The sequence below is a fragment of the Trichosurus vulpecula genome, chromosome 1 (assembly GCF_011100635.1).
Source record: "Trichosurus vulpecula isolate mTriVul1 chromosome 1, mTriVul1.pri, whole genome shotgun sequence".
Taxonomy (NCBI): Eukaryota; Metazoa; Chordata; class Mammalia; order Diprotodontia; family Phalangeridae; genus Trichosurus; species Trichosurus vulpecula.
In genome coordinates this window covers 321112122-321184210 of record NC_050573.1, presented here as the reverse complement: position 1 = coordinate 321184210, position 72089 = coordinate 321112122, and positions in this window count along the sequence as shown.

The window sequence follows — 72089 nt, the reverse complement described above, 5'->3', positions numbered from 1 at the left end:
AATTTGTGAGGTAGGATTTATACCAGGAATATAGGGCTAGTTCAATATTCGGAAAGCTATCAGCATAATTTATTTTATCAATAACAAAACTAAAAGAGACAATATGATTGCCTCAGTAGATGCAAAAAAGCATTTTACAAAATACAACACCATTCCTACTGAAAACACTGGAGAGCATAGAAATAAATGGAGCCTTCCTTAAAATGATAAGTAGCATCTACCTAAAACCATCAACAAGCATTATATATAATGGAGATAAGCTAGATGCATTCCCAATAAGATCCGGGGGTGAAACAAGGATGTCCATTATCACCACTGGTATTTAGAATGGTACTAGGAACCTTAATTTTTTAGAAATAAGAGAAGAAAAAAGAAATTGAAAGAATTAGAATAGCCAAGGAAGAAAATAAGTTATTACTCTTTGCAGATGATAAAATGATTTACTTAGAGAATCTCAGATAATCAAATAAAAAAAAAAACTACTTGAAGTAATAAACAACATTTGCAAAGTTGCAGGATATAAAATAAACCCACATAAATCCTCAATTCCTATATATTACTAAGAAAGCCCTACAGCAAGAGATAGAAAGAGAAATTCAATTTAAAGTTACTGCAGACAGTATAAAATGTTTGGGAGTCTACCTACCAAGACAAACCAAGGGCCTATATGAATACAATTACAAAACACTTTTCACACAAATAAAATGATATCTAAATAACTAGAAAAACTGTCAGTTGATCATGGTTAGGCCAAGCTAACATTATAAAAATGACAGTTTTACCTAAATTCATTTACTTAGTCAGTGCCATAGCAGTCAAACTACCAAAAAATTATTTTACACAGCAGGATAAAATAATGATAAAATTCATCTGGAAGAACAAAAGATGCAAAATAGCAAGGGAATTAATGAAAAGAAATGCTAGGGAAAGTGGCCTAGCCATACCAAATGTCAAACTGTACTATAAAGCATCAGTCATAAAAGCTACTTGGTATTGGCTAAGAAACAGAGTGGTGGATCAGTGGAATAGGTTAGATACACAAGACACAATAGTCAACTACTATAGCAAACTACTCTTTGATAAACCCAAAGAATCAAGTTTCTGGGTTGAGAATTCACTATTTCACAAAATCTGCTAGGAAAACTGGAAAATGGTGTGTCGGAAATGGGCATAGACCAATATCTTACACTAGGGCTGTCCAACTTTAGGTTATCTTAGGGCTGCATTAAAATAAAATAATTTTTTGAGGGCCACACCCAGAATGAAAATTCAATACACTAATAGAAAGTGGGGGAACACATGTCATCAATACAATGGGTGAAGGCATGAAGTGTGAAAGGAAACACAAAACAACAAAGTGACAACACAATAGTATAAAGGTAGGTTTATACTTAGTAGTCTGCAACATACAAATGGAACACATCCCACAGATTGATTGAAAATTCCATGTAATATGTTCTGTCCATAATACTGCTTAAAAACACCAAAGAAAATCAACATCAGTGAGATTATTTATTATTGATAGAATCAGAAAATTGAATATTAATTCCATGCATATTATTATTTTATGATAAAAATTAAAATTAAACCCCAAGCTGGGCCACATAAAATCTCACTGTGGGCTACATGGGGCCCATGGTCCATATTTTGGACAGGCCTGTCTTACACCATATACCAAAATAAAGATTTCATTTAAAGTCACTGTCGACATTATAAAATATTTGAAAGTCCACCTGCTAAAACAAACCCAGGGATTATATGAACACAATTACAAAACACTTTTCACACAAATAAAGTCAGATCTAAATAATTGGAAAAGCATTAGTTGCTCATGTGTAGGCTGATCTAATGTAATAAAAATGACAATTCTACCTCAATTGATTTGCTTCTTCAGTGCCATACCAATCAAACTACCAAAAATTATTTTAAAGGGAAGAAAAAATAATATTGAAATTCATTGGGAAGAAAAATAAGTACCAGAATATCAAGGGAATTAATGGAAAGAAATGCTAGGGAAGCAAGTTTAGCCATACAAGATCTTACATTGTATTATAAAGCAGCAATTATCAAAACCACTTGGTACTGACTAAGAAATAGAGGGGTAGATCAGTGGAATAGGTTAAATACACAAGATATAGTGGTCAATGATTAAAGATAGCAATCTACTGTTTGATAAACACAAAGACCACAGCACCCGGGATAAGAACTCACTGTTGGACAAAAACTGCTGAGAAAACTGGAAAATAGTATGGCATAAACTGGGCATAGATCAAGATCTTACACTGTGCACTAGAATAAAATACAAATGAGTACACAATCTAGATATAAAGGCTGAAACTATAAACAAATTAGGGGACCAAGGAATAGTTAATCTGTCAGATTTATGGAAAATGAAGGACTTTATGACCAAACAAGAAATAGAGCACTTTATGAAATGCAAAATGGATAATTTGATTCCAATAAATCGAAAAGTTTTCATACAAAGAAAGCCAATGCAACCAAGATTAGGAAGGAAGCTGAAAACTTAGAAAGAATTTTTACAACTAGTGTCCCTGATAAAGGCTTCATTTCTAAAAATATATAGAGAACTGAGTCAAATTTATAATATTAGAATTCATTCCCAAATTGATAAATTTTTCAAAGGATATGAACAGGCAGTTTCAGAAGAATGGATTAAAGCTGTCTAAGCATATGAAAAAATGCTCTAGATCACTATTTATTAGAGAGATGGAAATCAAAACAACTCTGAGGTGCCAAATCCCACCTGTCAGATTGGCTAACATGAAAAAACAGGAAAAATGATAAATGTTGGAGAAGATGTGGGAAAGTTGGAACACTAGTTCATTGTTTGTGGAGCTGTGACTTGATACAATGATTCTGGAGAGCAATTTGGAACTATGCCCAAAGGGCTATAAAAATGTGCATACCCTCTGACCCAGCAATAAGCTTCTAGGGCTATATCCCAAAGGAATCATAAGAACAGGGAAAAGCTCCACGTGTACAAAAAATATTTATAGTAAGTCTTTTTATGGTGGCCAAGAAGTGGAAAACAAGGGGATGGCCATCCACTGAACAAATTGTGGTATATGAATATAATGGAATATTATTGTGCTACAAGAAATGATAAGCAGGTAGACTTTAGAAAAACCTGGAAAGAGATATATGAACTGATGATGAGTGAAGTGAGAAGAACCAAAAGAACATTGTACACAGTAACAGCCACAGTGTGAGAGGACTGATTTTGATTACTTAGTCCTTCTCAGCAATACAAGGACCTAAAACGTTTCCAAAGGACTCATGGGACTCATGACGGGAAATGCCATCCGCATCCTGAGAAAGGACTATAAAGTCAGAACACAGAGCAAGGAGAAAGTTTTCTCTTTTGTTTGTTTTGTTTTATTTCTCATGGTTTCCACCATTTGTTATAATTTGTCTATGTCACAAGACTAATGTGAAAATGTGTATAATAGGAATAGATGCATGCCATCTTGGAGAGGGATTGGGAAAGAGGGGGAAAATTTTAAAACTTATGGAAGTGAATGTTGGAAACTGAAAATAAATAAATTAATAAATTGGGAAAAAAAGAAAAAAAATAAAGATGGAGGATAAATCAGTTCAATAAAGCTAACCAACACTTCCATCAAATCTGGGAAAATATGAGATGTTCCACATGCATAGCCCCCTAATTTTTTTTTCACAGTGGAAATACATTTTCTTATTTTTTTTTTCCCAGAATGATACTTGTTCACTAAAATTAATGTTCTTTTTCTTTTTAAAATTAAATAATGTTTTTTTTTGTCTTTTTCTTTTCTTTTTTAAAAATTCATTAATGTTGTTATACAAATAGCATACACTGTTATTAGAGATTAGTGCTTGATATTTTTTAATTGAAGAATGACTTCTCTAAATAGTTTATTTAAGATGCCTGGTTTGCGATATTGTGAAAAATTTATTTTCATGTTTTTGTTGTGGTGGTTATTTCCTTTTATTTTTGTTTTGTTTCATTTTATCTTTGAGATGGTTTCTACCTATTTTTCCCAGGCTGTAAGTGTAAAGGCCATTCATGGGTATTTGATTTCCCTTCTCTGTTTCTCCTAGGCAGTAATGATGAACTCATAGTATCCCAAAATTTGTTGTTACTAATATGAAAAATGTTAAAATGTTATGAAGAGGTAACTTATAATATAAGAAATATAAATTGATTAATTATAGATTTAAAAACTCAATCTCAATAACAATGAAATTCAAATAAAAACCACCATGAGAAGATACCACTTGGCATGAAATATCACTTGTAAAATTGGCCAAAATAATTAGAAACCACAAAATAGAAGATGGTAAGTGTAGATGAAAAACACAAATTCATACAGTTTTGATCAAATTATAAAACTGGTAGAAGTGCATAATTTTTGCAATCTTAGAGGCAAATGTAGTATAAAGGAAATGACCCTAAATTTTTATTCAGAAAAATGTGTTGCCTAAGAAATTCATACAACTTATCTAGCCCTCTATATCCACATCTGTAAAATCTGTATCTTAGAATAGATGATCTCAGGTTCATTTGCTATTCTAGTATCCTGCATATCCTTTGATCCATAATGGATATGTCTCATTTGAAAAGCAAATCTTGTCAATCTGTTTTGGCATGACATTTTCCCCCCTAATACGAGTGCTACCTTTGACTGAAAATGCTTCACTTATGCAATGGATGATCCATTGCTAGCAAATAATTTCCAGACCATTTAATCAACACTTTACAAAGTGGCTTCCTGCAAGGGATGACAGCAGGAGAGGGAATTTTAGTTGAGACTTGCTGGTAAAAATCATTTCTAAACATGTGTAACAAAGTGTACACTGCTTTGACTACAAAGAGTTAAATGTCTGCAGACTAAGGTTAGAAGGAAGTGTCTGCAGGCTGGCATGTTCAGTTCTCATTGTCACTCCTGCACATCCATTTGGCTTTTATCCATTACAGTAGAGACTGTCACTACTGAAGTGACATTTATCAGTGGGTTACATGACTCTGTTACCAAGTTAATACAGAAAATGTAGTCTTGATGTCAAAGTCTAAGAAAAGCACTGGGGGCAAGAAGAGTTGGGTTTCATTTTATTTTTTCTTTAATTTTACAGCAATTATAATGGTTTTCAATCATAAAGTAAATTTTGATTTGAAAAGTTTTGAAAAGTTTTATACCATATAGTCTGAAATCCTTTATTTAGTTTCACTCAACTGAGTCAGGTACCATATTGTAAAGGTTTTCCTGAACAACACTTTTCTAAAGGGTATCCTATCACTGAATTCAGTCATAACTAACAAGGAAGTTTCCATTTTCAGAGGAGGCATTATAATGACCTCTGTGTTGTAAAAAACTGCAAGCAAATGTAAAATTTAATGTTTCAATGCTTTATATACTTTTCTATATATTTCATTACATGAACTAAATTGTATCTACATATTACTTCATAAGATTTTATTCAATATTGAGTTACTTTATGAACTCAAGTTGTTAACAATTTACATTAATACTTAACAAGTATCATAAAGGTTAAAGAAACAGTTACATTTTTATTTAAATAGGTATAAATTTTTTGTCACTATTTTCAAAAAGTTCTACCAGGTAAAAAACCAGAAGGTAAAGAACTTATTTAAAAATAACTATCAATGCAATTTAAGGCACTGGGGGTAAAAAAAAAATCAGAGGTTGAGCAAAGTCCATCCTGAAACTTGCTGAGTTACTAGTACACATAGTATGGATCTGGACAAAATGTAATGTAGTGAAAGTATTTATTGACCAGTTTATTTTTATTTTTAAAATTAAGAAATCCTTATTTCCTTAAAATTGAATTAGTAATACTGCCTGTATTTTGAATGTAATATATGGTGTCCAAGGGATTAAAGTAGATATTGGATAGGATTGGTGCTTACTCAGATCCAAGAATAAGAAGACAGTAAAGTAGAAGACCTCTCAATTGTATTAACAATAGCTTCTTTAAATACATTTTAAGAATATACTACTGTAATACTCCAAAAGGGTATATGTGATTGGAAAGGGGAACAACTTGGATGGATTTGGGTGTCTTTCTTTCTTAGGATTAATACTTGGGATTCATCAGATATTGAAAGACAGTAGAAAAAAGGAGACCACAAGCCTGCAAAACAAGTTAAGTTCAGAGCAAAATAATTGGAGAATGAACTGAAGCATTCATATCCTATTTAATAAGACTATTACCTGAACATTAGAAAAAAAATTCCTTGGCTGGTGATTGGCCTGGCCACATGCAAATCAAGATAAACAGCAACAGAGTAAACTGGTAAGTAACATTTGAGGTAGAGAAGTGTAGGAGCATTGCCTAAGTATGTTAGAGGAGTGGGAAGAGAATGAGTTGTGGTACAGAGAATATGAAGTCTTTTATACAGAGAAGTGGGACTTGAGCTTTATGTGTGCAGCAAGCATATTTCTCATGGTTTTTAGTTGTAGTTACTTTTGGTTCATTAAAATATTTCAATAATTAGGATCTTAGAATTATAGCTAAAATGGATTTGGGAGATCATCTTAGTTCAATCCCCTCATTTTGTAGGTGAAGGGGATTTTTGAGCCAAATGAGATGAACAGTCAGAAAGGGGCAGCTGTTATAAGAGTCCAAACCAATCATTCTCTCCGCTGAAATGTGGATTTTCTCCGTGTGATTTTTTCTGTCAAAAAACTTTTATTAAAGTTTACTATTTGCCTGACATTGTGCTAAATGTCGAATATAAAAAGTAAGTAAGGAAATAAAGTGTCCCTTACCACCAAAGAGCTCTATTCTAACGGGGGAGACAACACACATAAAGGTAATCCCAGAGAGATGTCATTGGAGAGAGCAGGGATTGGGATTGGAACTACTCCCTGCAGAATTGTAAGATTTGACCTCGGTCTTAGAGGAAAAAAAGAGAAGCCAGGAGCCAGTGGTGCTGAGGTATAACATTCTAGATGTAGGGGTGTGATGGCAAGCAGGGTGAGACTTTTTGCCTTTATTTTTTCTTTAGGGGTGCTTCTCAGCACAAAGGCAATCAAATGCCTTTGATTGAATCCTGTTCGAATCAAGAGTCTTTGTTTCAATCAAGAATCTTTGATGACCTGCTTAAGAAACTAGAAAGCTCCAGGTCCCAGGCAATACACCCTTTTGCTAAGCAGGTACTAAGCCCCAGGGACCTGAGAAGTGCATATATGATCTGAGGTTGTCATTTTGTTTTGGGGGTTTCACTCATTGAAAGAGTGGTCATGTGGTTTGGCTAGATGACACTCTGGGTAGCTGTTAGGAACACCCCCCCCCCCAGACTTTGAAAACCCAGATGTTGGTGCTTCCCTCCCTGGTAACTATGTATTATGATTTGGTCAGACAGATAGAAGTCTGTCTGTTGGTTTCTGTTACTCTTTCTTCTTATAATTTCTGTTTGTATTTCCTCTGAAAGTTCAGGCTACTGACTTTTTTTTCCCTGAACTAAGTGAATAATATATGAATGTTTAATTAAAGTAAGATTGTCAACCCCTTATAGTTGCTTTCCTTAGAAAAGCAGATCAAAGAGCCTGTGCTAGTAGCCCTCCTGTGTACTTGTGTTATTGGCTTTACACAGCCACGGTAGCGGCAAGTAGCATTGTTGTTACAATGGGTCAGCCAGTAAAAAGGCAGGTAAAAGATGGGGTGCTACAGGAGAGTAACAACAAGGATTTTATTTTTTTTTCTGAATCATAGCATACAGTGTAAGATGACTGGAAATATAAAAAGGGGTCAGAGCATGCAGGGCTTTAAAAACGAAATAGGGGATTTCATATTTGATACCAGAGATAATAGAGAACCACTGGAGATTATTGAGTAGGGGGTAATGTAGTTTGAATCCTGAAATCTAAATAGTCAAAATGATGGTTGGTGGAGGAGAATCTTGAAGCATTTCCACATATAAAAATGTCTATAACTTATATCTAGATACTTTCAGTTGCTACATAAAGAGATAGATAGATGGACAGATAGATAGATAGATAGATAGATAGATAGATAGATAGATAGATAGATGAAAGATAAATCAGGCAATCCCTCCCACAAAAATTATTCATTTTCTTTTCTAATTATAGCCTTTACCTGGCTTCACCAAGTCTTTTGAGTTTTACACAAAACTTAGAAAATTTTTACAAAATCTGGTAGATTTAAAGGGATTTTGAATTTGGATTTGTTGGATAAAAGACCATTTCCATAAATGGTTGCTGCAATCCATGAGTAAATTGAAAAATTCAGTGAAATAAACAAAAATTCCATTATTTAAGACAGTGTATTAGCTGGAAATTTGTTTGTTAGGTCAATTAAGGCAGCTAGATGTCTTGGTCAAAAGAGGTCTCAACCTACAATCCACATGATCTGAATTCATGTCTGATTTCAGACACTTCCTAGCAGTGTGATCCTGACAAAGTTACTTAATTCTTGTCTGTATAAATTTCTTCTATTGCAAAACAGGGATAATAATAGCACCTACACCCCAGAGTTTTTGTGAGGATGTAATGAGAAAATATTTGGAGAGTTCTTAGAATAGTGTGTGTCATATAGTAGTTGCTAATAAACTCTTATTTTCTTCCTTTTCTTTCTATGCAACAAACTCTGAACCATGTGCTAGTGATGCAGAATGCCATAATACATATCCCTTGATGTGTAAAGGCTCATGTTATCATTAGGGAGAAGGAAACTAGATATAAAAAGATAAATAACAGAGTAAGGTAGCATTTACCAACTACCGAGTTACAGAGTTACAGAAAAAAATCACTTTAAGAGTATATTGCATTATAAATAAAATTATTTAAAGGAGTAAATGGAGAAGAAAATAAGAAAATTTAATGTTAAGAAAAGGACTAAAAATATAAAAAACATAATCCTGGCAATACAGAAAAAAGGAGCAGCATTTTTCATAAAATACTTTTTAGAAAGTCTAATCAAGTCTTCAGCTATGACATGGAACAAAGAAGAGAGACAAAGTGGTGTCCATGTCAGAACTTTGTGAAAAGTGGAGGAACGTTGTTAGACTTGTGTTCCTTTATTGTTGGATTATGCAGATGACATAAATCTTCTAATCACCAAAGATGCTTGCAAAAGTAAATTATGTATGAGGAAATGGATTAGTTTATGAAAAAAAATACTCCCTATTTATAGAACATTAGAAATGGCAATTTCTTCTCTGTGTCAACAGTTTGGGGAAATTTCCATGTTAAAAAAAAAAAAACTATTGTGAGAGTAATGTGGTTCTCCAGACTTTGAAACTGAACAAAATAGAAAATAGTATTCTAAGTATTATGAGTAACCCAATGAATTACTCTTCAATTTATATGGAACAATAATTCGGAAAAAAAAAAAAATCTTATCTCTTTAATTAGTTTATATCATACTATATGTATAATGGGGTTGGCATATGCTCAGAACGCCTAAGATGGAAGCACCCAAGTGGGCTATATTAGGGAATCACTTCTAGGAGACAGGATGAATGTATATGTAATCCATTAGCCTATTGCGAAGTTAGGAACAGGTACTTTCCATTGACTGCCTAGTCTGGTCTGCCTGCACCTTTCCACTGTCTAACTCACAGAGACTCACTCTTTTTTGTCCATCCATATCACTAACTGCAACTGACACAAAGGTTTGGAGGTGTACTTGAGAGTCACCTTCTACTTTTCCCTGGACATAGAACTTCAACAAATGGAGTTAGGATTCATCTGTCTTTTGTAGTTCCTGGGTTCGGAGAGTAGAATCTTCGGGGATCTCAATCCATGAGAACTTAGGAGCCAAAAATTCCAGCTCAGATGTTGCTCCACAGGAGCAACTAGGATCCTGGGAAGATTACCCATGTTTTGGGATTTGGAAACTGGTTTGACTAATGCTATGAAAAAACTGAGCTAAACTATAAACCTAATCTTCCTCTGCTAGCTACTGATTGAAGTCTTTGTGAGATTGGGGTCCTGAGGCGTTGGGAAAAAATGTATATTTGTTTTTGCTTTGTCATTAAAGTAAATATTCATCTGTTTAAAAAATATGTTAAGTAGTTAAAATGAAATGAGGTGCATGAATGCTTTGAAGTTATGAGTGGATGGAGTCTATGAGGGCTGGCAGAAAAGAGAGACACTAACCTAGTCCCAGTATTAGAGAACCCAGAAAGAAAGGAGAAAATACAAAAACCCTGGTGTTCAGGCAGTGAAGGGACCAAGTAAATCAATAGATATATAATCATCGTTCATTCTTCAGAATTAGCTATCAGTCTCACTTGCCTTGCTCTTCTCCCCTCTTGCTCCCTTATACTTGAGTTGTTCACATCTAACATTTTCTTTTTTTTAATTAAATATTTTATTTTTCCCCAGTTATGTGTAAAAACAATTTTTGACACTTGTTTTTAAAACTTTTAGTTCCAATTCTTCCCGTTCCTCCCTCTCCATCCTATCCCCATTGAGAAGGCAAGTGATTTGATAGTTATACAGGTGTAGTCATGTAAAACATATCCATAATAGTCATGTTCTGAAAGAAACCATAGACAAAAAAAACCTCAAGAAAAATGAAGTAAAAAATATGTTTTCAGATATCATCAGTTCTTTCCTTTTCTGGGGATGGATAGCATTTTTCATCATAAGTCCTTCCAAGTTGTTGTATTGTTGAATAGCTAAGTCATTCACCAGCTGATCAACTTATAATAATGCTGTTACTTTGAACATAATACACTTCATTTCGCATCAGCCAAAGCAAGTCTTTCCAGGTTTTTCTGAGAGCATTCTTCTCATAATTTCTTATAGTACCATAGTATTCCATCATGACATGACACAATGTGTTCAGCCATTCCCCAATTGACAGGCAGCCCCTCAATTTCTAATTTTTGTCCCCAGAAAAGAGCTGATATAAATATTCTTGCACATATAGGTCCTTTTCCTTTTTTTGTTTTTTTTTATGTCTTTTGGGATACGGACCTAGTAGTGGTATTTCTAGGTCAAAGAGTACGCATGGTTTTGTAGCCCTTTGGGCATAGTTCCAAATTGTTCTACAGAATGGTTGATTCATTGCACAACTCTTAATGTGTCATTTTTCTGACCTTGCCTCCAATATTGGTCATTTACCATTTCTGTCCTATTAGCCAATGTAATAGATATGAAAGAGTACCTCAGAATTATTTTAATTTTTATTCTTCCAGTCAATAGTCAGAGTATTTTTTTCATATGGCTATAGATAGCTTTGATTACTTCTCCTGAAAACTGATTATATCTTTTGATCATTTGTCAACTTTGGAATGAAATAAGGCCTTTAGCAGAGTAACTCATTTCAAAATTTTTTTCACAGTTACTATTGCTGATTGAATTTCCCTGTATCCTATTCCCCACTCCCTTATTCTCTTCTCTTTCAACTTTCATCCTGTCCCTCCTCAAAAGTGTTTTACTTTTGACTACCCCTCCCCTAATCTGCCCTCCTTTCTATTACCATCACCCCCTTCTCTTACATCTGTCCCTTACTACTTTTCTGTAGGGTAAGATAGATTTCTATAAGTAATTGAGTGTTTATGTTATTCTACCTTTGAGCCAATTCTGATGAGAGTAAGGTCCATTCATTGCCTCTCACCTACTCTTCCCCTCTACTGTAAAAGCTTTTTCTTGCCTCTTCTATGTGAGATAATTTACCCTATTCCAGCTCTCCCTTTTTCTTTCTCCAAGTACATTCCTCTCTCACCCCCCCTTGTTAGATATCATCCTTTCATATTCAACTCACACCTGTGCCTTCTATTTATACTCCTTCTAACTATCCTAATAATGAGAATAGTCTTATGAGTTACAAAAATCATCACCCCATGTACAAATATAAAAAGTTTAAATTTAATAAGTACCCTATGATTTCCCATTCCTATTAATCTTATGTTTGAAAGTCAAATTTTCTTTTGACCTCTGGTCTTTACATAAAGAGTGCTTGAAAGTCCTCTATCACATTGAGTATCCATTTTTTTTTGCCTGAAGGACTATACTCACTTTTGCTGTGTAGGCAAGTCTTGGTTGTAATTTTAGCTCCTTTGTCCTCAGTATATCCTATTCTAAGTCCTTCAATCTTTAAGGTAGAAGCTGGTAAAACTTGTGTTATCCTGACAGTGGATACATGACACCTGAATTGTTTCTTTCCAAGTGCTCGCAATATTTTCTTCTTGACCTGGGAACTCTGAAATTTGGCTATGATGTTCCTGGCAGTTTTCATTTTGGCATTTTGGGGTCTCTTGCAGGAGGTGATTGGTGGCTTCTTTCAATTTCTACTTTACCCTCTGGTTCTAGAATATCAGGGCAGTCTTCCTTGATTTCTCACCCCACACCCCCCATCCCCATTCCCCTTACTTTCTTGTAGGGCAGGATAGATTTCTGTGCCCCATTCCCTATATATTTTATTTCTCAGTAGCTGTAAAGGCAATCAGTGAATGAGAAAATCTTCCCTGCCCATTTGAGTGGGCTTTGGGGGCAGGGCTGTCAGGATCCTGGGGGGAGTGGCTAGGACTTGAGCCAATGGAAGCCTGTGGTGGGAGGAGCTTGCTGAATGGTTGGAGCAGAGCTAAGAGGCAGTTGGAGAGGCAGTTGGTGAGGCAATTGGTAAGAGCAGTTAAGAGCTGAAGGAAAGAGGAAGCTGTCAGCTAGCTGGAACACAGCTTGGAGATGGTGGTGGAAATGGTGGTGATGGTGGCAGGTGCTACAAAAAACAGGACTGACCCTCGTGGAGATTGGAGAGTGCTGAGCAGGGGCCTGAGACCAGTGGGTGGTCTTCTTGTGGGAGGGCCCTGGCATTGGTGGGGAGGGGGGAGAGCACCAGTATGGCTTGGCTTGCTGCCATAACATTTTTCTGTGGCCTCCTGGTCACTATTGTGAGATGGGCATACTGGTCTTTTGAGTTTCAATAAATGCTTTAACTCTTCTGCCTTCTACTTAGAGAATTCCTTATATCCTGTGATTCTGGACCATTCAGGCATATTCATGGTTATCTTTGAAGTCATGAATTCTGCCTTAATGATATAGTTGCATGAAAAAAACAACTTTTTTTGAGCATTTGAAGGCAAGCAATTCAACATAGATGAAGCATGTATCATTATGTAGATCACTTCCACGATGCTCATGTTTTGAAAAGCTAACTGTATTTCCTTCACTCCTATCCTGTCCCCCTTTATTCAGTTTTCTCCCTTGACCCTGTCCCTTTTCAAAAGTGTTTGCTTTTGAATACCTCCTCCCCCAATCTGCCCTCCCTTCCATCATTACCCCTCTCTTATCCCCTTCCTCCCTACTTTCCTGTAAGGTAGGGTACCCAGTTGAGTGTGTATGTTATTCCCTCCATAAATCAAATCTGATGAGAGCAAGATTCACTCATTTCTTCTACTTCTTCCATTCCAATAGAACTGCTTTTTCTTACCACTTTTATGGGAGATAATTTACCTTATTCTGTGCCTCCCTTTCTCCTTCTCCCAACATATTCCTCTCTCACCTCTTAAATTTATTTTGGAGATATCATCCCTTCATAGTCAACTCACCCTGTGCCCTCTGTCTATATATATACATATATATATATATATATATATATATATATGTATGTATGTATGTATGTATGTATGTATGTATATTCCCTTCCACTACCCTATTAGTGAGAAAGGTCTCATGAGTTACAAGTATCATCTTTCCATATAGGAATGTAAATAAAATGGTCCAACTTTAGTAAGTCCCTTATGAATTCTTTTTCCTGTTTACCTTTTCATGCTTCTCTTGATTCTTGTATTTGAAATTCAAATTTTCTATTCAGCTCTGGTCTTTTCACTGATAAAGGTTCTATTTAAATGAAAGTGTATATTTGGAGGGGGGTGGAGACAAGATCGCATCTGGAAAGCAGGGACTTGCTTAAGCTCTTCCCCAAATCCCTCCAAACGCTTGTAAAAATGGCTCTGAACAAATTCTAGAGCTGCAGAACACACAAAATAGCAGAGAGAAGAAAGTCTGCAGCCCATGATAGCCTGGATGGTTACTGGGAAGGGTCTATCGCACAATGCTGGGAGTGGAACACAGCCCAGAGTGGACTTTGCCAGCACAGACCAGACTGGGAGTAGACAGGAGCTGGCCTTAGGGCCATGAATCATTGAGCTGTGGCAGTTACCAGACTTATCAACCCATAAACACCAAAGACCATGGAGCAGGTTAGTAGGCAAACTGGTATGGTAGATCAGGTTAGAGTGTGGTCTGACCCCCAGCCCTGGGGGTGGGAAGGTGGTGCAGAGGTGGAGCTCCACAGTCAGCTGCTTCCAGAGTCCCTGGCTCACACAGTGGGAAGAATCAAGATGCAGACCAAAGCTGAAGTGCAAGGCTTGCTTTGCCCTGATTGGATCTAGGTCACAAATCTGGTTGGCAGTTCTTGGGGGAGGAGGGGTGCTGCTGTGACAGAGCTTGTCGTGAAAGTGGAGTATAAGTAGCTGTGAAAACAGCAGCACAGCCCTTAAAGCTTGGGACAAAGCACTCTCTACTCTACAAGCAGTTATAACCTGACATAAAACTCAAAGGTCAAGTAGTTGGCTAGAAACATAGCCAGGCAGTGAAAAAGGAAGCAAATTCAGACTCAGACTAAGACTCTAAAATCTTTTTTTGGTGATGAAGAATATCAAAAAATACAGCCAGAAGAAGTCAACAAAGTCAAACAGGCTACATTGAAAGCCTCCTAGAAAAATATGAATTGGTCTCAGGCCATGGAAGAGCTCAAAAAGGATTTGGAAAAGCAAGTAAGAGAAGTAGAGGAAAAATTGAGAAGAAAAATGAGAGTGATGCAAGAAAACCATGAAAAACAAGGCAATGACTTGCTAAAGGAGACTCAGAAAATACTGAAGAAAATAACACCTCAAAAATAGACTAATCGAAATGGCAAAAGAGCTCCAAAAAGCCAATGAGGACAAGAATGCTTTAAAAGGTAGTATTAGCCAAGTGGAAAAGGAGGTCCAAAACATCAGTGAAGAAAATACTACCTTAAAAATTAGATTAGAGCAAGTGGAAACTAGAGACTTTGTGAGAAATCAAGATATTATAAAACAGAATCAAAAGAATGAAAAAATGGAAGACAATGTTAAATATCTTTTTGGAAAAACCACTGACCTGGAGAATGGTTCAAGAGAGATAATTTTAAAATTATTGGACTACCTGAAAGCCATGATCCAAAAAAGAACCTAGACATAATCTTTCAAGAAATTATCAAGGAAAACTGCCCTGATATTCTAGAGCCAGAGAGTAAAATAGAAATTGAAAGAATCCACCGATTGCCTCTTGACAAAGATCCCAAAAAGAAAAATCCTAGGAATATTTTCTCCAAATTCCAGAGTTTGCAGATCCAAGAGAAAATACTGCAAGCAGCCAGAAAGAAACAATTTGAGTATTGTGGAAACACAATCAGGATAATACAAGATCTAGCATCTTCTACATTAAGGGATTTAAGGGCTTGGAACATGATACTCTGGCAGTCAAAGGTGTTAGGATTAAAACCAAGAATCACCTACTCAACAAAACTGAGTATAATGCTCCAAGGAAAAGTATGGACTTCCAATGAAATTGAGGACTTTCAAGCTTTCTCAGTGAAAAGACCAGAGCTGAATAGAAAATTTGTCTTCCAAACACAAAAATCAAGAGAAGCATGAAAAGGTAAACAAGAAAGAGAAATCATAAGGGACTTACTAGAGTTCAACTGTTTCATTTACATTCCTACATGGAAAGAAGATGTGTATAATTCATGAGACCTTTCTCAGCATTAGGGTACTTGAAGGGAATATGTATATATATATATATATATATATATATATATATATATATATATATATATATATATGTATAAACAAAGGGCACAGGGTGAGTTGAATATGAAGGGATGATATCCAAAAAAATTAAATTAAGGGATGAGAGAGAAATATATTGAAAAAGGGAGAAAGGGAGAGATAGAATGGGGTAGATTATCTCACATAAAAGTGGCAAGAAAAAGCAGTTCTGTTGGAAGGGAAGAGGGTGCATGTGAGCAGGAAAGAGTAAATCTTGCTCTCATAGGATTTGACCTGAGGAGGGAATAACATACACATTCAATCAGCTATCCTACACCACAGGAAAGTAGGGGGAAGGGGATAAAAAGGTGGGATGATAGAAGGGAAGCCAGATGGGGGGGAGGTAATCAAAAGCAAACACTTTTGAAAAGTGACAAAGGTCAAGGGAGAAAATTGAATAAAGGGGAACAGGATAGGATGGAGGGAAATATAGTTAGTCTTTCACAACATGAGTATTGTGGAAGTGTTTTACATAATGATACATATGTGGCCTGTGTTGAATTGCTTGCCTTCCGAGGGAGGGTGGGTGGGAAATGAAGAAGGGAGAGAATTTGGACCTCAAAGTTTTAAAAGCAAATGCTCAAAAAAAGTTGGTTTTGCATGTAACTGAGAAATAAAGTATATAGGGAATGGGGCATAGAAATCTATCCTCCCCTACAAGAAAGTAAGGGGAAATGGGATGGGGTGGGTGGGGTGAAAGAATGGGGGGCTCACCAGGGAATGGGGCCGTCAGAATATACCATCATGGAGTGGGGGAGTGTAGAAGTGGGGAGAAATTTTATAACTCAATATCTTGTGGCAATCAATGTTGAAAACTTAAATATTAAATAATAAAATAATTGTTAAAAAAGAATATATTTTGTCCTGTAGTATTTTACTCAGGTTGGCTGGGTAGGTGATTCTTGATTTCAATCCTAGCTCCTAAAGTTGTTTATTATTTCAAGTAGTTTTTTACTTGGTTCTCTAGGATTCTCTAAGTAAATCATCATATCATCTGCAAAAAATGATAATTTAACTTCTTCTTTGTCTATTCTAATTCCTTCAATTTCTTTTTCTTCTCTTATTGCTACAGCTAACAATTCTACTACCAAATTGAATAGTATGGGTGATAATGGACATCCTTGTTTCACCCCTGATCTTATTGGGAATGCATCTGGCTTATCCCCATTACAAATAATGCTTGTTGATGGTTTTAGGTAGATGCTATTTTTAATTTTGAGGAGGGCTCCATTTATTCCTATGCTCTATAGTGTTTTTAATAGGAATGGGTTTTGTATTTTTTCAAAGACTTTTTCTGCATCAATTGAGATGATCATATGGTTTCTGCTAGTTTTGTTGTTGATATGGTCAATTACACTGATAGTTTTCCTAATATTGAACCAGCCTTGCATTCCTGGAATAAATCCTGCCTGGTCATAGTATATTATTCTCCTGATAAGTTGCTACAATCTTTTTGCTAATATTTTATTTAAAATTTTTGCATCAATATTCATTAGGAAAATTGATCTATGAGTATCTTTATCTGTTTTGACTCTACCTGGTTTGGGTATTAGTACCGTATTTGTGTCATACAAAGAATTTGTAGGACTCCTTCTTCACCTATTTTCCCAAATAGTCTACAAAGTATAGGAATTCATTGTTCCTTAAATGTATGATAAAATTCACATGTACAGCCACCTGACCCTAGAGATTTTTTCCTAGGGAGTTCATTGATGGCTTGCTCAATTTATTTTCTGAGATGGGGTTATTTAGAAATTTCACTTCCTTCTCTGTTAGTCTGGGCAGTTTATGTTTTTGTAGATATTCATCCATATCCCTAAGGTTGTCAACTTTATGGGCATACAATTGGGCAAAATAATTCCTAATTATTGTTTTGATTTCTTCTTCATTACAGGCGAATTCACCCTTTTCATTTTTGATACTAGTAATTTGATTTTCTTCTTTCTTTTTTTAATCAAATTGACCAAAGTTTTATCTATTCTATTGTTTTTTTCATAAAACCAGCTCTCTGTTTTATTTATTAATTCAATAGTTTTCTTGATTTCAATTTTCTTAATCTCTCCTTTGATTTTCAGTATTTCTAATTTGGTATTTCATTGGGGATTTTCAATTTGTTCTTTTTCTAGCTTTTTCAGTTGTATGCCCAATTCATTGATCTCCTTTTTCTCTATTTTATTCATGTAAGCATTTAGAGATATAAAACTTCCCCTAAGAACTACCTTTGTTGCATTGCATAAGTTTTGGTATGTTGTTTCATTATTGTCATTCTCTTGAATGAAGTTATTAATTGTTTCACTGATTTCTTCTTTGGCCCACTCATTCTTTAGCATTAGATTATTTAGGTTCCAATTAATTTTTAGCTTATTTTTTCCATTGTTCTTTATTACAAATAATTTTTATTGCATAGTGATCTGAAAAGGATGCTTTGACTACTTCTGCCTTTCTGCACTGGATTGTGAGGTTTTTATGTCCTAGTACCTGGTCAGTTTTTGAGTATTTGCAATGTACCACTGAGAAGAAAGTATATCCTCTTTTATCCCCATTCAGTTTTCTCCAGAGGTCTATCATATCTGTCTTTTCTAAAATTCTGTTTGCTAGCTCTCGGTACCTCTAGTGAGGGTCTAAGGACAGCTGAGACCCTTTGATCATCGCACAGAATGAAGGAGCAGGAGCCAAAGATGAAAGCAACTCCATTTATTGTTTCAGCAAGCAGTGTCTTTATGCAGTACCAGCCTTCGTTTCTGGGTGCAAGCAAGCTCGTTCATGATCCTCTAAGCATATCAGGATCCCCAGGGCCATGCATCACAGCTCATGGACAACTCGTGTCCAGTGCTTATTTGGAAAGGGGCATGTGCTGTTCACAGCCTGCCCTGTCAGAGGAGGAGGACCCGAGCCGGACTGTGCAGCCCAAATAATTCCTTTTTTTCCCACAGGACTGTCCGTGGGCCTCAACTCCCAAGCTCATCAGGCTCTCAAGAGCACCTTACATCTGTTCACCTCCTTAATTTCTTTCTTATTAATTTGGAGGTTAGATTTATCAAGTTCATAGAGGGGGAGGTTGAGGTCTCCCATTATTATAGTTTTATTGTCTATTTCTTCCATTACCTCTCTTAAGCTCTCCTCTAAGAATCTGTATGCCATACTACTTTGTGCATATATATTAAACAATGATATTGCTTCATTGTTTATGGTGCTTTTAGCAGGATGTAGTGTCCTTCCTTATCTCTTTTAATTAAATCTATCTTTACTTTTGCTTTGTCTGAGATTAGCATTGCTACACCTGCTTTTTTACTTTAGCTGAAGTGCAATATATTTTACTCCAGCCTTTTACTTTTACCCTGTGTGTATACCCCTGTTTCAAATGTGTTTCTTGTAAATAGCATATTATAGGATTATGGTTTATAATCCATTCTGCTATCTGCTTCTGTTTTATGGAAGAGTTCATCCCATTCACATTCACAGTTATGATTTCTAACAATGTCTTTTTCTCCATCCTATTTCCCCCCTGTTTATGCTTTTATTTCTCCCTTTCCACTTCCACTCCTCAGCAAAGTTTTGTTTTGACCACCGCCTTCCTCAGTTTACCCTCCCTCTTGATTCCTCTCCCTTATCTTACCATTTTCCATTTACTACTTCTTCCCTCCCTTCTGACCATGACCTCCCTTTTATCCCCCTTTCCCCACTTATGACCTGTAGGACAAGTTAGATTTTTATGCTTATCAGGGTATGTTATTCCCTTTTTGAACCAGTTCCGATGACAGTAAAGCTCAAATACTCCACTTCTCCCTCCCTTCTTTCCCTCTGCTATAATGTGTTTTTGTGCCTCATCATTTGATTTAATTTACCCTTTTCTTTTACCTCTTTACCTCTTCTCCCATAATCCTCCATTTACATCTCTTAATTATGTTGTTTATCCTTATGTTGGTTATTTTATACAGACATTTACAATCTATTTGTATCCCTTTCAATTGTCATAATAGCTGTACTATTCTCAAGATTGCCTTATATATGCATATATATATATATATATATAATATGTATAAAACATACATAAGATGATATAATCCTATATAAAGATGTAACTAATTTGCCGTTATTGATTAATAAGGTTTGTGGAGGTTTTTCCTCATTTACCTTTTTATGTCTCGCTTGCATTATGTATTTGAAGATCAAATTTTCCATTGATTTCTGGTCTTTTCATCAGGAAGGTCTGTAATTCCCTTATTTCATTGAATGTCCATCTCCTTGCCTGAAAGATTATGCTTAATTTTGCTGAGTAGTTGATCCTCGGTTGTATTCCAGCTCCTTTGCCCTTTGGAATACCAATTTCTCCTGTCTTTTATGTAGAAGCTGAGAGATCTTACATGATCCTGACTGTAGTTTCATGATATTTGAATTGTTTCTTTTCTGGCTGCTTGCAGTATTTTCTCCTTGACTTTGTAATTTTGAAATTTGGCTATAGTATTTCTTGGTGTTTTCAATTTGGGATCTCTTTCAGGGGGTGATTGGTGGATTCTTTCAATCAGTATTTAACCCTCTGTTTCTAGGACCTCTGGGCAGTTATCTTTGATAATTTCTTTGAAGGTACTGTCAAGGTTCTTTTTTTTCATCATCGATTTCTGGTAGACCAATAATTCTTAAATTGTCTCTCCTGGATCTATTTTCCAGGTCAGTTGTTTTTCCAATCAGATATTTCACATTTTTTCTATTTTTTTCATTCTTTACATTTTGTTTGACTACTTCTTGATGCCTTGTAAAGTCATTGCCTTCCACTTGCTCAATTCTAATTTTTAATGAGTTTCTCTTTTCATTTTGCTTTTGAGTCTCCTTTTCCAATTGGTTGATTTCACCTCTCATGTTGTCATTTTCTCTATTTACATTCTGAATCTCCATAGCCATTTCACTAATCTTATTTTTTAGGGATTTGATCTCATCAGTGGATTTTGTTTTCCATTTTTTCCATTTTTTCTTGTACCTCCATAATTTGGTTTTTAAAATCCTCCTTTAGCTCTTCCAGTAATACTTTTTGGGCTTGAGAGCAGTTCACATTCCCTTTTCAGGTATCAGATGTGGGTATTCTGTCATTGTTATCCTCTTCCAAATTGGTATTTTGATCATGCCTATCTGCACAAAAAGAATCAACGGTCCTCATTTTTTGTTTTTTTTTTGTTTTTGTGTGTGTGTTCTTCATGTTGGTTAGCCTTTTCCTGGTTTTACAATGAATTTCTGCTTTGGGGGCTCAGAGCTCTTTGTCCCAGTTTTCTTTTTCTGGGTATTGTGAGTCTAGTTAACTGGCTTGTGTATTGTAGCCTTCAGTTTCCTGAGGTGTTGGGGAGGGGTCTGGCTGCTTGAGGTCTCCTCTTCCCCTGGGGCTGCTCTCCAGCACTGTTGCTCTTCAGCAATAGTCTCAGCTGTTTCTTGTTTGTGCTGGTGTCTGGCACTTCCCCGGTGGTTCAAGGCTATGTCTGGGCTCCTGAAGTTGGCCTCTGCTGGTTCTCCCTCTCTGGGACTCAGGAACTCCCAGTGCTCAGCCACTGAAGCCCCACTTCTGTCTCCTCTATTCCAGCATTTTTTCCCTGAGCAATTCTCTGGTTTGGGGGTTGGGGTGAGGGATTAGAGACATTTACTTGGCCATTATGTCTCCTGGAAGTTCAAGACGGCGTGTTTCATACCTTTTGGCTGCAAGCACCAGGAATTGTCTCACGGCTGGTGGCATTGCGCTGCTGCCTCTCCTTGCTTTCACAGACTGCCATCCTGTGTTGGGAGGCCTTGGGATCTCTGCCAGTTTTGGGTGCCCAGCTTTCTCCCAGCTTGTCTCTCACAGTTGGCTTTCACAGCTGCTTCTGCTTTAGTGCTGTCTGGGGCAGCTCCGCATGCCAAATATTTTCCCAGCCTGTGGATTCATCCCATCAGCCTTTCGGACTCTCCTGGATTGGCAATTTGCCTCTCTCAAACTGCTCCAAGTTTCTAACTCTCTCAAATCTGCTCAGATTCACTTTTTTATAGAAATCTGATAGAACTTGTGAGAGAGCTCCAGTAAGATGCTGTTTTCACATGGCCATCTTGGCTCCGCCCCCCCATGGTTTTTAAATGGTCTTGCAACAGAACTGTACTATATTGGGTAGTATTTGTAAAGAGCGTGGCACCTTTACTTCTGTACTTTGCCTTAAACCACCACACATATGCCCACATGCACCTATAGTCACTACCAAAATTTGAAAAATATTCATAAATATTGCATTTGTTTAGCACTTAAGAAGGCAATTTCCTCCTCATATTGAACATCTCCTGTTTCTTCTACCAAAGACTCAATCAGAAAATGAATCTAGGCATGCATTATTGTAGGAATGATCAAGATAACTCTCAAAGTGACCTAAGTCACTTATTCATAAAAGATAAACAAAGAAAACAGCAAAAATAGAAGATGAGTTACCTGTGGCCCTTGCATCAAAACAACAGAGACAAATAAACACTTATTAGTAATTGTATATAATGATTGAAATTTCTGTGTTCAACATTACAAAGGACACTTTAAAATAATCATTGTGATGAGTGACTTAAAAAAAAGATAAGAATATGCCATTACATCTGTTTTTTATTTTTACTTTGTAGTTTTCCCATAAAAGGATCATGACGCAAAGGAACTGAGAAGACAATGTTTGTAGTTTAAAATAATATTTTATAGCCTCTTCCTTTCAAAGGAAGGAAAAGAACTAAAGAATTGTCGATATGACCCTTAAGAAGGAGGAGACTGCTTTTATTTCCCAGTGAGAGTTTGACTTCAGGATAAGTTACAATTTCAAATTTCCCACTGGGTTAATAAGAGGTACAATGAGCACAGAAGAAAAGAAATAATTACTTACCCCAAAGTGACATTTATCAAGAATATCATGAAGTTCAGCATTACGCATATCCTGTTCTTCTCATTGTGGCTTAAAATACATGGAATTGTATTTGTCCTTTCCTAAAGTATTTCATGACTATGCTGCAATCAGATTAGTTTATTTAGCAAAGACACCAGAAAAGAAAAAAAAAAGCTACATAGTATGCTTTTTTCTAAGAGTTATTTGTAGGTACACACATGAAAATAGTAGGACAGAATATTATCAGTTACTAATTGTTAAATTGGTCATCATCTTGTTTATAATAAGCCCATAATTTAACTTGGAATATGATTTCTCCATTTGCTCTTGACATTTTCCATTCTATATATAGTTCAATGTTGTGGATGCCCGCATTCTCTTAAATTTGATTAGTGGCATAGAGGATAGAGCACTGGACCTGGAGTCAGGAAGAACTGAATTCAAATCAGACATACTTAATTGCTATGTGACATAAACCCTGTTTGTTGCAGTTTCCTCAAATATAAAATGGAGATAATAAAAGCACCTACCACACAGGGTTGTTGTGAGGAATAAATGAAATAATAAATTTTACTTACTTGGAATAATGCCTGATACATAGTAGGTACCATATAAATACCTATTACTTCTCCTCCTTCCCCGTCGATGATGTAGTGTCAAGGCCTGTCTCCAAAAACCACCTACTACTTTCCTTAACTTTTGAAGTATTTCAGGTTCTCCTTAAGCTAAGGACTGCAGTTAGATATTGAATATTTTCACTTAAGAAAATAGCCATTATAATTGAAATTTCTTTGTTCTCATCTCAAATGGATCTAAACTTCTAGCTTTCAAATACAGAAACTCCTCTGTTTCTGTTTTATTTTTGTTTTTATAAGGTCACTACACTGTTCAGAATATTTTCTTTTCAAATTGAATCCATTTTCTTGCTCTAGTAGATTCCTATACTAATAATACATATAGAAAGTAAAACATTCCTCAGTGAAAAGTCCTTTAGGAATAAATGGGTTAAGTAACACTTGTTCTGCCTTCTTTAATTGTTCTTATTCTTCTGTCATTTCACAACAATTACACAGAAAGGAATAGCTACAACAAGCCACCATGGACAATTTATTCTATGGGCTATGGTTTGAGCAACATCCATTCACATATATTGGTTAGGACAAAATTAAGCCAAACACTGATCATGTGTTTGAAAAGGAATCTCTCCGTAGGGGGAAAACAAACAAAAAAATAAATAAATAATAAAAAACAAAACCAACATAGAAATCTTTAGAACGGGTGCCACAGAAGAATCAAGGAATTAAAAATATACAAGAAGTGAAAGAAAAGACAGAAAGGAAGCAAAAATAAAAAAAGGTACAGAAACGTGAGTAAAGATGAAGAAAATGAGAGCAAACAGGGAGAAAGATATGTCATTGTGGTATAAGATAGTACGTGTAATGTTGAAATCAAAATGAAATATTCACCAGTGTCTGCCCACAATTAATTAAGGAAAACCTCCATAAAGATTTAGGATAAGTCTTTAAGATACACACACACATATACATATACATACATAAATGCATATATGATAGTTATGTCTGATGATCAGGTGAAAATTATCTGAAAAAGTCAATAAAATTTTCAAAGTTTAATTGCTGGACCACATTTTCTCTCATTCCCATGCTTAATCAAGATTTTGTAATCATACAAACATATTAACATTTATCTTATATTTTTCTGACATTGCCTTTGAAGACAGAATCCTTCCCTTAGTCTGTAACCTATTGTGGTCTACTTGTATTGCTATTGGTGTTCCCCCTACCCTGAAATTAAACTTTTCATCATATTCCATTGCTTCCGAAGCTGTGACTTTATTTGCCTAGTTAAATATATTTATGTTACCCAGACAACCCGAACTCCAAGGCCCATCTTGTAACATTAAGAGAGAGTTTTATTTTTATTCCAGAAAGGTGTGTGTGTGTGTGTGTGTGTGTGTGTGTGTGTGTGTCTGCACATGCTCATGCTTATGTATTTTATGGCCTACTATCTCTCAGTCTAATACTGTCTATTTGCTAATCAACCACCTTTTATTCTTCCTGGCACAATTTTCTTACTTCCCTATCCCTTGTCTTGAACATTTAACTTCTATATCTTCTATGACTAGTAACGTCCAGCCTGAGACTAATTTCCTTAATGATTATTGCCTGAGACTTCAGTTGTTGAAGGCTTGTTTGAGCAACTCTAATCTCAGACTGACATGATTTTGGAACTGAGAAAACAGCTCTGACTCATGAACTACTTGCTTCACCTAAAACTTGGACCCATGTGTCTCGGATATTGTTTCATCTAAGCATGCACTCAAGTCTTGTGAGTAGTCTTTCTCCATCAGGTTTTTTAACCTAGGGCTCACAGATCAATTTTAGATGTTCCATGAACTTCAATAGGAAGTGATAGGTGGAAAGATCACTAGATGATTATAGATATATAGGTGTATAGACATATAATTATAAATATGCATGCATGTATATATGTATGTATATACATATATACACACATGTGTACATGTAGACAACAAACATCAGAAGGGTTCTAAAAGTTTCATTAGACTTCCAAAGGAATCTGTGGTGCAAAAAATGTTAAGAATCCTATCTCAAGATTATTATGAAGTCTCCCTTTTTGGCATGGCCTGAAGGTGCCCTGGTGACAGCCTTGATTGTATGTATTCTCTGCTCGTTTCCAATCCAAATTTGGATATGCTGAGCAGGTCCCAATGTAAAGAGTTTGATAGACTGCTCTATTTAGGTGTAGGTGTAAGAAAATCAGTGCTAGGGCTGCCCTAGTATCTTCCTTTAGTTCTTTAAATCTATCATTGATTTTCTCCATTTAAGCAACATGGCCTTCCCTTTGGAGTCTTCTCTTAAGTATGCCACATAAAAGAGTATTTTGCTTTCAACATTAATTGCACCAAAGCAACAAATACTCAACCATCATGGTCCTGACTCTGTGAATTAGAATTGCATTTACTTTACCATCGGTGATCAAAAAAGAGCTCAAGCTTCCTTATAGTAAAACAGCATAATTGTTTTAATTGCAAGGTCTTTTCCACAAAGAAATCTTTGGAAGTCCTGTGTGGAGACACAGTTATAGAGGAATTTATGGCTGGCAACAACACATTCCATGTTGGGGAATATAGAGTATATAGTAGGATACTTGAATATCAGTCATTTTTCTTTTCATTGAACTGGAAGGGAAAAAAATCCCTCATTTCTTCTTAAGTTGTGTGAATTTTCTTCTATAAACAGGTAGGGAATGGCTCATGACAAATACAGAAATTTTCATCTAATTTGTTTTAAATAAATAGTTTAATGAATACAGTTATCTTCCCTGTACTATTTATTTTTGATGTTTTGATATTTCTACCACATGGGCAGTTATGTGCACCAGTGGATACAACGCTGGCCTGGATTCAAGAAAACTGATCTTCCTCAGTTGAAATCTGACCTCAGATGCTTACTAACTATGTGACCATGGGCAAGCCAATTAACCCTGTTTGCCTCAATTTCCTCATCTGTAAACAGAGATGGAGAAGGAAATGGTAAACGGCTCCAGTATCTTTGCCTAGAAAACTCCAAATAGGGTCATGAAATATAAGACATGACAGAAAATGATTGAACAAGAACATATAATAAGATTAAAACTGACAATGAGGATTAGGTCAAAAATAAACAAAAAAAATAAATGATTGATGGTATGCAAAGAAAAAAAATAATAAGTTAAGCTATCCTGCCCTATTCTTCTAGTAGAAGTATTTTTAATATGAAAAGAAATTTATATATGGATATATCTATACAAATACACATATGCATTCATTTCAGTTATGAAATACTGCTGAAATACGATAGTGAAAGGTTTTTAAACTATGTAAATGTTTATAAATCAGAGATAAAAATATTTCTATGAACTTTTTTGTCATTCCTTTATATTTTCCTCTTTAATTATTTTATTTTGATAGCATTTGATGTATATTTGAATGATAAAACATCATACTGGTACCTAACTTGGCAGCAAGTAAATCTGGAACATAACCTAGCAGACAGAATGATTACTCAAGTGATAAAATTTTTGCACTAGAGGCAAAAGAGACATTTTACAAATAATGTCATATTTACACTTGAAAATTTGGATTAATTAACATGAAAATTTTCATTGTTTAAGACAATCATTTTGATTCAATGATGTTTATTGTCTACTACCCCAAAGGAATTATCTTAAAGAACTAGGGTTACAAAGATCAAAATTCAATATGTACAATTATTATATTAGCAAGAAACAGAAACTAAACAGTGTTGAATAATGTAGTGATATGATCAAATTCAAGTGTGCTGAAGATCATTTTTGGTAGTTTAGGCTTTGAATTCTTTCCAGATGAAGATATAAAATGAAAAAAAAATTGGGGATGTTTGGTTTAGAAAAGAGACAATGTAAAGGTATGATCTGATAACATCTTTAAAGATTTGAAGAGATTTAAGGTGGAAGAAGAATATAGGCATGATGAAATGAGAAAAATCATAATAATCTGCTATCAAAAAACTTTTTAAGACTGCTTCATTGGAGGTCTTCAGATTAGGTCTGGTTTATTACTTGTCAGGTATGATATAACAGGGATTCTTGCTTACTTTTTTATGATGACCTGGAGTAGATGATATTTCCAACTTCGAAGTTCTTTGACTCATCATGACCTTTAACATTACTGAATGCAGCTGCTGATGTTGCCTTATCCTGGAGCTATGGATTGCCTTAGGTCAAGTGAAGCCAGTTAAGAGTAGAAACCAGTTTAAAAAAATGAATGTTGTCATCAGAAGGGGCTACCTGACTTTGATCCCAACTAATCCCATGATTGGAGTAGGTTGAAACTGATGTCCTTGGTGCTGTACCTAGAACCTGAGAGTGCCATTCTGATCATATGTCACCCCTCCCAGCCAACCTCTCCCAGCAGGTGTTACATAAAACAAGTAATATACCAGGTTTTGGGGCTGTGCCTTCTGTGAGACTCCCTCTCTGTTAATCTTGCCTCTCTTCTGGCCCTTTCGCACACTACAGTACTTTGGGGCTACATGGGGGACCCTATACTGCAATTATCTTACCTCCATTAAAAGAGCCTAGTTTTTCCTCTTTTGGCAATTTTCTTTATTTCTGGTTGACTGCAATTTACTTCTCTGAGTCCCAGATTTTACATTTATTAAATGAAAGGGATAGAATGGATGATTTCTGAAGACCATTCCAAATCTAACATTTTATCCTGTTTTATTCTTAACTGACATTTGAGATGTCAACTGGCATGTTATTTGCAAAGCTCATTGTATACATTATCTTATTTAAGACTCACAAAAACAAGTATTATCCTTTTTATATAAAAGGAAACTGAGTCTCATAAAAGTGAAATGAATTATTTAGGATCACACAGGAAATGTCTGAGAAAGGATTCAAAATCAATGCTTCTTTTCTGATTCCAAGTATAAGACTCTATCCACTGTAATTTTATGTGTAACAATACCTTGCACATAGTAGGTGCACATCACATAACGCTTGTTGAAGTGAATATGAAGTTGTAGTTTTATCAGTTTTTTCAAGCGGCAACTCCTCTTGCAGCATGAATCATACAAATTATACAAATAAGTTGAGGCACAAACTTTATCTGATTTTAGAGTTCAGAGGAAAAAAATCACTATTACCTGGGATAATATTCAAGGTAAAAGTGGAACATGAATCAAGTCTTAAAGAACAGATAGAACTTAACTAAAAGGACTTCAATTTTGTAATTCTCAAAGGATCAAGTAGGGCAGGTAGGTGGCACAGTGGATAGAGTACATGGCATGGAGTGGGGAGGGCTCATATTCCTGAGTTCAAATCTAACCTCAGCACTTACTAGTTGTGTGTCCTGGGCATATTATTTAACCCCATTTACCTCAATTTCCTCATTTGTAAAATGAGCTGGAGAAGGAAATGTCAGGCTACTCCAGTATCTTGGCCAAGAAAATCCCAAATGGGGTCATCAAAAGTTGGACAGACTGAAAAATAACAAAGGATCAAGCACATTTGCCTCTGTGTGTGTATGTGTGTTAATGTCTCTAGTCCTTCTACTATTTAAACAAGAAGAGAGTAAGTGGGAGGATTTTTTCAGGTAGAGTGAATAACATGCTCATTGTGATTTAAAAAACCCTAAACTAAGAGACTAAAGATCCAAAATCTAGCACATGTTTTGCCTCCATCTTATCATTAACTATAGGCAATTAGCTCCTTTAAGCTTTAACCTTCTCAGCTATAAAATGATGTAGAAGGGGGGAATATATCCTCTGTGAATGGGAGAGTATGCTAGGTTGGCCAAAGCAAAAAGCAAAATTAAGATAGTGGGGAAAGCAAAGTTCTGAAAGGGATTTAGAGGTGAGGAAGGAAGAGAGGAAAGATTCTTAGACCTAAAACTAGAAGCAAAAAAGGCAGAGAGGTAGGTAGGAATATAATACATCTAACATGAGAAGAAAAGGAAAGAGCAAATGGGCCACTTATGAGAGCAGTGAGAGAATGGTTAACAAGAAGATTTAGAAGGCAATCTAGGAAACTTAAAGCTAAGGAAGGTCAATTTACTTCATAGGTAGTAAGATCTGGAGTATTTTGTACTTTCTCTCTCTGACTCCCTGACTGCACTGATATGATAGAAAAGGTGTTGCAAGATTCTAGCACAGGCAGGTAGATAGCCAGATAGAGTGTATAAAATGGTTCCTTCTTCTCCATTTCTTATTGTATCAGTAATGTGTGTCATGTCATAAAAGAAATAAGGGAAACAGTACTAAGGATCAGAGTAACTATACTTACAGAATCATAAAATAAAAGTACTATAGAATTGGCATCTCAGAGGGTGATCTAGTTTAGTATCTTACCATCTCTTACCATCATATGGTCATCTCTTCTTTTCTTGAATACTCCCAGTGACAAGGAATTCGCTATCTCCTAAGGCAAACTACAGTATTCTGGAGAAATGTAAATGTTTAGAGAGGTTTGTCTTATGTTGAGCCAAAACTGCCTCCCCATACCTTTTACCTACTCTTTCTTGTGTGATTTTCTTCCTCCCCATCCCCCACCTTTCCACCTATTCCCTGCCACTATCAACACCAAACAAACACACAATAATACTCACTACAAAGTTTGGCATATACAGTGTAACACTGGGATCTCAGGAAATGTTGATTGATTAACTGTCTGACATGAAGAACAAATCTTTTTATTGATAAAAGAATTATAGGTCAATATGGACTTCCATATATCATCAAGGAATAGGTATGAGAATTACTTTCACAGTTATTCTTGTGATTTATTTTAGTCTTAGCAGAGAGCCTTCAGATTAAATGGATAAAGAAAGTGCAAGTCTTTTTTTTTCTAGGTGTAGTTTCTGAAGTTAACATTGCTGTATGTGTGAACAGTGTATGTTTGTTAAGCCAGACTTCACTTACCTCCAGGAAGGAGGGCAGTCCTCCAAAGCACTAATCTGTCACAATTCTCAAACACTCACTAAATTCATTTAAAGTTCAAAGCTTCATCTCTGTATTGCTAGATATAACTACTGCCAGTGACCTGTCATGTTCTGAAAAATGGGGAATAATATTGCTTAAAATTGAAGGGGAGTTTTCCAGTTTGTTGGAGCTGAGATTTTTCATGAAAATATGCACTCCTGAAAGAACACATTCATTGAAGAATATCTATTTTTAGATGCAGGTAAGATAGACTGATATACTTAACAAATGGGAGATAGACCTTTTCAAATTTGAATTTGATTCACTCACCATCATTCATGCTCTAATTTCCTCAAATTTTTGTATCACTTGTAATATAAAACTTTTGAAATCACATCTTGTGGCTTAGGGGAAAAACACAACTTTTTAACTTCACTCATTCAATCAAACAATACTCTTCCAGAAATCATTTATTAAATATTTACCACATCTATCATATTTTGCTAGGTATATGGATGATTAAAACAAAGATATAAAACAATCAATGTGTTCAAGGTCTTTATAATCTATTTGTAGACATGAAATAGGAAATAAGAAATAGCAACATTAGTACAGGAATAAAATAACTATGATTATAAGTCATGTCAGTTAATTATTTATAGTTGATAAAGATCTCATGAGGACAATAGCTTGGAAAAGCTTTGGGAGAGAGGAAACTTGAGTCAGATGCTAAGAGAAGCATACAACTGAAAAGTCAGAGGATTGACCAGCATTTCAGTCTAGACAGAGTACAAAGATAGAAAAAAGGCATAGAGGCAGAAACAAACATTTAATATCTAGGAAACTATGAGGACTATATGGAAGGAACAAATGGTACTCTTATAAGAATTGTGAGAGAATTTTGAACGGGCAGATTTCAACTATGGTGTGAAGGGCCTTTAATGTGATACTTTGGAACTTGGCCCTCTTTTTGTAGTTAATGGGAAGCTAATAAAGCTAATTGAGCAGGAGAGTGTTATGTTAGCATATGCAAGATGGATAAAATGGGGGCTAGAAAAATAGTGCTGAAGTCATTGTAGTAACTCAGGCATAAATTGACAAAGGAATAGAAATGAATGGTGGAAATGGGAATGAAGAAAAGTGAACAAAGCCAAGTGATATTTTTGGGGAAAAAATGGTCACTTCTTTGAATGATTAGACAGGGGGATGGAAAGGGAGGAGTTTGAGGATTATAATGTTTTGAACTTTGTCCTCAGAATTGTGATATTATTGATAAATATAGAAAAGCCATCCATGTAGCTTCATTTCAGACTGAAGGAGGGCTGTTAGTTCTGGAAACTTACTTTCATTGGGAATGGGTTTAAGAGGGGAAAAATATATATATACATCTACAAGAGTATAAAAGTCTTCTAAATTTAGAAAAGAAATAAAACTGTAAGGGTGGGGCAGGGGATTAAGGTGGGATCTTTGGAGGGGAGAATGAGGGAATAGGTTAAAAGAGGGTATGGAGGGGTCTTTAGATTTAGGGGAATGGGAGGATAAGGGAGGGAAGGCTGGAGTGGGAGTAGGTTAAGTAATAGGAGAGCATGGTAGCAGGTAAAAGTAAAGTAGAGGAGTTAGGAGAGAGGAAAAAAGAGATAAGCACAAATATAAAAGAAAGATTAGGATTAAAACCTATTAGGGAAAGTATATGTTTTTATATGTATACATGTATGTATGTGTGTATATATGTGTGTGTGTGTGTGTATATCAATACCTATATATAAATATATCCATGCTCAATTGCAGCCATGAGGTGGCAGGTAGGAGAGAGAAGGGGGAAAAAGAACTAAGTAAAAAATGCACAGCGGAGGAAAAGAAAACCTACAAGGAAGCAAAGAAAAGATGGACACTGTTCAATATAATGCACAGTATTTAACACATAGTAATAAAGTTTTAAAAATACAATCTCCATGTGAACAGGAAGCCTTTCTTAGACCCCTCTGAATACCATATTTCACCATGTAATCATTACCACTGCATAATCATCACACCCTGGTTTTTCAGTCCAATAATTGGTTTATAACCTTTCATTGTATAATTGTTGCAAAGTATAATTCTGCTCTTTATGCTGCTTAAAAGGTAAACAGAGCAGCAATGTATTTACCAGTGGCATTTGGATATGGATTTATCTCTCACCATTGTAAGCCTTGAGTCTGGACTGCTCAGCACACAAACATTTTCAGTATTCAAATTTGATGTATATTCATGAGTATTCCATGCATTACCAAATCTTGTACCAAAGACAGTTTATCAATAAATTATTTTTAAGTAATATTGGCACAATTTTTAAAGGCTTCACATAATAGTCACAGCCCACTTTTTTGCATAAATAAATTTGTGATGATTATGTATTGAAAATGGTATTAATTTCTTCCTTCCATTTTATCTGGTAGGTATCTTATTTGTATACAAGTGTTTGCATGTTGTCTCACACAACTGAAAGTAAGCTCCTTTGAGAAAGGGATTGTTGAGTCTTTGCTTTTGTCATTGTTGTTTCATTTTGCTTTTCTTTGTTTTGCAGCTCTGAAGACAGTGCCTAGCACACAGTCAGTACTTGATCAATACATGTTGACTCAACTTGATTTGATTATCAAATGATGTGAATATTCATACTATTAAAGATAAACATGTTGATGTTTAATATAAATAGAAAAATCTTTATTTTTTGATAAACACTGTTAAAAGTGCATAAAGTGTTTAAATACAATTTTAATCCACTTGGAGAGAAAATGATCTGTAGTATAGATTTTTGAACTTTGATATCTTTGCCAACAAGATGGAATCATGCCTTACTTTTGTGGGAAGAGTTTAATGGTTATAAAGAATACGTGAGAGATTTTAAAGAGAGAGAGGGAGAGAGAGGGAGAGAGAGAGAGAGAGAGAGAGAGAGAGAGAGAGAGAGAGAGAGAGAGAGAGAGAGAGAGATAAGAATGTAAATGTTTTAACAGACTTTCAAAAGGGCACCAAAGAGGTACTTGCCCATGTTGGAGACTTCAGAACTAAGACAAGATGGGCACTACCTCCAACTCCTATTTTATGCTTTATTTCTATAAAAAGCAAAACTAAGAAAATGAGGAATTATATAAGCATTTTGAGAGTGAACTATTATTTTAAAAAGAACTGATGAATGTACAAGAGAAATTTGACTTTTTAGTTGTGTGGTTTCCATTTGTTTATTTATTATATGACTATTTGACTTTTTATTTTAATAATTTGATATGTTATTTCCCCCCAATCATGCATAAAAAATTAACATTCATTTAAAAAATTGAGTTCTAAATTCTTTCCCTCTTTACTTTCCTTCCTCCTCCCGCCCCATTGAGAAGGCAAGCAGTTTGATATAGGTTATGTATGTGAAGCCATGCAAAACATATTTCCATGTTAGTCATGTTGTAAAAGCAAACACAGACAAAAAACTCCGCCCCCCCCAAAGGAAGTATAGAAAAAATATGCTTTGACCCACAATACGACTCCATCAGTTCTTTCTCTGGAAGTAGATAGCATATCTAATCTACATGCTTCAAAACTGACTTGGATCATTGTCTTGTTGACAATAGCTAAGTAATTTGATTATTATTAAAATATTGCAGTTATTATATGCAGTGTACTCCTGGTTCCATTCATTTCACTTCACATCAGTTCATGTAAGTCTTTCAAGGTTTTTCTGAACATATCTTCCTCACTGTTTCTTATACCACAATAGTATTCCACCACAATCACATTCAATAACTTGTTTAGCCATTCCCTAATTTACATACATCCCTTCAATTTTAAATTATTTGCCATGACTAAAAGAGCTGCTATAAATATTTTTGTCCATGTAGGTTCTTTCCCATTTTTTTTAAATCACTCTTGGGATATAGACATAGTAATGGTATTTCTTGGTCAAACAATATGCATGGTTTTATCGCCCTTGTGGTATGGTTCCAATTTGCTCTACAGTATGATTGAATCTCTGTACAACCTGACCAACAATGCACTAGTGACTCAATTTTCACACATCCCCTCAAAATTTGGTATTTTCCTTTTCTGTCATATTATCAAATCTGAGAGTTGTGGGGTGGTTGCTCAGAGTCATTTTAGTTTTCATTTCTCTAATCCATAGGTATTTAGAGCATTTTTTCATATAGTTATATATACTTCGACTACATCCAAAATTTACCTATTCGTAACCTTTAATCATTTATCAATTAAGGAATGGCTCATTTCTATACATTTGACAAAGTTCTCTGCATATTTGAGAAATTATATCTTTATCAGAGTAATGGCTATAAATTTTCTTCACAGTTACAATTACCATGTATTTCCCTCTGTCCTATATTCCCCCTGTTTATCTTAATCTCTTTCTATTTTCACCCTTCCCATTCTTTATGAGTGGTATTTCTTTTTTTCCAATACATATAAAGAAAGTTTTCAACACTTCTATAAGATTTTGACTTCCAAACTTTTTTCTCCCTTCATTTCCTCACACCTTCCTCCTCCCCAAGTTGGAAAGCATTCTGATCGAGGTTAGAAATGTACATTATATTAAACATATTTCCACATTAGTCATGTTGTAAAAGAAGAATTAGAACAAAAGGGAACAATCAAGAGAAAGAAAAACAAAACAAAACAAAACAAAAAAACATGAAAATAGTATGCTTTGATCTATTTTTGGGCTCCACAGTTCTTTCTCTGGATGTCAATAGTATTTTCAACCATGAGTCTTCTATAATGATCATAGATCACTATATTGCTGAGAACAGCCTAGGTGATCAGAGTTGATCATTGCACAATATTGCTGTTACTGTGTACAACGTTCTCCTGTTCTGACCACTACCTCCCTCAAAATGTCTTCCCTTATATCAGCTCCCCCTCCCTTTTCTTTCTCCTTTCTCCTACTACTTCTGACCTCCCCTTTATCCACCCACTGCCTTTGCCTTCCCTTTTCTCCTCCAACTTCCCTATAGGGAAATATAAATTTATACACCCAATGGAGTGTACATGTTATTCCCTCTTTGAGCCAAAATATGATGAGAGTAAAGTTCACACAATGCTCATCACCTTGTTTCTCTCTACTGAAACAGGTCTTTTCTGTCTCTTTATGTTATGTAATTTACCTTATTTTACTTTCCCTTTCCTCTTCTCCCAGAGCAATCCTTTATTTCCAACCCTTATTTTTTTTCTTATGTGATCAAACCTAAATCAGCTTATACCTACACCCTCTCTCTATGTATACCCCTTCTAACTGGTCTAATAATGATACAGTTCTCAAGGGTTAAAAGTATCATTTCCCCTTATGGGTATGTAAATGGTTTAGCATACTTATTCATTTAATAACATGTTTTGTTTTGTTTTTCTTTCCTGTTTTCCTTCTTATGCTTCTCTTGGGTGGTGTAATTGAAGATCAATTTTTTTTTTTGTTCAGTTCTGGTCTTTTCATCAGAAATTATTGAAAGTGCTCTCTTTCACTAAATGTCCTTTTTTCCCCTGAAAGATTATGTTCAATTTTACTGGGTAGTTGATAGTTGGTTGCAGTCCAAACTCCTTTGCTTTACAGAATATCATATTCCAATCCTTCCAATTTTTAATGTAGAAACTGCTAAATCTAGGTAATCCTGACTGTGCCTCCATGATATTTGAATGATTTATTTTTGGGTACATACAGTATTTCCTTCTTGATTTGATAATTCTGGAATTTGGCTACAATATTCCTGGGAGTTTTCATTTTGTGATCTATTTCAAGAGATGTTTGTTAGATTCTCTCAATGACTATTTTACCCTCTGGGTCTAGGATATCAGGGCAGTATTCTTTGATAACTTCTTGAAAGAAACTCTTTGATGGTCTGGCCAAGATGGGGCTCTGGCCAAGATGGTGGAGTGAAAGTAGGGTCACCCTTGTGCTCTCCCACAAACTCTTTCAGATACCTCTAAAAAGTTAATCTGAACAAATTTGGAGAGAGAGGGTGGTAGATTTAGAATACAGGAAAGTCCAAAGGTCTATAGGAAGGATCTGTTGCACCAGGCTGGGAGAAGCCAGAGCCCACAGGTTTACACCTGACCATAGCTGAGTGGGAGCAGGCCCTGGCAGTCTGAATTACCAGTAGCAGTAATGATTCCCAAACCTCAGGAGTCTGTCCTACCTGGGTGAAAGAGAAATGCAGGACTTGTGGCAATGGCAACAGCTACTTCTTGCACTATCAGTCCACAGACTGAATGCTTGAAAGATACCTAATTGCACTTCTGAGAGGCAATATGGCTCAGTAAACCACAAGTGCTCTCATCCCCCTCCCCCTTGTTGACCTTGAAAAACACTGAGAACATTGCCACAGGAAAAATCCTGGAATAGTGGAGCCAGTATTAGGGGTCAAGCCGTCTTTCAGCTTCAGTAAGCTAGGGAGATCAACAAGAAGGGTTCCTCTTGCTATGTCTGAAGGAAACCAGTGCAGGATGGGAGGCATGCCAGCAAGCCCCACCTCAGTGGACCACTAGGAGATCCTGAGCCCCAGAGGGGTGGAGCTGGCACGTGCTAACACCAGGACCCCAGATATGCCTTCACAAGGCCAGAGGAATTAGAAGACATGGGCACAGATGGTGGCTGAGGCTACCCATGCCCTAGCACAGTCCTAGGGGAAGAGGTGACTCCTAGTGGCTAGACCACCCCTCCCCCACACCTCACATAGTGAACTGCAGTGTAAACCCAAGGAAACTCAGAAAGACATCATCTGGCCTCGACCTTGAAACATACCAGCCAGATCCAGTGCAGTACCAGGTGAGCTACGGCATTGTATAGCTTCTAGCTGACAGAACCAGGGGCCACAGAGCACAAAGCCAGTAACAGGGCCCTAGGTCCCAGCAAAAGAAACTTGGGACACACTTTAAAAGCTAGGAAGAAGGGGGCGGAGCCAAGATGGGGGCTGGTAAGCAGGGACTAGAGTGAGCTCTGTTACCGAGTCCCTCCAAAAACCTATAAAAAATGGCTCTGAACCAATTCTAGAACGGCAGAACCCACAGAACAGCAGAGGGAAGCAGAGCTCCAGCCCAGGACAGCCTGGATGGTCTCTGGGTGAGGTCTATTCCACACGGAGCTGGGAGCTGGGAACAGAGTGGAGCAGAGCTCAGCCTGAGTGGCATGGACCATCCAGACCAGAAGCCAGGCGGAGGGGGCCCTAGCGCCCTGAATATGTGAGCTGCGGCAGTTACCAGACCCCTCGACCCACAAACACCAAAGACTGCAGAGAAGGTTAGTGGGAAAAGCTGCGGGAGTGGAAGGAGTTCGCGGTTCGGCTTCCAGCCCCGGGGGCAGCGGAGGTGGGGCAGCTACAGCTGTTGTTACTTCCGGCTCCAGGCCCACCTGGTGGGAGGAATTAAGTGGCGGATCAGAGCAGGGGTGCACAGCCTGCCGAAGATCTAAGCCCAGTTCGGGTTGGGGGTTCTTGGGGAAGGAGCAGTGCGGGTCTGACAGAGCTGGCACCTCCCCCCCAAACGTGGAACATAGAACTCGTTAGTCTACAAGCAGTCATACCCCACTGAAAAACTCAAGGGTCAAGTTAGTTGGTTGGGAATATGGCCAGGCAGCGAAAACGCACCCCGATTCAGTCTCAGACTTTGCATTCTTTCTTTGGTGACAAAGAAGACCAAAACATACAGCCTAAAGAAGACAACAAAGTCATAGAGCCTACAACCAAAGCCTCCAAGAAAAACATGAACTGGCCCCAGGCCATAGAAGAACTCAAAAAGGATTTGGAAAAGCAAGTTAGAGAAGTAGAGGAAAAATTGGGAAGAGAAATGAGAAGGATGCGAGAAAGCCATGAAAAACAAGTCAATGACTTGCTAAAGGAGACCCCAAAAAATACTCAAAAATACACTGAAGAAGACAACACCTTAAAAAACAGACTAACTCAAATGGCAAAAGAGCTCCAAAAAGCCAATGAGGAGAAGAATGCCTTGAAAGGCAGAATTAGCCAAATGGAAAAGGAGGTCCAAAAGACCACTGAAGAAAATAATACTTTAAAAATTAGATTGGAGCAAGTGGAAGCTAGTGACTTTATGAGGAATCAGGATATTATAAAACAGAACCAAAGGAATGAAAAAATGGAAGACAATGTGAAATATCTCCTTGGAAAAACCACTGACCTGGAAAATAGATCCAGGAGAAATAATTTAAGAATTATTGGACTCCCTGAAAGCCATGATCAAAAAAAGAGCCTAGATATCATCTTTCAAGAAATTATCAAGGAGAACTGCCCTGATATTCTAGAGCCACAGGACAAAATAGAAATTGAAAGAATCTATCTATTGCCTCCTCAAATAGATCCCAAAAAGAAATCTCCTAGGAATATTGTTGTCAAATTCCAGAGCTCCTAGATCAAGGAGAAAATACTGCAAGCAGCCAGAAAGAAACAATTTGAGTATTGTGGAAACCCAATCAGAATAACCCAAGACCTGGCAGCTTCTACATTAAGAGATCGAAGGGCTTGGAATGCAATATTCCGGAGGTCAACGGAGCTAGGATTAAAACCTAGAATCACCTACCCAGCAAAACTGAGTATCATGTTCCAAGGCAAAATATGGATTTTCAATAAAATAGAGGACTTTCAATCTTTCTCAATGAAAAGACCAGAACTGAATAGAAAATTTGACTTTCAAACACAAGAATCAAGAGAAGCATGAAAAGGTAATCAAGAAACGGAAATTGCAAGGGGCTTACTAAAGTTGAACTGTTTTGTTTACATTCCTACATGGAAATGATTCATGAGACCTCAATATTAAGGTAGTTGAAGGGAATATGCATATATATATATATATATATATATATATATATATATATACGCATATGTATATGTTTATGTATATATATAAAAGAGAATGTGTATGTATGTATATATCTATGTGTATATGTATGTATGTGTATATATATATATATATATATGTCTATATATATATATATGTAAAAGAGAGTGAGCAGACACAGGGTGAGTTGAAGATGAAGGGAAGATATCTAAAAGAAATAAAATGAAATTAAGGGATGAGAGAGCAACATACTGAGAGAGGGAGATAGGGAGAGACAGAATGGGGTGGATTATGTCTCACATAAAGGTGGCAAGAGGAAGCAGTTCTGTGGGAGGAGGGGAGAGGGCAGATGAGGGGGGAATGAGCGAACCTTGCTCTCATCAGATATGGCCTGAGGGGGAATACCATACATACTCAGTTGGATATCTTACCCCACAGGAAAGAAGAGGGAGGAAGATAAAAAAAAATAAAAGGGGGGGATGATGGAGGGGAGGGCAGATGGGGGTGGAGGTAATCAAAACAAACACTTTGGAAAGGGGACAGTGTCAAGGGAGAAAATTCAATAAAGCGGGATGGGTTGAAAAGGAGCAAAATGTAGTTAGCCTTTCACAACATAAGTATTGTGGAAGGGTTATACATAATGATACATGTGTGGCCTAGGTTGAATTGATCGACTTCTTAGGGAGGGTGGGTAGGAAGGGAAGAGGGGAGAGAATTTGGAACTCAAAGTTTTAAAATCAGATGTTCAAAAAAAAAAGTTTTTGCATGCAACTAAAAAATAAGACACACAGGCAATGGGGCGCAGAAATTTATCTTGCCCTACCAGAAAGGAAGGGAAAAGGGGATGAGGTGGGATGGGGGTGACAGAGGGGAGGGCTGACTGGGGAACAGGGCAACCAGAATATCAGCCATCTTGGAGTGGGGGGGAGGGTAGAAATGGGGAGAAAATTTGTAATTCAAACTGTTGTGAAAATCAATGCTGAAAACCAAATATGTTAAATAAATAAATTTAAATTAAAAAAAAACATAAAAAAAAGCTAGGAAGAAAAGGCAACTTGCAATGAAGAAGCAAACTAGAAAGACAAAAATCACAGAATCTCACTCTGAGTACAGGGAAGATCAAAATATGAATTAGGAAGAGGACAGAATTGAAACTACACCCACATCTGAAACTTCAAAGGGGAATATTAGCTGGTCTCAAACCCAAAAGAAGCATTCTTGGAAGAGCTCAAGGAGGATTTTAAAAGCCAAATTAAAGAGGTAAAAAAATTGACCAATTCCTTTTAAAAATACAATGGACAAAAGAGAAAAAAAAACACTGATGAGAATAAATGTTTAAAAAGTAAAATTGGCAAAATGGATAAGGAGTTATGGAACCTAACTGGAGAAAATAACTCCTTGAAAAGTAAAATTGGCCAAATGGAAAAGGAGGTATAGAATCTAAATAAAGAAAATATTTCATTAAAAATTAGAATTGGAAAGTAGGAGCAAATTGCTCTATGAAACATCAAAATCAGTCAAACAAATCTGAAGAATGAAAAAAAATAGAAGAAAACCTAAAACATCTCATTGGAAAAACAACTGATCTGGAAAATAGATCCAGGAGATAAAATCAGAGAATTATTGGTCTACCACAAAGCCATGATGTAAAAAGATCCTGGACAGTATCTTCCAAGAAATCACAAGGAAAACTGCCCAGAAGACCTAGAATCACAGAGTAAAATAGTCATTGAAAGAATCCATTGATCACCCCCGAATGAGATCCCAAACTGAAAACCCCAAGGAATATTGTAGCCAAATTCCAGAATTATCAGGTCAAGGGAAAAATACTGCAAGCAGCCTGAAAGAAACAAGGCATATATGGCAGAACTACAGTCAGGATCACACAGGACCTTGCAGGTTCTAAATTAAAAGAATGGAGAGATTGGAATATGATATTCCATAAGGCAAAGGAACTTGGAGTACAACCAAAGATCAACTGACCAGCAAAATTGAGCGTAATCTTTCATGCAAGGAGATGGGCATTCAGTGAAATAAGGGACTTCCAAAACTTCTTGGTGAAAAGGCCGGAGCTCAATGGAAAATTTGATCTTCAGATATGAGACTCAAGAAAGGCATAGAGAGGTAAATAGGAAAAGAAAAACTTTTTTATTCAATAAAGGGAAATTGTTTACATTCCTATATGGGAGAATAATGTCTGTTAAATTTGAGAACGGTATATTTAGCATGATATTTAAAAGGGATGTACATAGACAGAGGGTATGGGTATAAATTAACTGATGTAATGATAAAAAACCTAATTAAGGGGTGCAAAGGGATTGTATTGGGACAAGAGGAAAGGAGGAAGCAGAAAAGAGTCAATTACATCAAATGAAGAGGCATAAAAACATATTATAGTAGAGGGAAAAAGGGAGGGAGAAGAGCATTGCTTGAGCTTTACTCCTATCGGATTTTTTCAAGGAGGGAATAACATACTCTGTTAAGTATATAAATCTAACTTGCCCTACAGGCAGTAGGAGAGAAAAGGGGAAAGAAAAGAGGGAGTGGTTAGAAGGGAGGGAAGAAATAGTAAAGGAAAAGGGTAAAACAAGGGAGGGGAGCTGATATGTGGGAAAAAATGAGGGAGGCAGTGCCCAAAGAAAAATTCTTTTGAGGAAGGGAAGGGAAAAGGCAAAAATGAAAGCATAAATTGGGTTGGGCAGAGAATAGGGTGGAGAGAAAGATAGTAATCATAACTATGAATGTGAACGGGATGAACTCTCTCATAAAAAGGAAGTGGATAGCAGAATGGATGAAAAAACATAATCCTACAATATACTGTTCATAACACACACATTTGAAACCAGGGGATACATACAGGGTAAACATAAAAGGCTGGAATAGAATATATTATGCTTCAGCTAAAGTAAAAAAAAATGCAGGAGCAACAATCCTAATCTCAGACAAAGGAAAAGCAAAGATAGATGTAATTAAAAGAGATAAGGAAGTTCCTGCTAAAAGGCACCATAGACAATGAAGTAATATCATTACTTAACATATATGCATGAAGTGGTATAGTATCTGTAACAGCAATTTTGCTAGCAGCTGCTGTGGAGGTGAAAGACCAACAACAAGAGCACACAGGAGGGCTGCTAGTACACATTTTTTAATCTGCTTTTCTTTTTTTTTCCAGTGGGATATATTAGGATTTTAATTATAGCCTGTTAGACTTTTATTATTATTATTACTATTATTATTATTATTATTAGACACTCTATTATTTATTTATTTAATATTTTTATTTTTCTGCATTGATTTTCACAAGAGTTTGAATTACAAATTTTCTCCTCACTTCTAGGCTCCCCCCCACTCCAAGATGGCATATATTCTAAATCCCCCATTCCCCAGTCAACACTCCCTGCTGTCACCCCACTCCCCCCATCCGCTTTTCCCTTACTTTCTTGTAGGGCAAGACAGATTTCTATGCCCCATTGCCTGTATATTTCATTTCCTAGTTGTATGGAAAAACGTTTTTCTTGAACATCTGCTTTTAAAACTTTATGTTCCAAATTCTCTTCCCTCTTCCCTCCTCACCCACCCTCCCTAAGAAGGTAAGCAATTCAACATAGGCCACATGTGTATCATTATGCAAATCCCTTCCACAATACTCATGTTGTGAAAGACTAACTATATTTTTCTCCTTCCTATCCTATCCTCTTTATTCAATTTTCTCCCTTGACCCTGTCCCTATTCAAAAGTGTTTGCATTTGATTACCTCCTCCCCCTATCTGCCCTCCCTTTTATTGTCCCCACTTTTTATCTCTTTCCTCATTCTTTCCTGTGGGGTAAGATACCCAATTGAATGTGCATGTTATTCCCTCTTCAGGTCAAATCTGATGAGAGCAAGATTCACTCATTCCCTGTTACCTGTCCCCTCTTCCCTTCCAAAAAATGCTTTTTTTGTCACTTTTATGTGAGATCATTTACACCATTCTATCTCTCCCTTTCTACCTCTCTCAATATATTCCTCTCTCACTCATGCCTTAATTTGATTTTATTTTTTAGATGTCATCCCTTCAAATTCAACTCACCTTGTGGCCTCTGTCTATACACAGACACACACACACACACACACACACACACACACACATACATATATATGTATATATGTATGTATGCATGCATTTATGTATATTCCCTATATTCCCTTCAGCTACCCTAATACTGAGGTCTCATGAATTATACACATCTTCTTTCCATGTAGGAATGTAAATAAAACATTTCAGCTTTAGTAAGTCCCTTATGATTTCTCTTTATTTTTTACCTCTTCATGCTTCTCTTCATTCTTGTGTTTGAAAGTCACATTTTCTATTCAGCACTGGTCTTTTCATGGAGAAAGTTTGAAAGTCCTTTATTTGATTGAAAATTCATATTTTGCCTTGGAGCATTATACTCAGTTTTGCTGGGTGGTGATTCTTGGTTTTTATCCTCACTCCACTGACCTCTGGAATATCATATTCCAAGCCTTTTGATCCCTTAATGTAGAACCTGCTAGATCTTGTATTATCCTGATTATGTTTCCACAAGAATCAAATTGTTTCTTTTTGGCTGCTTACAATATTTTCTCCTTCATCTGGGAACTCTGGAATTTGGCAACAATATTACTAGGAGTTTTCTTTTTCAGATGTTTTTCAAGAAGCAATCGATGGATTCTTTCATTTTCTGTTTGACCCTCTGGCTCTAGAATATCAGGGTAGTTCTCCTTGATAATTTCTTGAAAGATGATATCTAGGCTCTTTTTCTGATCATGGTAGTCCAACATTTTTAAGATTATCTCTCCTGGAACTATTTTCCAGGTCAGTGGTTTTTCTAATGTGATAGTTCATATTTTCTTCCATTTTTTCATTCCTTTGGTTCTGTTTTATGATATCTTGATTTCTCATAAAATCAGTAGCTTCCACTTGCTGTAATTTTAAAGGTACTAGTTTCTTCAGTGGTGTTTTGGACCTCCTTTTCCATTTGGCTAATTCTGCTTTTCAAGGCATTCCTCTCCTCATTGGCTTTCTGGAGCTCTTTTGCCATTTGATTTAGTCTATTTTTAAGGTGTTATTTTCTTCAGTATTTTTTGGGTCTCCTTAGGAAGTCATTGACTTGTTTTTCATTGTTTTCACACATCACTCTCATTTCTCTTCCCAAATTTTCCTCTACTTCTCTTACCTACTTTTCCAAATCCTTTCTGAGCTTTTACATGGCCTGAGACCAGTTCATGTTTTTCTTGGAGGCTTTTGATATAGGCTCTTTGACTTTGTTGACTTCTTCTGGCTGTATGTTTTGGTCTTCTTTGTCAGCAAAGAAAGATTCCAAAGTCTGAGACTGAATCTGAGTCTGTTTTCACTACCTGTTCATGTTCCCAGCCAACTACTTGACACTTGAGTTTTTCATCAGGTATGGCTGCTTGTAGAGTAGAGAGTACTTTGTCCCAAGTTTGAGGGTCTGTGCTGCTGTTTTCAGAGCTTTCACTACACAGCAAGCTCTGCCACACAAGCACTCCTCCTCCCCCAAGTAAGGCCAACCAGGAGCTTGACTCAGATTAAGCAGACTCTGCACTCCCACTCTGATCTGCCACCTAATTCCTCCCACCAGGTGGCCCTGGGGCCAGAAGCAACTGCAGCTGTAGCTCTGTAAGCAGCCTCAGAGCTGCAGCACCTCTCCCTCCCTGGAGCAGTGACTGACAATGAATTCCTTTAACTCAGTCCCTGCAAGATTTCCTACTAACCTTCTCTGTGGCCCTTAGTGTTTCTTGGGTTGAGAAGTCTGGTAACTGCCACAGCTCACTGATTCAGCGTGCTACAGTCTGTTCCCCCCAGCTCCTGGGTCTGGTTCATTCAGGCATGGCCCACGTTGGGCTCTGCTCTGCTCAGCTCCCAGCTCTGTGCAATAGACCTTACCCAGTGACCATCCAGGCTGTCCTGGGCTGGAGCCTTACTTCCCTCTACTATTTCCTGGGTTCTGCAGTTCTAGAATTTGTTCAGAGCCATTTTTATAGGTGTTTGGAGGGTCCTGGGGGAGAGCTTTAGGCAAGTTCCTGCTTTCCAGCTGCCATCTTGGCTCCATCACCACTTGTATGATCTGCTTTTCTAAGAAAAGCAACTTTAAGGGGTTAACAATATCACTTTAATTAAATATACATATATCATTTACTAAGTTCAGGGGAAAAAGCCAGCACACTGAACTTGAGAGTATACAAACAGAAATTACAAGCCTACATTATATAAGCAGAACAAACACACACAGATATCAACCACAAGGCCTCTAGCTGTGTGACCAGGGAATTACATATTGGGACAATTCTAATTTTCAAGGAGTAGTTTTCTTCAGTGGATTTTTTTTTCCAATTTGTCTATTTATATTTTCTAAGCAATTGCTTTCTTCAGTCATTTTTTTTTCCTTCCTTCTCCACGCTGTTGACTCTCTCTTGCCTACCTCTCAGTTCTTTTCCCAATTTTTCTTCTACTACTCTTATTTGACTTTTATAATCCTTTTTGAATTCTTCCAATCCATTTTCCCCTTTGAGGTTTTGCATGTTGGGATTTTGAAGTTGTTGTCCTCTTCTGAGTTGTGTTTTTAATCTTCCCTGTCACCATATTATCTATAGTCAAGGTTTCTTTTTGCCTTTTGCTCATATTTTTGCTTAGTTAGTGTCTTTTAAAATTGAAAATTGATCTCTGCTTCTGAGACACAGAGTGCACTGTCCCAAGCTTTTTGTGCTGGGAGCCAGGGACCTCTTCACTAGTTTGTGCACTGGGGCTTCAGGTACTGGTGGCTTGCTCATTGCTCAGGTGTAGTCCTGCCTAGTCCAACGTCTTGTTGCCGGGTTTTTATGGCTGGCAATTTGCCTTCTGCACAGGGGCTGGAGGCCTCACAGCTGTCCTACTGTTCCACTGGCCTGCTGAGCCAGGACCTAAGGGCTTCCATTGCTGATCTGTGGTGTGGCTAAGAGTTTCCTGCTGGCTTTCCTGAACACTCTCTGTGCTGCACTTCAATCCCCTTTTACCCAAGTAAGACAGACCTTTCCTGAAGTCCTTCTAAGTTATCTTAAACTGACTTTCAGTAGGTTTTGTTACTCCAGAATCCATTTTGAGGCTTGATTTAATATTGTTTCTTCAGGAAACTGAGGATAGCTCAGCAAATGTACAGGCTTCTTTTAGGCATCTTGACTCTTCCTTCCCCCCTTTCATTCTTTTTCTTTTCAGGGTGGAAGGAAAGGCAATTGGGGGTTAAGCGACTTGCCCAACTGACACAGCTAGTAAATGTGTCAAGTCTCTGAGGCCATATTTGAACTCAAGTCCTCCTGACTCCAGGGCCAGTGCTCTACTCACTGCACCACCTACCTGCCCCTTTCCATTATGAAAAGAGTTTTGCTTCAGACTTTTGTCTCACCCAATACACCCTTGCTTCTGTTGCTCCCCCACCTTCTCTTATCTCCTTCTTTTCTTACTTTCTTGAATGGCTAAAAAAAAACAAACAAACAAAAAAAAAAAAACTCTGGACCCAACTGAGTGTCTATTTTTTTCAATCTTTAAGCAAATTTTGATCAAAGTAAGGTACACACACTCCCCCTCCCACTGCCCCCATCTTTCCCTCCACTGTAAAAGCATTTTTACATCACTTTTGTCAAATAATTTACCCTACTCTATGTCTCCTTCATGTAGTCTGCTAGTGCATTCCTCTTTCTCTCCCCTTAATTTTTTTATATTATCTCAACATATTCAACTCATACCTATGTCCTGTCTATATATAATCCTTTTAACTACCCTAAGAGTGAGAATGTCTTTAGGAGTTATAACCATTAGTTTCCCTTGTAGGAATGTAAACAGTTTAAGATTACTGAATTCCTTATGATAACCTTTGCCTGTTTACCTTTTTATACTTCTTTAGAGTCTTGTATTAGAAAGTCAAGTTTTCTATTTAACTTTGGCCTTTTCATCAAGAATGCTTGAAAGTATTCTATTTCATTGAATGTGAATTTTTCCCCAAAGGATTATACTCAGTTTTGCTGGTAGGTGTTTCTTGGTTGTAATCCTAGATCTTTTGCCCTCCAGAACATTATATTTTAATCCCTCCAAAATTTGAATATACTAGCTGTTAAATATTGTTCTATTCTGACCATGGGTCCAGGATATTTGAATTGTTTCTTTTTGACTGTTTTTGATATTTTGTCCTTGACTTTGGAAGTCTGGAATTTGGCTACACTATTCCTATGAGTTTGCATTTTGGTGTCTCTTTCAGGAGATGATTAGCAGATTCCTTTTATTTCTATTTTACTCTCTGACTCTAGAATATCAGCCTAGCTTTCCTTGATAATTTCTTGAAAGATGATGCCTGGTTTTCTTGTTGTTGTTTTTGTCATGGCTTTCAGGTAGATAAATTATTCTGATTCTCTCTCCTGGATCTATTTTCCTGGCCAGTTGTTTTTCCACTGTAATATTTCACATTGCCTTCCATTTTTTCCATTCTTTTGATTTTGTTTTATTGTTTCTTGATATCTCATAAAGTCATTAGCTTCCACTTTTCCAAATCTAACTTTTAAGGAAGGATTTTCTTCAGTGAGATTTTTTACCTCTCTTTCCATTTGGCCAATTTTACTTTTTACAAGTTCTTTTATTCAGCGAATGTTTGTACCTCTTTTTCCCCAATTTGACCAATTCTGATTTTTAAGAAGTCCTTTTCTTCAGTGAATTTTTATGCCTCTTTTTTTTTTATTTGGCCAATCCTGTTTTTCAAGGAAATTTTCCCCTCAGCGGATTATTGTGACCTTTTTACCATTTGTCCATTCTGTTTTTTTTAAGATGTTGATTTCTTCAATAATTTTTGTGCCTTCTTTATGAAGCTATTTACTCTTTTTTTCATTATTTTCTTCTATCGCTCTCATTTCTCCTCCAACTTTTTCCTCTGATTCTCTTAATTGATTTTTAAGATCCTTTTTTGAGCTGAATTGGCTTGAGTCAAATTCATATTTTTCTTTCAGGTTTTTCATATAGCATTTTTGATTGTGTTATCTTCTTTTGAGTTTATGTTTTGATCTTACCTTTCACATAGTAACATTCTATAGTCAGGATATTTTTGTGCTATTTGCTAATTTTTCAGCCTATTTCTTGATTTTTTACCTCTATGGTAAAGTGTGGCTCTGCTTCCTAAGTGTAGGGGGCACTGTGCAAAGCTTCAGGTTTTTTTGTGTAGCTGTTTCTAGAGATAATTCTGGGGACCTGTACAGTTTCAGTTCTTCCAAGTCGTATTATCCATACAAGTATGTTTACTATGCTTCTCCTCAACAGTGTTCTAGTTTGTAAGCAATCAAAAGACCTCTTTTCTGCCCTTTAAGTGTGACCAGGGTTCCCGTTCCACTATGGCCACAAGCTCTGATGTGATTTGAAGGAACACTAGTTCCTCCTCACTCTGGTTCTGTGATCCAGGCCTATGACCCAGATTCAAGTATGGGTAATGCAACAGAGTCCTGCTTCCAGTGCCAGGAAAGGTATCCCTGCGATATCTCTAAACAGTTGACTGACCCCTTTACCATCTTTGGACTGAGAGGTAATCACTGCTGCAACTGATTCAGTCACCCCCAGAAAACTACTGATGGTTTGCTGGCTCATGGCCTGCACTAGACTGTGCTACACACTCCTGCAGGTGCAAAAGACTTTTCCTGCCAACCCTCTAAGTAGTCTTGGGCTGGAAAATCATTTTACCATGTCTTTACATGAATTTTGCCACTCCAAAATAAGTTTTGAGGCATTATTTTAAGTTTTCCAAAGGGGTTTGGGGGAGAGCTTAGGTAAGTTCCTGCCTTTTCTTCACCATCTTTGTTCCACCCTCTAGTTGTGGCTTTTGAAATAAAAAAGTGCATCCTAGGAATTGTTTAAGCCATTGAGCAAAGAGGAAAAAGAGGCATCATGCAAAAACAATAGCAAGAGAGAAAGAAGAATATGATAAGAGGTAGAGACATAGTAGGCCACTTGAAAAAGTTGCTTCCTTAGGACTGTAGCAATTAAAACCCCCATTTGAGAGGAGACTTCAGCTCAGCAATTTATGATTGATTGAGAGAATTGAATTCATTCACCAGGAGCTCCTTTTGAACCTTCAGCTCCTTCCCCCTTTCATGCTACTCAACGTGGGAGAAAAATGAAGCTTTTCATCAGGGCTTATTGCTGTTTGTTGTTACCCCTGGCTGGAGAAGAAAAAGCAAAAGTGCATTGGCATCCTGTGGAGGAAAGCTGTGGTGCTGTGAGCTCCACTCTGAATAGCTTAGCAACTGAATGAATGAAAAACTAGATGGGCTAGTTTAATATCCCAAAGGTAGTCATTCCAATGACTTTGGCAGTGTTTTGGCTGCTATTCATATTACGAGCTATCACTTTCTAAATGACCTTTTAAGGCTGATGGCACACTGAAAAAATTATGAAGGCTCTTCAGGAGTGGAGAAGAGAAACGGATTTCCCCAGCTGAATTGTGATATTAATAGTCAAGCAATGAGCAAAGAAACGATTTCATGTGGTGCTGATGTTTTGGAATGCACCAAAAACATTGAAGCTTACAGTTTAGTGTTTGGATTACATTTACCACAAGACTTTATTTCCCTCTTATGTTTAATTTCCAGGTTCTTATAAGTGTCTTCCCTTTTCACCATAGATACTGAATGCAGTTGTAGGAGAATATAATCTGGCTATATATATACACATACAAAAGTACATACACACATATGAATATATAATTTAATTTATTTCTATCTAAAAATGATTATCTTAAAATAAAAGGTTTTTTATGATCCGAAAGTGTCATTATTATTGGGAATATTTGGTTGTATAAATATCACCCGGCGATAAGTACATGATAAATGTCATCATGAATATCACACTATGATAAATATAATAACTTGATTTGTGAATTACAGGTTATGTAGATAGAAAATACTTTGGATGGTGACTCAAGAGCTATAGTAGAAACATTAGAAAAATATCCATGAACATTTGAATGTAACAATATTGTATAGTCTATTTCTAAGAACTTAGGCCTGCAGTTGTGAGAAATGCTTGGAGAGTGAGGTAAGACTATAGAAAGAAGAACCTTAGTTCTGTTATTCTATGTGAATATTGGAATTGACAACACATTTATTCAAGTTACATACATATATAGGTATATTCAAGACAGGTACATATTAAAAATATGATATAACTTTAAGCAGGTTTTTCTAATCTGGGTCTATGGATAAATATCAGGGAGGTCTGTTCACTTTTTTAGTGTATTTTTTGATAGTTGTATTTATAATATAATGTTTTCTTCAAAATTGTATTTTATCTTATACATTAAAAATATTATTCCAAGAAAGAAGTAATAGGTTTCTCTAGACTGCCTAAGGGGTTCATAACCGTGATGCAGGAAGAGAGAGAGAGAGAGAGAGAGAGAGAGAGAGAGAGAGAGAGAGAGGAAACCAGCAACTGAGAGTTGATGATGGTGGTAAAATACTCTCTCTCTCTCTCTCTCTCTCTCTCTCTCTCTCTCTCTCATGTAAATGTGGTGTTAATGTGATTAAAGGTCTTCCCCACTCATCAAATAGGCCTCAGGTGGAGCTAGTTAAGGGATGATTGATTAGGGGAGACTTGTTTGTAGGAAGGCTTTTGCTTACTAGATGTGAGGCCCCAGGCCCACATCCTTTTGTGGATATGAACTGCAAGCTCTCAGAACTGCAGGAGGAGAGGACACAGGCAAGCAGACAGCTAGAAATTGTGAGTTAGTGTTTTACAGAAAGGCTCCAGTAGAGGGGAAGGTTACCAGATGGCCTGGCTCCTTGCTGTGATATTGCGTTTTGATTTCCTTGCTGTTATATTGAAGTGGACTTACTGGTTTTGGGATACAATTACTGCTATGTCGAATTTGAATTATTGGTTTTGGAATTTGATACTCTAGTGTCTGAATAAATGTTTTACTTCCTCAGTCTTCTATATAGAGAGTCTTTTATATTCTGTGTTACTGAACTATACAGGCATATTCGTGATCACCATTGATATTGTGAATCTTGCCTTACTGACACAATATACAAATGGGGAATCATAGGAAGTTTTACTGATATTCCATTTTCATAGAAAGAATAAAATTGATGATCAGAAATTTATTTGAAATGGCTATGAAAAAGAGGATATCTTGAAAATATATTATGCTTTTATAGTGTTCTAGTGTTTCCCAGACTAATCACAGCTGGGTGTATGGATATCTTTCTTACCACCTGAGTTTATTTCTTCCATTTTCACATTATAATTCAGATTAAGGTTAAATTTACAGCAAAGGGCACTTAATTGCCTCATCAGTGACGTTAATGATACATAATCTACTTAACTGAAAATGCATGTTCAAAACACCATAAGCTAACACATTCTTACTTCAGATACAGAAGTTCTTGAAAAATGCTGTTATTTTATGTGCTCCATTTTATAATGAACAAATTGGAATTTAAGAATTCAGTTTCTAAACATGCAAAATGAGTGAAAATGTGAAAATGAAGTTAACAGGGGTAGGACATTTTAAGTGGTATAAATATACCTCAACCTAGAGCAATTTTCAAAACTGCATGTAAGCTGAACATGCAAAGTAACTAATTGAGCTAACTTTCAAATTAAACAATAGCAAATTGCAGATTACATGCAAAATTACCCTTTCTGCATGAGTAATTATATGTTTTTCATGCACCATTGGATAAAACTTTGAAAATGTAACCTCAGAAGTTGGCTCCTTTTATTTCTTTCCGCTAACCACAAACTATTTTTATGAAATCTTTAGCAATTAAAAAAACCCTTCTCAGATTTAACTTTAGCATTTTGAATGCTGGGGTTATTTGTATATTATTTGCCTTTCAAGTAAAAGCAATAGCTCTGTATTCATTTTTTCTCTTTTCTAATTCAGCCCTTTTTTGCCCCTAGGATGCTATCACCTCTCTTTTTCCATTTAAAAGTTCCAAAAATTTCTTGCTTACCTTGTTAGGAATAGTGACTGCTGTGCATTTAATTAGGTATAAACATGCAATGGTCTGAAGTAATAAAGCAATGATCACTATTTTCCTTTCTATCAAGGAGAAAAGGCTCTCAGTCTCACACCTGACTTTTTTTTTTGCACAACAACAAGGCAGGCATGAGTTTCTTTATTTCTGTGATATGTGGACAAGCCATCATTATATAACGTTTCAGAAAGACTCTCTGTGTCATGAAGATATTTAAATTTTTTTCCTCCAAAGACAGTAAAGCAATAGTGAGATGTGAAGAGAGCTTGAATATGATGTCATATTTAGGAGTAGAGTTGGAACATATCAGTGACTTTATTAATATAAAGGGGATTCAAAATAGGAAACTCCTCCCAATCAATGTATATTGGCACCTGGTCTGTAACTTATGGCCTTAGAGAATTGTCTGGAGTAATGATTTATCATATAATAATAAATTTGTATTCTTAAGAAGTAATATAGATCATCTAGCCTAAATGTTTCATTTTACAGATGGAGAAACTGAGAATCAAGTAGGTAAGGTAAGGTGACTTGTACAAGAACACAGATTGTAAGAGGCTAAATGGATTTAAAGCCAGGCCTTATGAAACTCAACATAACACATTTTCCATTTCATTCTTCTGTCCTTTAGACTGACCCATTTATTTCATGGATACCTGAACAGTGGGATGCTTATGCTGAAATTGTTATTGATTGTAGACAAGGCCTAAAAATACAAGCCTTGCAATTTGTTGGGTTACCTTAAGTGAAAATAAATCTGACTACCTTCTCTAAGCTCAGTTTAAAAGAATTTCCTATCTCTAACTCTAGGCAAGATTTCTCAATGACAAAATAAATCTGCAGAGCAGGTTAATTTTAAAATAACTAGGAGGATCCGGACTTCGTGGAAGAAAATAAAATAAGGTACTTGGTCTTTCAAATCCCATGGCAATCAAAGGTGAATTTCCCATCCCTCCTCTCTATGTCTGATAAAAGGATGCTGCAACTATATTTCAAAGCAGCATATCCAAGGCCCTATGAGAGTTTACCTAATTTACAAAGTAGTAATGAGTATTGATGAGCAGAGGGATTGGAAATATTGAGAAAAGTGGGTGGTGATTAAAAATAGTTGTGAGAAAATCAAAATAGAAAACTTACCTGAATGTGGCAGTGACTTAAGGTTACCCTTGGCTGAGCTTTTAAAAAAATCTTCCAAAAAGCACAAACAGGCATTTTTTTTAAATGCATGGGGCTCCAATCAGTGTGATATAATTTCCAGTCTCTTTGATTAATGAGTAAATCCTCTTTTCTTAGGTGTTACCTATTTGTTCAGAAGCCATAGAAACACCCTGGTTTAACCAGCTTAAAGAGAATTTTTGACTTACTTAATTAGCTTCTCTAGAGCTGCTAATAACTACACAGCCTTGACTGTGAACCATGTAATTATTTTGACATTAATTCTCTCCCTGGAATATCTTATTCTTGATGTCATAATTTCTTTACCTCAATCTCTGTCTGGCTATTTTAGAAACTGTAAAACTACCACGATAAGGTGAACATTAATATTTTATTTTCAACTAAATCACCTGTGAAGCAAAGTAGGTACCTATTTAATTCTTAAACCTATAAACAAAAAATTATAAACTATAACAAGCTTTATTGCTTATGATATGATACTAAGAGAAAATAAGACCAATTTACTATGGAAAAATATTAATCTCTAAAAACTCTGTCACAATGGAACTTAAAACTTTTTGAGTTGAGCAGAACATATGATGATACTAAAATGGATATAGGAGCTCATTGGCATGGACATTTCAGCAATGATGTAGAACATAATTCAGGCCTGCTTATCCTGTTGGAATGTGGTCCATGTTTTCACGTAAGGTGAATTCAACTCCATTCCTTAAATTAAATTTCAAAGAATATGAAGGTCTGTCATCACTTAAGTACATTAGTAGGTTTTGCTTCATTTTCCATATGTTTGTATGTGTATCTCTGTGTGTATAGACATTACAATTCAAATTAATTCCCACCTATGCATTGAAAATAGTGAGAATCTTCCATTACTACAGTTGTTCAAAGCAGATTTAATTTGCTATTTGTTCATAGATACTAAAATCTTGAAAATATTTTAAAACTTATTCTGAAGAGAAAAAAAAAAGAAAAAAAAACTTTTATTTATTAGCAAGCAACTTGCTTTTCAGAAACGTGTTGCTAACTGAATTTTTAAGTGTTCATCCAGATGTTTATCAACATAGGGACACAATCTAAGTGACCAAACTCTTCCAATTACTTTCCAAAAAAAAGACATTTTTTTGCGTGTATGAGTCACATTATCCAACTGTTCATTTCCTGTCTTTGATGTAATGAAATCAAATTTACAGTTTCCATACTTAAAGGATTATGTTCCCTGCTACACTTTATGTCTCTGAAAACCATTAATTTCCTCAGTGCAAATTTCTCTCATAGCTAGTTTACTAATGGAGTTTAAATTTTTTTTAATAAATAAAACATTAAATGTAAAGGATTAACCTATTTTTAGGCAGTTAAACAAGAGCTATGAGAATCAGTTCCAGTATATTATAAGGTATTATACCTGAATTCAGGAAGAATAGGGTTTAAAGTTATTTTCTGAACTATAGCAGCTAGATGAACCTAGAGAAGTCATTTAAATTCTATGTACCACAGGCATCATGCTAGAGTCCATTTACTAAGTAAAAGAGAGCATAAATGGATGGAAATCTCATACAGGGAATTCTTGAAGTTAATGAAATAATACTGTCTTCATGTACTCTTACATGATTATAAATTTATATAGACAATAATGTTTGATGCTTTCATTTATTCATGACTTAAAGAGGAGACAAGATTAATATTATAATCTCATCCCTAAAAAAAGATTACAAGTGCAGTCAGTAACTAATTATCACCATAATTTTAGCACATGTAATACTACGAAAGGTAATCCATCAGTGCTTTTGTCTTCTTCCTATTGGGGACCTTGCTCTCAATGATCACTAGTTGGCTTTCTCTATAATTGTCATTGCTGCTTTACTATTGTTGACAACATATTCATTTTATTTTGTTAGTTGGGGTAGGGTGTATAAAAGAAAAGAAAATATAATAACTATAGATAGCTCTGATGCTTGTGAACCCCATTCACTGAGGTATTTTCCTATACTTCTTTTAGCATTAAGGCGTCATTTGACATATTCCTTTCAAGGATCAATCACATTTTTATGTTCTACTAGCTTCAAGGAGAGATCGACTTTGTGATTAACTTTCAATTGCTATAATTGATAACCACAGATAGTAAAGTCTATGAACAAAGAGACTGCTTCATGAACAATACTTGAAAGAGCCATACAAAGATTAGAGCATTTTTTTAACTCATTGGTCTTTATTCTAAGGTTCTCCATTATCTGGCCCTACTATATCTACTCAAGGTTATTTTCCACTTTTCTACTAAAGTGTTCCCTACTAAAATAAAGACTTCTGATCTAATTGTTTTATGGACATTTTAAAAAAAATTTAAAGTATTTTTTCCAATTCCATGTAAAAGCAATTAACTTTTATATTTTAAAATGTTAAATTCCAAATTATCACCCCTTCATTAGTGTGTGTTTATATGTATGCATGTATATATGAATGTATATGTATACATGTATACACACATATATACATATTGTGTGTATTTGCATGTGAAATATATTTTCATATTAGTCTCGTTGTGAAAGAAAACACAGACCAAAAAAATACTGAAAAACTAAAGTAAAAAATAGTATGTTTCAATCTGCATTCAGACTCCATCAATTCTTTCTCAGGAGATAGACAGCATTTTTCATCATAAGTCCTTCAGAATAGTCTTAGGTCCATTGTATTCCTGAGAATAGCTAAGTCATTCACAATTGATCATCATATAGTACTGCTGGTACTGTGTACAATGTTTTCCTGATTCTGCTCACTTCATTTTGTATCAGTTCATGTAAGTCCAGATTTTCCTGAAAGCATCCTGCTCATCATTTCCTGTAGTACAGTAGTATTCCATCACAATCATATACCACAACTTGTTAAGCCATTCCCCAATTGATGGGCATCCTCTCAATTTCCAAACTTTGCCACCAGAAAAAGAGCTGTTATAAATATTTTCATAGGCCAGTCCTTCTTTCAGAGATATCCTGCTGCTTTGCATCAATAAAGCTCCCAATGGCTATGGAAAAGGTCTAAGTGAATTCTTCACATCTAAGCCATCTTTCCCAACTTTGACCTCATCATTTTGGTGTCAAAACTCGTACAGAGAGTCCAAATATCAATTGGACTCAAATTATCTTCTTCTAGCCACTGAGATATAAGGTTAGCACCCTTTTCTTTGTTCTCTTTCCCAGATCTTTTCTGCTCCCACTCTCTCCCTAGTAGCGAGACCCCTGGAGTGCCCAGACACTGCCTGCAGCGTCTTAAGCTCCACTGACTTCTGGGCAGTCAGTCTGACTGTGGACCCTCACATAGGTGGACGCCCCTCACTCTGTGTTGGTCACATTTTTTTTTCTCCCTTCTGTCTCACCAGCCTGGGACAAGTGGCAAGAGGTTGCTAGGAGAATGCTATGAAGGGAAATTCAGGAAGGAGATCTTATGGAAAAGTGCCTGGTGTTCATTGTAACACAGCCTGACCTCAATGTAATCTAGAAAAGTGATTTTTGAAGGGGATTTCTAAACAAAACAAGATTAGTAAGAAATTTGGTCTCCAAACTTAAAGAAAAGGTGCCTTGCTCTTCTTGAGCAGATTTTTTGTCCTGTGTTGTTCCCCCCGCACACTGGTTTACAAGAATCAAGAGAAACATGAAAACGTAAATAGGCAAGAGAAGCCAAAAGGGACTTATTAAAGTTGAACTTACATTTCTACATGGTAAGATGATATTTGTAACTCAAGAGACCTTTTTCAGTATTAGGGTAGTTAGAGGGAGTGTGTAGATAGATAGGTAGATAGATAGATAGATAGATAGAGATATAAATAAAGATATATACACACATATATACACACATATATATGTATGCACATATTCGTATGTATACATATGTGTATGCATGTGTATATGTGTGTGCATGTGTATATATGTATATGTGTGTGCATGTATGGTTCTATATATACATATATGTATGTGTATATGTATATACATATGTAGACATATATACACACATACATATATGTGTATATATGTGTGTATATACACAGACATACATACAGACATATACACAGAGGGCACAGGGTGAGCTGAATATGAAGTTATGATACCTAAAAAATAAAATGAAGTGTTGAGAGGAATTTACTGGGAGAGAAAAGAAGAAGTAGAATGTAGTAAATTATCTTACATAAAATAAGTAAGAAAGAGCTTTTACAATGGAGGGGAAGAAGGGAGGGGGAGAGGGAATAAGTGAGCCTTACTCTTATCAGATATGGCTTAAGGAGGCAATAACCTACACACTCAGTTGGGTATGGAAATCTATCTTACCCTACAGGAAAGCAGGGGAGAAAGGGATAAGAAAGGGGAGATAATAGAAGGGATAGCAGATTGGGGGAAGGGGCAATCAGAAGCAAGCACTTTTGTGGAGGGACGGGTCAAAGGAGAGAATAGAATAAATGGAGAATGGGATGGAATGGGGGTAATATAGTTAGTCTTTCACAACATGACTATTATGAAAATGTTTTGCATGACTATGTATGTATAACCTATATAGAATTGTTTGCTTTTTCAATCAAGGTCAAGTAGGGAAGGGGGGAAGGAGGAAGGGACAGAATGTGGAACTCAAGGCTTTAAAAATGAATGTTTAAAATTGTTTTTACATGCAACTGAAAAATAAGATATACAGCAATGGGGTATAGAAATCTATCTTGCCCTGGTGGAAAATAGAAGGGAAGGGGATAAGAAAGGCAGGTGGGGGTGGTAATAGAAGGGAGGGCAGATTGGAGGAAGGGGTAATCAAAATGCATGCTGTCCTGGGGTAGGGGCGGGGAGAGATGGGGAGAAAATTTGGAATTCAGAATCTTATGGAAGTGAATATTGAAAACTGAAAATAAATACATTAATAGTATGAAAAAATAAATAATTTTTTTTTACATTTAGGTCTTCCCCACCCCCTTTTTAAATCTCTATGGGATACAAACCTAGTCATAGTATTGCTGGGTCAAAGAGTATTCATAATTTTATAGCCCTTTGGGTATAGTTACAAGTTCCTCTAGTATGGAGTGTTTTTAAGAATGGGACCAGGAGAGCAAACATTTTCAAAGGTCTTATTGTCAATAAGATTTCATGCATGGATCAAATGATAGACCAGAAGAAACCTGTCATCTGAACATCAAACTAGCTGCTTTCAGAAAAAAGTCATCACCAGCCTAGACACAGGGCTAGAACATGGCAATGTGATTTTGGCCACAGCAGCTCCCAAAAGGTAATTTGTAGAAAGACTACAAATTATACTCATTGAGGAAGAACTCACAGTGATGAAGTCACAGCTCCTTCAAAAATTCAAGTTCATACTATAGAGTGTCAGCGTAATATATAAATAGAGGCATAGAAATTCTGATTTCCAAGAGTGACTGTTTGGACACTTTTCTACACTGCTCCAATCTTATAATTCCGTGTGACCTAAGGGCTGTATTGCTTTATAAAAATTGTTTTCCAAGAAGTCCCCCGTATCCTCTGAATAGCACCTTCATCCCAAGAAGTAGAAGCATTAATAAAGCTTTTCTAATTGCATAAAGTTAACTGTCCAAAGATAAAAAATAAAGGTTTGTTTTTCCTTATTCACTTGCCCATATGTCAAGGTGTGAATATTACTGATAGATTACAAATTTTCTAAAGCATATGTAATCAGATATTCAGGTGAATGTATAACATATCAATAAGTATACCTAAATCTATCTAATCTAGCTATATAAGCCATAATACATTAGAATTACACAAATTATAACTTCTACATATATATGCATGTATTAGTATATATGTGAAAAATCCACAGCTATATCTATCTTTAGATTATTTCCCTACATATATGTAATACATTTTAATTATATAAATAAATTATTTCTATTTATAAGCTTATATATTTGTATACATGAATATGTATATGTATATATTAGTATACATACACACATGCATGCATGTATATATAAACACATACAACCCTATAGACACAAACATTAAAACAATAGCTTAATGATTGCCTTTGATTGTTAGAAAAATGACTTATTACCCTTCAGATATGGAAAATTTCACTAAGGCATTATTTCTAATAGATTCTAATATATTGCTTTTAACACTAGAATATTAGATTTTAAGAATAACTCACTGACTAAGCCTGGTGTTCCAGCGTTTAGTCAGTGGTGACAGGTTAGAAAAGGACATTTTTTTAAGAGGAAAGATCAGTCTATTGAAAAAGCATCCCCAACACTTTGTTTGCTTTGTTTTTAGCTTGAAGCACAATCTGATAAGGAATGCCTGGATGGGTATAGTACATACGTTCAAAAACATATATGCAATGCAGCAGTTTAGCTGTACCAGAATTTTGCTCAAACATAAAGTTAGTACATCTACTTTATATAATACTGTGAGAGAATCCATAAAACTTTTTTTTTTCCTTACTAAGAAAAAGTTGTGCAAAAACATGCTTTGTTTAAAAATGCAGCTTAATCTAAAATGTTTTTATACATAGGGTAAAATATATCTTTGCTATCAAGAAGAAAAAAATCAAACCAACCCCACAACAACCAAATCAATACCTTATTTCTTTCATAAAATGATTTTTGTATACACTTATGTGAGGTTCTGGAGTTCTTCTCAAGTGTTCTGTTCCAGAAATGTAGTTCAGAAATATTTTCACTAAACTTTCTAGTTGCTAAGAAATAATCTCCTTTGCCTGATTGCCATGGTGCAACAGGGCAGATGTAGAACCATCTGTTTGAATTGGCATGGCTTTTTTTTTCTTAAAGTATAGCTTGAACTTTTCTTCTGGAGGCATAGCTTAGTAAGGTAATATCTGATTTACAGTGTAGGCACAGATATATATTTGAAGCTTCAATATGGTATTTTTTATTTATTTGAAATATAATCACTGTCAGATAAGTCATAATACAACCAAATGATGTGAACTGTATAATTATAAGATAAAGATACACTCTGAATTTTTAAAAGCAAAACAAACTAGCTTTGGTTATCTGAAAATGAGGATTTGCTTATATTTTACTGCTATTTATTTCACCTGAAGTAATAGCTCAAGAAATTGTATGTTAAAACATTAGGATGAATATATGATAAAGCAATGTGGGCTGGATGCAGATTAAGGTAAAATTTAATCCAAGTGCCACCTTTGTCACATATTCACTTTGGATTTAGAGCTAAGTTACTTAAATACTCAATTTCCCAGAAATCCTAGAGATATTAAGTTTCAGAAAAATTTTAAATCTATTTTGGTGGCAAGAGGATGAACAGGAAGAATGGTTCTACACCTCAATGAAATCAGAGGTCTAGAATGTTCCCTGCCCTGGGCTCCAGAAGGCCCCACCATGACCCCACAAAATGACAATAAAATAATTCTCAGTCAACTTTTATAAAACTTTATCATCTATTGAAAATACATAGATGGGAGTAGAGCCAAGACAGCAAGGAAAAAGGAGAGACTCCCTTAACTCTCCCTCAAACCCCCCTGAACACCTTTAAATAATGCCCTAAAACAAATTCTAAAGAAGCAGAACACACAAAAGGATGGGATGAAACAAATTTTCATCAGAAAATCACTTAGAAGGTTGACAGGAAAGGTCTGTTGCACCAGGGTGAGAGTGGAATGCAGTTGCACCCCAATTAACCAGGAGTGGGCTTTGGGAGCAACCAAATCAGCAGTTGTAGTTGCTGCTTCTGGAGTTCTCAGCCCACAGATGGTAAGGAGGCTAAACAACTGGTGAAAGGAGATTAAAGGGGTCTCTTTGCTGGAACTGGGGGCAGGATTTTGTTGCTTTGCCAATACTCGTATCTAGGTCACAGTACTGGGTGGCAGTCCCAGGGTGAGGTAGATTGTAAAGGTCAGGAACTTGGAGGGCTAGAGTGTAAGTGTAAAGCAGGTAGGCACTGCTCAGTGAGTAGGGAACTTTTAGGGTTGAAATGCTCAAGCTAGGATGCTGTGTGCCTTTGTTGGCCCACATTGAGGCTTGAGGGGATTTAGGGGAATGCATAAGTTGTGCCTGTCTAGACTGAAGCCATTGAGACTTAAGGGGAGTTGCCCCCCCTTCTCATCAGCCCCTGTGAGAAGGATGATTAGGGAATGCTGCAGGACTTGGTGCTCAGCAACCCTTGTGAGAAGGTTAGATAGAATAAAGTCTGCATTGTTCAATTGTTAAACTCTTTGAAGCTGTCTTTCCTTTCCATAGCATTAAAAGTCAAGAAATAGGCTGGAAAAATGAGCAAACAATGGGGGGAACATCTGACAATAGAAAATTACAATAGTGACAAGGAAAATCAAAACACACACTCAGAAGAAAAAAACAAAGTCAAAAATTCTCCTTCCAAAGCTTCAAAGAAAAAATATGAATTGGTCTTAGGTCATAAAAGAATTTGAAAAGGATTTTGAAAATTAAATAAGAAAGGTATAGGGAAAAAGGGAAGAGAACTGAGACTGATATAAGAAAATCATGTAAAAAGTTCACAGCTCAGTAAAGGAGACAAAAAAATTCAGAAGAAATAGCACCTTAAAAAACAGAATAGAAAAAAATGATAAAAGAAGTACAAAAAATAAATGAGAAGAAGAATGCCTTGAAAAGTAGAATTGGCCAAATGAGAAAAAAAGGCATAAAAATTTACTGAAGAAAAGAACTCCTTAAAAAATTGAATTGTCCAAATGGAAAAGGAGGTACAAATGCTTGCTGAAGAAAATAATTCCTCAAAAATAGAATTGAGCAAGTGGAAAGTAATGAATTTATGATAAGTAAAGAAATAATAAAACTAAACCTAAAGAATGAAATAATAGAAGCTAATGTAAAATATTTCATTATAAAACATCTGACCTGCAAAATAGAAGCAGGAGAGATGATTTAAAATTATAATTTTCCCACTTTATAACATTTCCCCCCCCCCAAAGATGGTAACCAATCTGACTGGGGCTGTACATGTAAAATTATATTAAACACATTTCTGCATTAGTCATGCTGTAAAAGAAGAATCAGAATAAAAGGGAAAAACCATGAGAGGAAAAACAAATGAAAATACTATGCTTCGATCTGCATTCATACTTAATAGTTTTTTTTTCTCTGAATGTGAATAACATTTTCCATCATGAGTCTTTTGTAATTGTCTTAGGTTATTATATTGCTGAGAGGAACTAAGTCTATCAAAGATGATCTTTGTACATTGGCTTGTAGGAAAGAAAAGGAAAATCACAAATGTTGGAGCTGATATGGAAAAATCGAGACTAATCCTTTGTTGGTAGAGTTTTAAACTGATTCGCCTATTATATGCAGAGCAATTTGGAAGTATGTCCAAAGGCCTATAAAACCATGCATACCCTTTGACCTAGCAATACAATACAAAAGACATTTTAAAAAGAAAGAGGAAAAGGACCTATAGGTACAAAAATATAGCAGCTCTTTTCTGGTGTCAAAAAATTGGAAATCAAAGGGATACCTGTCAATTGGGGAGCATCTGAACAAGTCTTGGTATGTGATTATGATGGAATACTATTGTACCATAAGAAATGATGAGCAGGATGCTCTCAGAAAAACCTGGAAAGACTTACATGAGCTGATGCAAAGTGAACGTACTGTATACAAAGTAACAGCAATATTGTAAGATGATCAACTGTGAAGGACAGCTCTTCTCAGCAATACAATGGTCCAAGACATATCTGAAGGACTTATGATGAAAAATGATATCTATTCCCAGAGAAAAATTGATGGTGTCTGAATACAAATCAAAATATACTTTTAAAACTTTTTTTAAGCTTTTCTTTGGTTTTTATTTTGGTCTGTGTTTTCTTTTTGTAACATGACTAATATGGAAATATATATTGTCTGTGTCTGTGTTCAAAATATATGAAATTGCTTTCCTTCTCAATGAGGGTGGTGGTAAGGGAGAGAGAGAATTTGGAACTCAGGTTTTAAAATGAATGTTGAAAACATGTCATTGAGGAAAATAAAGTACTAAACAAAAAATACATTGATGATTGCAGACTAATTAAGCCTATGACCTTTCCTTCTTTTTTGTGCTTATTCCATATGCAGTTGAAATAGTAGTACCCTAGAAATCTTGTCTAGATAGCCAAAAATATAGGGCCTATTGAGGTTACTCAATTCTAGATACATTGTCTACAAAATTTATTTTCATATATGTATAGAGAAGGAGTATGGGTCTTTCCCCCACCCCTCTACATACTTATTGATCTCCTTATTTCCCATGGGTTCAATTATTATATCTCTCTAATTTTTGCCCATATCTGTATATTTAGAATTTCATGTTTCTCCTGATCACTAGTCTCACATTGTCAAATAGTTATTGATATAGCTATTTGATAACATTATTCTGTAAGCATTTAAAATAAGCATTTTAAAACCATTTATATATTTCCTCCTAAACCTACCTATCTTCCAAACATATCTAATATTATAGACCATCCCTATATTTTCAGTCTCTCAATCAGTTCTAATTCCATAGCATCTCTCACATATAACCTCTTCTCTTCAATAAAAAGTTCACCGTTCTATTTAAGGCCCTCATAAAATTTCACCTTCAGTACTGCAATGTCTTCCTAAATGTTTTCTCACTTCCCTCTTTGGCAGTGGAGGAAGAAAAGAAAAACAGAATCCCATAACAAGTATGCTTTGTCAAGCAAAATGAATACACACCTTGAACATGTCCAAAATATTTATGTCCTTTTTCTGAACCATTTGTCAAACACCTCTCTTTCAGCAGGTAAGCATCATCTTCACCTTCAGTCCTCTGGAAGCATTCATTACATTGATCAGGGTACTTAAGTCTTTCACAATTGTTCTTCCATGTGAGTTTACAAGTTCATGAAGATGATAGAGTGTTGGGCTCCAAGTCTGGGTCTTTGGTCTGGGTTCTCTTTTGTAACATGGCTAATATGGAAATGTTTTAAATAACTCTACATGTTAAAAATGTAGATGAGCAAACGTCTATAAGTTCCTGTGTGGAATCAATTTCTTCAAAAAGATCAGGAGTGGGACACTAGGGAAAGAGAGGAATTGAAGGGGTTCAAATCTAGTCTCAGACACTTACTAGATGTGTGACCTTAGACAAGTCACATAACCTCTGCCCCATTTTCCTCACTTTTAAAATGGGGATAATAATAGCCTTTATTGTTATGAGGATCAAATGAGACAATATTTATAAAGCTCAATTTGGTTCTTGGCACATAGTTAGTGCTTAACAAACACTTGTTCTTTTCCTTTCTGATTTCTGTAATTTTTTTTAATTGTATAAATTATTATAATGGTGCTACTCAGTTTATTTTGCATACATTCTCACATGTTTTCCCAGGTTTCTTTGAAACTATCCTTTACATTTTTTCTTATAGAAAAATAGTATTTCATTAAATTCCCGTAAATAATTTGTTCATCCATTCTCCAACTGATGTGCACTCCCTAGGATTCAGTTGTTAAATCTCTTTGGGATATATACTTAGTAGTATTTCTGGATCAAAGGATATGCAGAGTTTAGAAACTTTTGGGAATACAGTAATTCCAAATCAGTTTCCAGAAATTCTGGATGAACTCAATTATATACCAACAATGTAGTAACATGTCTCTTTTCCCCCAGGCCATCAATGTTGAAATTTTCTTTTTTTTAAATCATCCTTTCTGATCAGATGAATGTGAAGTAGAACCTAAAAGTTGCTTTAGTTTGCATTTGAGGTTGGACCTCAAAGGAGTGTCTTGAATAGTGTAATCATTTGACTCCTTCACCAGACAACTCTACAGGCACAAATGCTTTAAATCATTCTTTAATAATTAGCATACTTTTACTCCTTCGTAGTCTACTAATTCCAGTGATTCTGAGTTGCTGTTTTTCTTTTATTGTACAAATCCCATTCCTTACTGCCCCCTCCTTATTCCCATCCCCTTCAATTCCTCTCTTTCCCTAGTGTCCCACTCCTGATCTTTTTGAAGAAATCGATTCCACACAGGAACTTACAGACATTTGCTCATCTACATTTTTAACATGTACAGTTATTTAAAATATTTCCATATTAGCCATGTTACAAAAGAGAACCCAGACCAAAAAAGGGAAAATCAAGTTTAAAAAATATGCTTTGATCTGTATGCAGACTTTATCTGTTCTTTCTCTGATGATAGATTGCATTTTTCATCATAATAAGTCCTTTGGAAGCTCATTTACAATTCATCAATAAATTCTCTAACTTTGAAGGACTTATTATCTATCATAACCCTGTTTCCTCATTGTAATTATCATAGACATTTAAACACTTCAGACTATGTTGACAATACTCAACTCAGTTTTGCTTTTATGATGAATCCTATGAATTTATGCTATATAATCTCAATTGGGTCCTAATAGCAATCTTCAAATACTTTTACAACTTTCTAATGAATTCTATATTCCACTCACCACAGAGACTATTACAAATGTTTTAATCACTACTCAAACTCACACCATACCCCATCCCTATGTTCTCTCAGCTGAAGACATTGCTCATACTTCACCTAGAAAAAAATGAGGCTTTTCATGGAGAGCTTGTTGGGTTTTTTTTTCCCCTCCTCCTCCTCATCTCACATCAGTGAGGCCTTCTCCTACTCACTCTTATCTCAGTGATGAGGTAGCCCTGTTTCTTGAATAAGGCAAACCTGTTTTATAAAAAGATGTTTATACAACATGTGATACCACCCCTCCTGTATTCTCCAGCCTATTGTCCCTTACTATTATCATCATTTCTCTGATAAACTCCTTGAGAAAGACATCTGCAATTAGTGACTCCTCTTCCTGTTCTATCCTTCTCTTCTGAATCTTTTGTTTAATCTTATCATTCAAATGAATCTACTTCTTTCCAAAGCTACCAATGATCTTTTAACTGTCAAATTTAATTACTTTTTCTCAAATCTCATTGTTCTGCTCTGCACTATGATACTGTCAATCATCACCCCCTCCTGAATTCTCTCTCCTCTCTAATTTTTCATGACACTTGCCTCTCTTGCTTCTCCTCCTATATTTTTGACTACACCTTCAGTCTCCTTTGCTAGATCTTCATCTAGGTCTTTCCAATCAACATTGGGTGTCCCCCAATGGTGTGTAATGAGTCCTCTTCTTTTATTTTTCTATACCATGTGTTTTTGTTATCTAACCAGCTTCTTTGAGTTTTATTATGATTTCAAAGAAGATTCATTTTCATATAAATATATATAGGCATAAATAAAAATCAATACTATGTATGAGTATGTATACACATACATATATACATCTTTGTGTACAATTTACACATAAATATACAAGTTTATTCTTTCTCCTAAACTCCAGTCCCTCATGACGAAATGACTTTAGGGCATCTAAAATTACAAATCCCATAGATATAAAAATTCCATATTCAACTCAAAATGTTTGAAACAGACTTCATTATCTCCCCTTGCCCCCAAATATTCCTCTTCTTCCAAACCATGCAACTCAAATCCATGTAAACTATGCCTGCCCTTGACATAAGCAGGTCAACAAAGACTCCAGATTCAATCAAAGATTTTTAGTGTTGAGAAGCACTCAAACAAAAAACAACAGAAAGTCCACTTTGCTTGACATTACATTTGAAAGGCAAGACTCATTAAAGGCACTTAACTGCCTTATCATTATAAAAGAGAAAACAACAAAAAAGTCCCACTCTAATTACCATAACAAGCTCCACCATCCTTCTAGTCAACTTCTCAGTCTCCACTCACATTCATCCAACTTGTCAAATCTGTGGTGAAGTCTTAAGGTTTCTACCTTTACAAAATTTCTAATGTGTGTGTGTATGTGTGTGTGTGTGTATGTATGTATATATGTATATCTATATGTGTGTATGCATGCATGTATATACGTATATGTATGTATATATGTGTATGTATGTGTATACACACCAATACATATGTATATAAACACATATGCATATATCTGTGTGTCTATGTATATATGTACATATATGTGTATACATAGTTTCTATGTATGTATATGTGTATATATGTGTGTATGTATATATTTATAATGTGTATATATATGTGTGTGTGCTTTTTACCACTCAAAAAGCCTCTTCTCTCTTTGCAAACTCTCATCGCTTTATTCTTCTTCTATTACAATATCCTTCTGTATGGTCTCTCTGACTCATTTCTCCCCACTCGAATTTATCTTCAATTCATCTTCCAAAGAAATTTTCCCAAAGACAAGTCCAACTGTATCCCCTCCTCCTCACTAAAGTCCAGGCATGGAGTGTCTCCCTATTACCTTCAGGTTCAAATATAAGTCACTTGTCTGACATTTAAAACCTTTGACAATCCACCTGTTTTATTCTTTTCCAATCTTTTTATACTTTTTTTGTTCAGTAGTTCCAATCATGTCCAACTCTCTGAGACTTCATTTGGGTTTTCTTGGCAAAGATACAGAAGTGGTTTGTCATTTCCTTCTCCAGGTCATTTACAGGTGAGGAAACTGAGGAAAACAGGGTTAAGAGACTTGCCTAGGGTCACACAGCAAGTAAGTTTCTGAGGTCACATTTGAACTCAGGCCTTTCTGACTTCAGCACTGGCACTCTATCCACTGCACCCCCTGGATTCCCCTAGCAGCATTATGCCTTACTTCCCTCCAATCATTCTGTGTTTCATCTACCTGGCCTACTTGCTATCCTCCACACAGAAAACAACTCACAGTCTATGCCTAAAGTTCTCCCTTCTCTCATTTCAATCTCCTTGCTTCCCTGGCTACCTTAAAGACTCAGATCATATCTTCCCTTCTGTAGCACACATTTCAAATCTGCATTTGCCAATGTGCCTTTCCTCTGAGATCATCTCCCACTTGCACAATATGTTATTGTTTGCATATTGTTCCCTCTATTAGAAGGTAAGTTTCTTCAAGCTAGGGACTGATTTTTTTTTTTACCTTTCTTTTTTTATTCTTGATGGTATTTGTCATTTTTAAATCATGTCCAACTCTTTGTGACCCACTTTTGGGTTTTATTGGCAAAAGTATTTGAGTGGTCTTCCATTTCCTTCTCCAGCTCATTTTATAGATAAGGAACTGAGGCAAACAGAGTTAAGTGACTTGCCAAAGGTTACATAGCTAGTAAATGTCTGAATCCAGATTTGAACTCAGAAAGTCTTCCTGACTCCACCTAGCTGCCCACTACTTAGTATACTGACTGATAAATTCTTGTTAAATGATTTAATAATTGACTAGAATACCTTACTATCCAGATTTGAGTCCATGATTTTATTAATTTATGTGTTACCTTGTATGTTTAGAAATGTTGGGTATTACCTCAGGACATGTAGCACTTACAAAACCCTCAAAATTTTTCTGGAACTGGCTGACATTTGCCAATGTTTGAGCCTGGCTCTTTCTCCAGAAGCTTCCAGAAATTTGTTTCATTGCAATGTTAATATTAGAATTCATTTCTGTTAGTTCAGAAGAGGTTACCCAGACTATCAGAATATTTCTCCACATCCCACTTAGAACATTTTAAAGATCTTTGTGATTTAAATTATCTCAAGCAGAATAAAGTATAGCAATTACGTGATTTTTTATTTAATTGCATGTTGATACACAATCTAGATATTGCTTTGATATGTGTTATATTCCATTAAATGAATGATAAAATAAATGAATAGTAAAACCTGATCCCACAAAATTTAATTGTTATACTTTTCAAAAGTTTACAGCAATATAATCTGTTATTTATTCAATCTATTTCTCATTCTCTTTGAATAATATTTTTCTACTCTTAAGTAGGTTTAATGAATTAAAAATTGTAATATTGTAGCACTCTTGGATGATTTGATTATGTTTTGCAAAAATGTGATATTAACCACAAAAGTTTCATTATTTTAAAAAATTAACTGACAAAAATTCATCTAATAATAATTATTACAATTGTAGCTCCAGGACTCCATAGACAAATGGAAAAGGAAAATTAATGTAATAATATGATTAATGTAGGAGAAATCTGCCATCATCTGATTTACTCTGATTATTATTTGAATTCCCACTTTTATTGTACTTGATATAGAGATATAAACATTTGTATGAACAGTTGTAATATTTTGCTGCATTAACATTATTTCCAAAATGGGGAAAATAATAAAGAAATGTACATAGAATCCTCATTAAATACACACACACACATATAAACATATATAGAGAGAATTGTTAATAATAATATATTTACACTATAAAAAGTTTATTGAAACTACAGTATATTAGAAGTTTGAAGAGACTACTTCAATTCCTTTTACCTATGCATTTGTTGTAAGGGTAATATTTTTTTCACTTTTGAGATTTTTTATTTTTAGTTTATAGCACAATAGTATTCCATTACCTGCATAAACCACAACTTGTTCAGCCATTCCCCAATTGAAGGGCATAGTTCCAAATTGCTCTCCAGAATGGCTGGATCAGTTCACAACTCCACCAGGCAAAGAGGTGAACATTCAACAAAATAAGGGAATTCCAGACCTTCCTGATGAAAAGACCAGAACTCAATGGAAAATTTGATCTCCTAATGCAAAACTCAGGAGATACATAAAAAGGTAAACAAGGGGAACTCCCCCCCAAAAAAACTTATTAATCAATAAGGGCAAATTATTTACATCTGTATATGGGATTATATCATCTTATGTATGTTATATATAATACACACACACACACACACACACACACACACACATATATGTCAATCTTGAGAATAGTACAGATTTATGAAAATTGAAAGGGATACGCATAGACTGTGGATGTCTGTATAAAATAACTGATATAAGGATAAAAAACATAATTAAGAGATGTAAAGGGAAGTTTATGGGAAAAGAGGTAAGGAGGTAGTAGAAAAGGGTAAACTACATCAAATGAAGAGGCACAAAAACTCATTATAGTAGGTGGAAAGAAGGTAGGGAGAAGAGCAGTATTTGAGCTTAACTCTCATTGGATCTGGTTTAAGAAGGGAATAATATACCCTGATAAGTACAGAAATCTAACTTGTCCTACAGGCAGTAGGAGGGGAAAGGTTGAGAAAAAGGGAGGTCATGGTCAGAAGGGAGGGAAGAAGTAGCAAGTGGAAAATGGTAAGATAAGGGAGGGGAATCAAGAGGGAGGGTAAACTGAAGAAGGCAGTGGTCAAAAGCAAAACTTTATTGGGTAGTGAAAGGGGAAATGGCAAAATAAAAGCATAAACATGGGAAAATAGGATGGAGAAAAAGACACAGATAGAAATAAGAACTGTGAAGGTGAATGGGATGAACTCTCCCATAAAACAGAAGAAGATAGCAGAATGGATTAAAAACCATAATCATACAATATGCTGTTTACAAGAAACACATTTGAAAAAGAGGGATACACACAGGGTAAAGGTCAAAGGCTGGAGTAAAATATATTTCACTTCAGCTAAAGTAAAAAAAAAAAAAAGAGCAGGGGTAGCAATCCTAATCTCAGACAAAGCAAAAGTAAAGATAGATTTAATTAAAAGATATAAGGAAGTACACTACATCCTGCTAAAAGGCACCATAAACAATCAAGCAATTTTATTTTTTTAACATGTATGCACCAAGTGGTATGGCATGCAAATTCTTAGAGGAGAGGTTAAGGGAGTTAGAGGAAGAAATAGAGAGCAAAACTATAATAATGGGAGACCTCAACCTCCCCCTCTCTGAACTTGACAAATCTAACCTCAAAATAAATAAGAAAAGCTAAGGAGGTGAACAGAATTTTAGAAAAGGCAGATATGATAGACCTCTGGAGACAACTGAATGGAGATAAAAAGGAATTTACCATGCACTAGGGAATAAAAACCTCAGGCAAAAATATTACCCTTGTATTGTGAGGCTTTTATTCCCTAGTGCGTAGTAAATTTTTGAGTATGTGCCTCAGCTATTTCAGAAGTTAAGGCAATCATAACATCTGTAAACTATATCTACTTTAATATCTATGAATTACAATTTAAATTAGGTATTTGATCATTTTAATTTTTGTTGCTCATTTTCCACATTGTTGTCTGTTTATATTTGCAAATTCATAGGTAGCAGGTTCTGCAACTCTTTAAAGCAGGTGAATGATAGATGCAACAAACTTTTACTGATATATATATATATATATATATATATATATATATATATATATATATGTTTCTTAAGGAAATATAGTGATATGGAGGGAAAAATGAAAATAATCTAGATTTTTTTCCAGTATAGCAAAATACTCTATGTTCAAAGTTCAATTGAACTAGTTAGAGATACTTATCACTTTATTGGTCAAAGGTTGATGGCTTTTTTAAGCATGAGACACTATTGACAATGGCACATTGAGTCGTAAAATTTTTGAGATTGATATAATTGGAGAGAGTATTCATAGAGAGGAAATCACTATAGTTGTAATATTACATTATAATTGTAATATTGTTCATTTTAAGAAAATACTATAGGATCATAAGATGAAAGAATTAGGACTGAAAGGAGTGTGAGAGGTTGTCTAGTCCAACCCCTTCTTTTTACAGATATGACAGTTTAGGGCCTCTGTTCAAGTGTATATGAGTGGTAAGTGATGAAGGATATAAACCCAGTTTCACTGCTTCTGAATTTAGACATCTTTCCATCTCCACTACTGTCTTATCTTTAAATATAGTGGTGTACTGATACAACATTTAAACTACTTGGATTTTGCAACCTGAATTTTAATGTTTTGAAATTTCATTGCTGTAACCTTGGTCCTGGAATTACTCTTGTTTGACACCTAAAACAACCCTATGCAAAGTTTTGTACTTAATAATAATTGGAAAGGTAGGTGGCACAGTGGATAGACTATTGAGCCTTAAGTCAAGGAGGCCTAAGTTCAAAT